Genomic DNA, 60,948 nt, shown 5'->3' with positions numbered 1-60,948 from the left:
GGATACATGATTTTCCCACAATGCGATCTTCTTTTTGAACGCAGCGATTTTGTCAGACTGTTCAAAAATATTGTGTCCCCTCCCTTGCATAGACACGTTTAATGTGTTGAGGTGCTCGAACACATCAGAAAGATACGCAACTCGTGCGAGCCAGATTTCGTCAAACAGCTCACTATACGGAGGGTTATTCTCTGAAAGGAATGCTGCGATTTCTGTTTTAAGTTCGTAAAAGCGTGACAACACCTTTCCCCTCGATAGCCAGCGAACTTCCGACTGATACAACACCTGTACGTGCTCAGAGCCCAGGTCTTTGCACAGATTTGTAAAACACCGACTGTTCTTGGCACTCCGTTTAATGTGGTTCACCACTTTGACGACATCTTTCAATGTTTCATCAAGCACTGGCACCATATCCCTGGCTGCTAATGCCTCTCAATGCAAAAAGCAGTGGTTCCAGGTCGCGGAGTGCCTGTTCTTGTTTTGAACATGATGCTGTTAGGGACTTCTGCGATGCCCTCAGCTCATGGAGTCGTCTTTCAAAGTACTCCTCTGGTTTGTCTTTGCACGTAGGATGTTTCGTTTCTAAATGACGTTTTAATTTAGATGGCTTCATGCTCTCTTGTGCGAGCACATACATACATACCACACACTGTGGTTTCAGTTCCTTTTTGTCCTCAATGTATGTAAATCCATATATGACATAATCGGGGTCATACTTGCGCTTCGCCATAGTTAGCTACTCCTCAAATGGTGCGAATGTGACCATCGCAACGGCTAGCCAGTCTTTTTCACGCACGTCTGTCAAAATAAAAATTTGACATCAAATAGCTAAGCACTAGAACTATTTTTGGCCTTTCTAGCGAGTCCGCGACCCACCAGTTGAGAAACACTGCTCTAGACGATTCCATTAAGAATAGCCAATATGCTATTACCATGCGTTAAGTTATAAAGAATAAATGGTGAGGAGTTTATACATTGTCCAATACCTATTGTGATGCACAGTCACATTAACCTTAACAAGAGACATTTCTTTGTTGGAGTACCAGACCAGGTAGAACACTGGTCTGGAGGAGAGGAGAGCTGCAGACAATGGGCTGATGATGTTCATTTACCATGATGCACTCAGTGTTCCAATAAAAACCTAACTAATGGGTACCTGAGAAATGTTTTCAGCCTAGAGCAATTGATGAATCTTTGGTAGCTTTCAAGAAATATTTAAATAATTTCGGCATGCTATCCATTAATTATGGATTGAGCCAATGGTTTCTCTATGGGAGTCATCCGTTGACGGACATGTCATTTATAAAATTGTCATTTACCACGATGCACTCAGCGTTCCAATAAAAACCTAAACTAATGGGTACTTGAAACATGTTTTCAGCCTAGCGTAATTGAAGAATCTTTGGTAGCATTAAAGAAATATTGGTGAAATGGTTTCAATTTCTGCCTTGATTGGAAGTCCTGTTATTGTGTCAGTATTGACTGGATAGAGTGCTTTTCCCTGGTATTCAATAACAAGTAGCTCTTACCAGATAAGCTTCTCCTGTAAGTCAGAGAATGGAACGCAACATGTTGACATCCTCCACCAACCAGTGTTTTTATGTGTATTTATGATGCGGTTGATTTACAATAATACCATAGGGCTCATAAGATGGTATGACTGTCCTTCAGTAACAACATAGGCATAGCCACAAGTTTCCAATGAAGCCTTGTAACAATCATACTGAGGTTCTGTAATATCAAGGATACCAATTCTAATACCAGGAAGAGTGATTCTGTGTAATACTATATCTGTGTACTATAAGTACTATATATCTGTCTGGAGGAACATTGCCAATCAGATCATAGTCTCGCTCCCTGACTCATAGTCTCGCTCCCTGACTCTTCCGCCCAAATGCGTGAAAGGTCTGGTGGACCAACGTGTCAAACTTGGCCTTCATTGTACCAATAGAAAGACCATCAACAACAGACGGCACATAGCCATTGGCTTTACTTCGCATCAGTCATCTCCAACCGCACTTCCTCCCAGTGCTGCACAGCACACGTTTCTGATTAGCACTTGAAGATCTGTCACACATAAGTACTGTACCATTCCAACAGTTTTGATATAAAAGTGCTATATCATAATTTTCTTGCTCGCATACGCACACGCTTACTCATAAACACACACACACACACACACCCACACACATGCATGCAATCAAGCACGCACACACACTCTGCTATCCACCACATGGTCTGTTCAAAATAACTCACTCACATAACTGGGAAAAAGTCTAAAAAGTGTTTATTGTAAGATGTTACATTTAGAATGTATTTATTCCTCTAGCAGCACTATTTAAATTACACATAGATATTCAAGGGCAGTTACAATAGATAGGAACTTTCTCTTATGCAAGATGTTGTTGTGTAAACAAATAAAAAGAACTTCACATCCAAATGCTTACCACAGTTTGACCAGTGCTAAAAGAGAGGTGATCCATATGTTAGAAAATATATAAGTTAAACATTAATAAACACTGTCTTATGAGTTATAAAACAACCATTAATGAAGTATATACCAGTTAAAATAAATAAAACAAAAACAATACAAAACAATAAAACAGCAACAGTGAATTTTTGCATTTTTCAAAATAAAAGTTACAATTTCAGTATTACCTGATATATTCCATATACTCTTTTTAAAAATCTATTTTTCTCAATTCTTTTCAGGTTGGGCGCACAGGATTTCTCTGAAACATTACAGAATGTCCACTGGGTTGACAAAAACTCAAAACCCACTACCAATGTTCAGTGCTTGTTTACAATATTCATATTATTATAATGTGTCTGATAAATGACGTCATGTGAATGTGTCTTTGTCCCATATGACAGATGAGTTGACTGGTGTAAAAGGTGTCACATGACATTTTCATTTTAGGGAAATAAGTTCAATGAAGATTAATCTTTAGCTCCCTCAAAAACAGGGTGACACAAGCCAACGACAATGAGGTGAATAGAATATGTCTTTATGACAAACTGGTTTGTATTTGTTGCAAACATTTGAGTGTAAGAGACAACACTATTAAACCAGTTCCTCGTCCCCTACATGTGTAAAAATGGTGCAGGCCATTCCCCCCCTAATGTCAATGTTTTGGCACATTCTAGCAGAGAAAAAGTGACTCTAGGCAACAGTAGAACGTTTGGCAACTCCACACAAACTCCCTGGAATTCTGGAACTAGATTAGATTTTCACAACCAAGTTTTATTATCAAGTAGAAAATGACAGCCTAACAGCTTAATAAACCCAGCGCTTTTGTTCTGTTCTGTAAACCAAAAGCTTGATGTGGTTTTCCCCCAGTAGGGAAATGCCAAGACTATTTCATCATGTTGTCTTATTGACTGAGAGAGAGTAAGTGACTGATAACAACTTGGACAAAGTCTCAAAGCTCACTAGTCACTAATCCATGACTTTCTACTGATAAACTCTCCAGTTATGGATAGCGACATTGTATGGCGAGGTTGGTCAATGTGAAAGAGAGAGGCTGAAATAGCAGAGTTTCAAAGTCAGAGGGTGAGTTGCTGAAAAAGTCACTTTGATTGGCCACTTTCATTTAAAGCTTGAATATCATTGGGCAATGGTCACTCACTCTCTCTCTTTCGCTTGAATATATGAAGCACCTCTAAATATTTACATTGTAGTATCTCAAACATGTTCTTTGTATTCCATGGTAAGGTAATTTGACAGCTCCGCGAGACAACATAGCATCACATAACAGGCAGATAAGTTATTTAATGAATATCAACAGCAAATTGGACCTGCAGCATTCATACCATTGACTTGCCTTGACAACAAGCCTCAAAAGAGATTTTGTAACCTTCAAAATCTTAAATGGTTGTCAAACAAAGATCTCCCAGTCTCTTGATACCCTCAAAAAGGTTGAATTCAAAGTTTCCAAACAATTGTTTGATAAAATGGCCTCTAGTATGTTGAAAGTATTCAGTAAGTCATGCAACTGAATTCTCATCTGTTTTCAAATTGTCTGAACCGACCAACCATAACCTAATCTCATTAATATAAAGAGCATTTAAGTCATTCAGGCAATTAATGACAATACACTCAAAAAAACTTCAATATTCATATTGTCAATATTAGTGAAACATACTAGAAGTTTGAACAATAATCGTTCAAATAAGAGTTTGAACGTTACTAATTGTCTGCATACTGCAGTACTTTAATACATACCCATATCGTATTGTTTATGGTAAATAACTGAATTATTATTTTATTTAGCAAAAGCATGCTGAATATAAAATATCATCACTTTTAATCACTCAAGTGACCTTTAAATAGTTGTTTAGTTTCTCCCGATGGTTTCTTCATGGTATCTTTCTACAAAGGCATGGTAAAAGAAAAGGTTCTGGCATCTAAATCAATAAATATTTGCGCGATTGCCTGACCAGTTGTGTTTGTTGAAACAGAAATTCAACCAATACATGTATACAATGACCCCCATCACCTTAAAGCAAGACACAGTTATCATGAATGCCTCCGACCGAGGTAAAATGTGTGAAAGAGGGGCCTATGTCCAACGTTGGTTTCTCTGTCTGGACCAACCAGGTACTAGAGAACACCGAACGGCCTTACTACATTTGAGCTAGACCAATCAGGAACCAGAGGCCGGTTGGTTTCTCTGCCTGCTCCAATAGCCTGCTCTCATGCAGGTAAGCCAGGATGTGCAGCAGGAGGAAGTATACCGTATATAGAATAGATGAGCATCCATACTGTAGATGTTTTCCCTATCTGATACAGGGGAAAACTGTAAAACCTACCATGTTAACAGACATGCTACCTACCAACAGGCCAGATCAGTATATACTGTACATCTCATCTTATCTCTGTCAGGATACTTCATTATCTAGGACGGGATGTGACGGGTGGGGGAGTGGGCTGTATTCCTACAGTTATCAGCATCAACAGTGAAAAATGGCAGACAAGTTGTATAGCTGAGGGTAGCAGTATCGGACAGACCAACTGAACATTCCCAGTCAGGTTCCATTGCGTAACGTTTCAGTTCCTTAAAGATCCTGCTCTGCCTTATTACACTATGGGACTGTGAAGATGTTACTGACCAATAGTCTCTTTTGGTTGAAGATATTGTTTCTTTGGTACATTCCAAAATTATAAATACTGTAAAATGAATGTTCTAGAATAGATCTTAAAACTGTAGATGAAAGGGAAATAAGGGTAGGAAATACCCACTGGGCACAAACAGTTCTACACAGGAATTCCAGAATAGAATTTCCTCACTTTTTGTTAACCATCGGAGGCAGGAAGCATGTCTGAAGACAGGAGGTGATACAAAGGATGATCTTCTCAATCTGTAGTACAGTCTCTCTGAAATACAAATGGTGAAGGACGTAAAATGTAACTTCATGAAGATAAGAGCTGACTAATAGTTCCGATAAAGAAGCCCAAGAGGTATGGGATCTAATGGACAAAGATTTAGGGCCAGATTCAATTGAGGCTTAACCAGTATTTTTGTTTACATAACTATTGCCTGCACACACAACAGCCTCATCCTGAATCATGGGGCTATCTACCTGTTCGGTGAGTGAGTGTACAATTAAATGTATATCTATCTTGGTTAGACTTCACATGAAGTTGGTCCACTACCTGTGTAATAACACTGTAATTACAAAACCAACATGTTGTTATACACTGATTTTTTTTAACTCACTAACTGCCAAAGAATTCTGGAACACTCACCACCTAGAGTGCCATGTGTTTTATGTGGTAGTTACCAAGAAACAACACTTCGATTGGCTGCAAAATGAAGCATCATAATGTATGCATTTTTGGTGAATGAAGTCACCCGTGACACTCTGGAATGTTAATAATTTGGGTGACTTATTCACCCTCGGCACTAAATAAGTTAATGAAGCCTTGGCCAAATAAAGATGTGGTACAATGTAGAATGTTTCTGTTTCAGGTCTCCTGTTGTAATCATGGAGCACGATTGTTTCTCAAGTTCATCTATGTAGTCAGATATGTGTAATGTTAGTGATGATAGCACAAAGCTCAATCTCAGTCTCCTGTCATCAATTTGTTGTGTCGCTATAGTCGTACTGAGGGAATATATCACCATGACAACTTGGCTGCTGTGACTGACGCCCTATCAGGAGTTGTTTCAGTCTAGCGTAACCATGTTATCATAGCCTGACAGAAAGGCCTAAAGCACAGGACTACCTTACAAGAGGTTTGAAAGCAACCAAGAGGTAGATATTTCTGTTCTTGTGATTTTAACATCTTTGTTGTTGTTGTTGTTAGCGTGCCTTGGATAGCCCTTTCAACCTTTGTGAACTTGACTAAAAAGCATTCTTGAAAACGACAAGAAAAGAAAGAGACTGTCCCTTGATTGATAACATGTTTTTTCAAACCTCAAAATGGTGGGATTGAAAACAACAATGGACTGCCTCCATACTGAATCAAAAGCTGATGGGTCTGAAGGAAACGCAGTGTATTTGATAGGTGCAGTATGAAACCACTAAGTATGAAGGAGTCTTATGAGCTCATCAGTCAGCTATCAGGTAGTCTGGAACCAGACTGACGTTGGCTTCATTTCACCTCCCAGACATCGGTCTGGACCTCAATCATTGCAATCATTTGCATCTCTTGGGAGCGTCATGCAAAGTGAATTTGTCAGTGATTAGATCACCTACAAGTGTGGTGAAACCCGCCTATACTGTACTCTCTGACAGGGTGCTGGCTCTGATTGGACCAGAGATGACCTAGCCAGGCCCAGTGTCTCCCTATAGGAGCACATACAGCACGTACTCATATTGAGGGAAGTGAGAAGAAGCACCATTTAGTCTGGTTTCAGGCTAGCCAGCAAGTGTAGGCCTATGTAGATAGCAGTCATCTAACCAAGTTCAGCACACAGCCACAGGTCAGACAACACACACATTTATTTGTAGTATTCATCAAGGTTTTCTTTTTTCATCACGAAGGCATATACTATATTCTCTGTATATTACTTGTTATATTATATTCATATAGAAACAAAAATAAGCGTACATTTCTGCTGAATAAGATTGAAGAGTATCAGCAAAGGGCAATGTAAACCATGTTCCATCCAACTTAGCTGGGAAGTTAGCTAGCGTATACCCTCCCCCACACGTCAGCAGTAACATATTTGCATAGGCAAAATGAGATTAGCCCTTTAGACAGTGTATTTCCTGAATTCATTATAGATAATCTAAAATTCTATTTCAGCTGAACACAATTAAACAAACAAACAAAAAAAAGTTCAACTAGGCTAAATCTTTCTTAACCCCCTCAATACATATTATATTTTCTGTGCACATTTTTTGTTTACAGTGTTAGGCTTCAAGTAGGTCTAAAAAACAAATTGTACATCACTGACGACTAGATGTGAGATAAAGAAACGGACATGAGAGGTAGTGAGAACCCTAGTGAGACTCTTAAAGGAGAAGCCATGGAGATAAGGCCAACAGCGCTTCTACTACAGCTCAACTGACACTTCACCTTTAAACCTCTTCATCAATAAAACCCCGGCCAACACATTTCATAGCCATTTACTCAGAATTTAAAAAGTCACAATTCAAATAGATTATGGGGCTATGTTGCTTCACACCATTGCTTGTAGAAATCCTTTATGAAATGATGGTAAAATTAAATGAACAACTATTTCTTTCCATTAAGTTAAAACCATCTGTTAGTCTGAGCTTCACCAATAAATGACAGTGAAACCAGAGAGAGCATGGTAGAAAGGAACCTGCAAAATGGCTCCCTGCCCCCAGTGACAATTATATTGTCAAGTCTTTCTGATTGAACCATCACAGAGGCCTAAAACCTAAACATTTCTCTGGTCTGTCCAGGACGATTGTTCACCGTCTACATGTAAACTTGGTTGAATTGCACCATGATTCCATTGTCCAATTGATTCCAACATTCTGAAGTTCCACACCTAAAAGAGCATTGACACCAATCATGGTTATTTTTCTAACTTCAATGTGATTTGTCATGAACTGAGCTACATAAAAGGTATCCTCTCTGACCACTAGGGGTGCATGCACAACTCGTCATTTAAATTAATCAACGTCCTCAGCACTGTATATATGCTAAACACTGTATTGCCAGTGGAATATCTAGAGGTGGATAAATGTTAAAGAAAAATATTTAAAATATTGTTGGATGCTTAAAATGGTTCTCACCATCTTAGGCTATATACTACTATACGTTCACTTTTGTGAATAAACACAAAACCAAACAAACTTGATATAATTTGACCCAATGGCACTTCATCAATAATCTGTGGGCTTTTTAAACCCTTACTTGAATAATCTAACTGGCCTTGGCACGTAGACTTCAGGTAGTTAAACTGGTGGCAACATTATGTTCATACAGAAGAGTGGCACTGGTTCAATGACACCCACAGTCATGAGTCACAGCGAGGTTAAACATCTACCAACCTCTCGTACAGCTATGGTGATTATATGATTATACTTACTAGTACTCTTCCTCGTCAAAATATACTGTATTCAATACTCATGCACTGATGTCTACAAATCAACAGGTGAAGAACGCCTGCATTAAGTTATTTTAGGTTTAAATATCACATTTGGAAAAAAAAAAAAAAAAAAAAAAAAGGTCCTTGAATATAATATACTTTAAATGTTCATGGGACATTTTAACAAGACCCTAGTCAAAATGTGTTGATAAGTCAGTGTGTATCTGTGCGGTACACACATTTTCATTAATGCATGCTGGCAATTCTAGGATAACAAAGAAAAACACATGTCTCTGAAGCTTGTATTGACAAGCTGTAGGGCTGAGAGAGTAGCATTAACTACATTTTCCACAGGCCAACAGTTTTCACTGCAATACCGTGTCGTGCCAATCTTCTAACAAGTAACCTTGCAATGAAATACATCTCTGGAATGTGCCCTGCCCCTGATGGTGCATTAAGCGTACAGTACATCTGCTTTGCAGTAAATGTTTTGACACAGCTGCAGTGCAGTGTAACTTTTTTAGCATCGTATCTGTACTCCACTAGCCAGCTGGGTACCACTGGGTATCTACAGACAAGGAGCTCTATATTGTAGACCCAAACTCCTCAGTTTCCCCAGCCAAGCTAGACACACCTACAACCCTTCTACACCACCTAAATAAAACCATGTCTGATATCAACTAGCAGATTCTAGAGCCAGATACTATGGAGTTGGTATTGACACAGTAGTGACACAGTACCGACACAGTCAGTTGACAACTAGCTACAGCTTGACCAAGGGCATTGTGCTCCTCAACTTAATTTCTCTGTAATATCAGACCCCTCAGCTAGACATCAGAACTATACAACCATCTCATACTTCACCTTCAAAAACAAGGCATCGTGATTATTATATATATACTATATGCAATAGAAAACAAAAAGTAAACATGTCTCTTTTCATTCTCCAAGAGCTTCAAATTGTTGAAGATTTATTGTCAAAGACTTAAACAGAATGTTAGATTTTCTTTTCTCCAGTAATGATTCCAACCTCTTCTTCAACCTCAATCAACCTCTACCTCTACCGCACCTGTGCTTCTCTCAGGGCGACATGGTCAGGGTTGGACGGGGCGGGTACTGTAGGTCCTAGGTAGGTTATGGGTAGGACAGTAGATAGGTTATGGTTAGGACGGGGACGGGTAGGTCCTAGGTAGGACAGTTGATAGGTTATAGTTAGGACAGGGGTGTGTAGGTCATAGGTAAGACAGTGGGTAGGTTATGGGTAGGAAGGGAGGGACGGACTGTGTGTTATAACCTGTGGTTGTCTCCAGAAACTAGCAGCTATTGTGCTGCCTTTTTCACACATAAAGGCATTGTGATTTCTTCAGTGGAAAGTTAATGTTCTATATAATACATTTAGCTGCCCAACCACAATTCTAGCCCTTACTTCTCCCAGCTTTAGAATTGTAAAGTAGGAAAGTGTTCGGACGGAAGGGCAGATGACACTGTTGCTGCACCACTCTCAATAAAAACAACGGCAAGCTAAATTGGCAAATCTATTTTCCCTTCAACTTAATATCAAGAGCTTGACGGAGTGATGATCCCTGGAACAGAGGAAAAATACACATCTTTGATTTGCAGTCCACGGCTAATAATTTCAAGACAGAGTGAGTTTTCCATAACCTTGATACATGCAAAGTCTATGACCCTCCTGCTTGCCAAGGTCAAGCCATGGTCAAATCAAGGTGAAGCCCTACGATCGTCGTAAAAATGGCGTCATATTTGGACTGTAGAAATGTCTGAGGCTTGGGACAGAATCTGAGAGGAAACAGAGAGAAGGAGAGAGAGGAAGAGTGAAACAAAGGAGAGAGAAAGAGTAAAGAGAAAAGAGGAGGAGAGCTCTTGACAGTACAGTACAGAAACAGGGGGTTTGTCCTTTTTTGTTTTTCTCTGTCGGTCACGGTTGCCTGACACGGTCGCTCCTCTCGTCGACCGTCAACCAGGAACCAACCGCCAGGGTCGCGGTTGAGAGCAGAGCAGACACAGGAAAATTGCTTAACTATCAGTTTTTTTCTGTTCATTTTTTTCAAAAAAGGAGATATCAAACCCGGTTCTGGCACCATGTTGTATCGTTGGTTGGTTGGTGGTGTAGGTGTAGGTACGAGGGAGGCTGGCCTCGCTAGGTGTCCAGGCAGCGCCTCTTGGTCTCCAGCAGCTCTCTGTAAACGGAGGAGTTGAGGAAGCGGGGGTAGGAGTCTCGGTGCATCAGAGTGTAGATCTGTAGCTGTGCCTCCTCGTACATCAGGTTGCTGGGCTCCGCTAGACTCAGGTTGATGCCCTCTCTCACCCGCGAGTCCAGGCTCACCTGGGGGGAGGGAGGAGGGAGTTGGGCGGAGAGGGAGGAGGGAGAGGGGGGAGAGAAATACCTCAAATATATGATATATCTTTTTTCCTGTGAAATAACATTAACATGCTGTTACATAGAAATTGGATAGAAACACTCCATTACTATGCAGTAAAGCAGTAAATTAGCAGTTGCTGCAACTCTAGCAAACAACATGTTAGGAGACACGGTGAAGTAATAATATCCTTCTATCACTCCCCACAGTGACACAAAAACAAAAACAACAACAACAACCACAACAACAACAACATGTTCCCTCCTACCTCTTTTGGCGATAGGATGGAGACGTAGTCTTCGTAAATGATCCTGGCCTTCTCGTCAACAGTCGTGGGGTTGGTCTCCATCTTCAGATCCTCACAGGCCAGCCAGAACAGAAGGTTCTCTTCGCTATACTCTGAACGCAAGAATTCCCGGAAGATATCCCGGCCTTCCGAGGAGCGCATCATCATCTCGAAGCTGCGGGCCCAAGCAACGACCTCGTCTAGACTAGGGTGCCTAAACAGACAATAGCAGAAACAACAAGTATACACTCTTCCAGAATATCCACACTCAACTGAATAGAGAGGACTATATTTTTAGGGCAGAAATACACTGAGTAACATTGCTGTTTTCAAATGATAGAAGGACTGAACAAAATAATAACTATTCTTCCAGCCTTTAACTTCAAATGTCCCTACCATTTATTCCCTCACTGCTTCCCGTCTCTCCACTTTTCTCCACTTCACCTGTTTCTATCTTTCAATCTTCATTTCAGAGATATTCAGTCATTTCAGTTTGTATCATATGGACTAGTCATCTTTCAGTAACTGACTGTCATGAGTACTGTAGTTTAAAGTAAAACTTTTTTTTCTTTAGTTTGACATACTATATTTCTCTCGAGGGTAGCTTTAGTGTAGTTACAATTCTTCCCTTGTAAAGTAATTTAGTTAAATACATGGTCAGAGTAGCTTCCCCAACACTGGCTGTAACTGTGTTGTAGGCTGCATGATTTCATCTCAAGTAGACCTAGGCAATATTAGACCTAGGTGAAAAACCCCTCGCATCCCCATTTCCACATTATCATGATAAAGAATATTTAGGATGTGTGTGATAATGTCCTAATGTGTTGCAACCTGAGAGTGAACAGCTGTTGTGTTGTGAACAGCTAATGTGTTGCAGACTGAGAGCAGAGAGGTGTGTGTGTGTGTGTGTGTGTGTGTGTGTGTGTGTGTGTGTGTGTGCGTGCGTGCGTGCGTGCGTGCGAGCGAGTGTGTGGGTGGGTGGGTGGGGGAAGCATAAACCTCATGCTCTAATTGGCTAATCCAGCCGACCAGTGAGCAGAGCAGGACGCACAGGAACAGTTATTGACTCAGCCCCGTCAGGAGGGGGAGTGAATAGGCCTGAGCAACACAGCAAAACAGGCGGAGGAGAGATACGTAGGAAAAAAACGGATGAAAAATTAATATTCTATGATTTCTTGAGGCAGCCAGTCATGACGAATGGAGCCTCATATCCTACCGAAAAGACCAATGAGTGTTCAAGCTGTTACCGGCAATGAAACGCAGTCTGGCAAATAATCTGTAGAAAACCAGGGTTGCAGAACTTACTGTTCTTCCGTAGCTTCGATACTGTCCATCTTGGTGCACGTCTGTCGTTCACTGCGCTCAAGCCTGTCTTCACTCCTGCAAGAGATGAGACCCCTGCCATGGATGAGTATAATAACAGTAGATTAAAACACTTGTTAGAGGTGAATGATGGATATGTCATGAGTATATTGTATTTATCCATTAATCCATCTCACTTGGTGGCTTGCTTAAGCTCCTACAGCCTACAGTACAGTACATGTTTCATATTTCTCCTCTCTCTCCCTCCTACCTGCTAACACCCCCCCCCCCCCCCCCAGCTGTGGTGTGGCTCTCCACCCCCTTTCTCCACCCTCCCACCCTTCTCTAACCACCTTTCTCTCCCCTCTCTCCACCCTCCCACCCTTCTCTAACCACCTTTCTCTCCCCTCTCTCACCCCTACATGTTTCATACAAACGGTGTTGTAGGCATGGCTCCCCCCCCCTCTCCCCTATATGCTTCAAATCAGCAGCTTAGGTCCAGCTAAGCTCTCCTACTCCCCCCTCAGAGCTGTCTGGGGATAAATTGATGTCATCTGAATGAGTGGGTGGGTGGTGAGTGAGTGAGTGAGTGAAGAGGCCTGGGGCTTAAATCAATTAAATATGTCTCCTCTGTTATTAGCCTGGCTCTTCCAATCATAGGAACACAACATTACAGGTGACCCCCTCATATGATATGTGTGGAGTTCAAGCCCACACTAGATCAAGGGAGGTGCCAAATCACACTGCAAAGGGGGGGGGGGGGGGGGGAATCGAGCCTCCCACACCGCTCATGTGCTTCAGCCCGAGGAACAGAGTCTTGACAGCTCAGTGTCCCTCCGACAACTCCCTGCGATTTACAGTTTCCTCTCTTATCTGAAGCTCAGCTGTGCTGCTTGTCCTCTGGGGGTTAAAGGGATAGTTCACTCTAAAGTGGTGTGAAGGTATGTGGTTAATCACAGACACAAACTTTCCGTTTAATTATACCACCACTGGAGGGAGGGCTAACAGAACTCAGAATGGGGGGGAGGGGGTCTATTTTTACCCCACGGTGGTGGATATCAGCTTCCTCTCTCTTCCTCCATCAAAGTCCTCCATTGTGTTGGTGTAGCTGAGCTAGCTAGCCACGGGCTCTCCCCATGCTAAATATACACCATGTTCTTCACAGCAGTTTGCATGTGATGGGACCATGGAAATAGCCTCTTCACAGAGGAGATAAGGACTGCAGGCAGCCTAGCGCTGGCCCAGGCTGTAGAGGAAGGAAGGCAGTCTAGCACTGGCCCAGGCTGTAGAGGAAGGAAGGCAGTCTAGCACTGGCCCAGGCTGTAGAGGAAGGAAGGCAGTCTAGCACTGGCCCAGGCTGTAGAGGAAGGAAGGCAGTCTAGCACTGGCCCAGGCTGTAGAGGGACCGTCTAGCACTGGCCCAGGCTGTAGAGGGACCGTCTAGCACTGGCCCAGGCTGTAGAGGGACCGTCTAGCACTGGCCCAGGCTGTAGAGGGACCGTCTAGCACTGGCCCAGGCTGTAGAGGGACCGTCTAGCACTGGCCCAGGCTGTAGAGGGACCGTCTAGCACTGGCCCAGGCTGTGGCGGTGGTGTGGTGACTTCCATAACCTGGTTTTATTCACAAGGGCCTCACAGCCTCTCCTCCTTGCATTCACTTCAAACTAGTCACTGGTTTCTAGAGAAGTACTGTATAAATTCCATGTATTGTCATAATAAAACACAGCATTTTTATATTTGATATTTCTACATCTATTATTAAGTCACTGCAGTAACACTGTACCTCCTGTTTAGGATTTGCAAATAGTTGGACACAGTGTGTCCATTATGAAATCATAAACGTAATTTCTCTGATGCAAATTAACAGTAAACAGTTATCAATAGGCGTGACATCTTATGCAAACAGGAACAAGTAACAACACTGATCAAATTTGCATTGTTCCATTGTACATTGAAAAAGCCTCACAACAGCATAGGCCCAATCACCATGCCAAAGATGTTGGATTTACACAAGGCATTTGCACCAAAGATGTTGGATTTACAAAAGACATTTGCCATTTTATGAGACATTTAAAACCATTTTTTCAACAGCCACACCAAAGATGTTGTAGACCAGAGGCCTTATACCAGAGATGTTAGAGACCTACCAGAGGCATTTACAGCAGCCACACCAGCAGAGGCAGCATGTGTTGGGCCGGGGGTGGCCGGGGGCCTGGGGAGGTCCTTCGATGTGAGGCTGCTGCCGTTTCCTCATCTCAACTCCACTTAGACTTCGGGGCTGTGGAACAAACACATAACACACTGGTTATAAAAGGCTGTAATAAAGGGTTGTGTATGGAATAACCACCCAGACACACTGGTTTCAGACTCACTCCTCCTCATAGTCATCATTTCAAAACACTGGGATGACATGTGAGGAGTGTGATTTACAGACAAACTGAATGGGGGGATGGTCTTTAATTTTTCATTGAATCTACAGTACCTGCTAGTTACTTTTCAAATAGAAAGCAAGAGCAGATAGAGAGAGGAGGGAGAAAGAGAGAGACAGAGAGCGGGGGGGAAGAGAGAGAGAGAGAGAGAGAGAGAGAGAGAGAGAGAGAGAGAGAGGATTCCCTTCCTGGTGCTAGCCTTCTGGGACTGAGCCAAATCCTCTCTGCTGTGAGTGAGTAATGCACACACACACACACACACACTCAGAGTTTCACATGTCTTCACACATGAGCAGAAGATGCGGTGTGGTATACTGTATATTGCTCTGAATCAAGTGTCTAGCTTAAAGATGCCCCAATATAAAAACAAACATATAGAGAACACAGTGAGGGCGAGGATTCTTACAGAAATTATAGGTAAGCTACAGTATGTCCTGAAATAGCCTATCATTCTTACATCTACATCCAGGTGCAAATGAGGTATGTGACTGCAAGCAGACAATGATGTCATACTGGTCCCAAACAATGACGAAGACTAATGCAAGCCAAGCACACTAAATAAAATTGATCACGATGGGGGTACTGAGAAAGAATTTTATCTTAGGCTTGATATCTAGGTGCTGTATTTGTATGTTGAAGTGCAACATCTCCGACTCTAAAGGTGGATATCAGCCACTTAGTTCTACAGCAGTGTTCTACAGAAGTGTTCTACAGCAGTGTTCTACAGAAGTGTTCTACAGCAGTGTTCTACAGAAGTGTTCTACAGCAGTGTACCCAGTACTTCCTTGTTTGTATTGTATTGTTAAGGCTGCCTACTGTACTACTCTATTCCTGGGGGACTCCCAGCCCGGAGGACACCCATTTCTGTTCCAGACCAGCTCTGACACACCTGATTCAACTCATCAACTTGCTTAGCGATAAAACACGATTGGCAAGGCTACACACCCAGATTGAACCTTCACAAGACATGAATAGCCAAGGAATTAATCCAGAGTTATGATAATGTGGATTTATAAAAACGACATAGACTTTTTTCCCAGACAATATTTGAATCTTCATTTTGAAAACGTGTGAGCCACAGACCAGAGATTGTTTTTAAAAATGTAGTTATAGTCTAAACCAGAGTTAAGAGTTCTCCTGGGTTTATCAAACCCCAGTGTAACTGACTCTTCAGAGCAGTCTACAGTAGATGAGAAGCTGAACTTCTCTAAACCATTTCATCTCTATTGTGACTACATTTTCCTTCACTATTTCACTTCTCCACTTTGCCCTGGAATCACATTATGAAGCCAAATAAAGGAAGGATAAACTTACCTGCAAAGTCATGATTTAACCTGCAGTTTAAATTCTCGATGCAATCTACTGAAGCTGAGTACAGTACTCTAGCAAGGCCAAGGCAGTCTACTCTCTAACTCAGCAGTGTCCTCTCTATCTCAGCAGTCTCCTCTCTATCTCAGCAGTCTTCCACAACTACCAAGGCAGTCTCCTCTCTATCCTCTCTATCTCAGCAGCCTTCCACAACTACCATGAGACTCCGCAACTGAACAGAACAAGCTATATGCAAAACGTGAGTGAAGCACTCGAGCAGCGTTGGCCGGTTATTTAGTGTACAGTGGTGGAAAACATGCACATTGATGCAAACTACAGTGAGGAAGGCCTTTGTTCTACATGGGAGGATGCGGCCGCGACGCTGAAAGAACATGCAAATACTGGATCCTCCACGTGGAAACACAAATAACCTCAACCATTTGGCATGGCACCAAATGTAACAACCTGTCAAAACACCCTTATGACTAAAGTACGACTTTACTAATTAATTATTTGTGAAGCATCTAGGTTATGTAGGATTTACTATAGAGACTGGGATTAGGAAGGATTCGTAAAATGTTGTCATGTAGTCTAGAGGGCATTTCTAATGTAGGATGTAGATTTAAGCCTAATCGTAGACTAAAATGTATCGTCAATGGAGACTATTAATCTGTGTCCACAAAACCACCCCTACGAATTGTAAAACAGATATTGGATGAATTATCTAAAGAACAACAGATTAAAATAACTAAGCAGCTGCAGGTGATAATAGCACAGGTAACAGTAAAACTGCATACCTGGACCTATCTCCTGCCTCTCTCCATCAAATACTCACCCAGGGAGAGGACATACTGTACTAGGGCTAAATATGGGCATACAGGAAATAATTAAGAGCCTAAATAGAATCAATATATTTTCTTTAACACACTAACTCTCTTGCGTTCAGAATAAAAGTATGTGTCTGTTTAAATTCATGAAAGAGTGACAGTCACAGACTGTTCTGTGATGGTTGGGATCACATAACAGTCACATGAATTGACAGTGAGACCTACCATGTGAATTAGTCAGTTTCCACAGACAGGCCAGGAAGGAGAATCATGGTGCTGAGGTAAGTTGAACTGGGGTTGAACAGAAGTTGAGCCAGGGGTGAACTTGGATTGAACGAGTGGGGGTGCAGGGGTGCAGGACTGCAGCACTAGGCTAGTAGGAGTGTGTCCGCTGGGCACTGTTCTCACCATCCCTGATGGAGGGTCAGGGGATGAGGAGGTCTATGGCGGAGGCTGTCTCTGTCTCTCTCTCTCACTCTCTCTCTCTCCCTCTATGTTCCTCTCTTTTTTCACTCTGTCTCTCTCTCTCTGTTCCTCTCTTCTCTTTATCCTCAGCAGAACTCAGGTTCTCAGATGGACCATTTGCAGTGTTGCGCTCAATAATACAACATCTGAAAAACAGAAAAGAGATACTGCACATGTCAATGTTGTACACATACTAGGGTGCAAACTACAGTGCTATCCTTTGACCTTGTGTTAACCGTTGATGGTTTGGTAAAATCACACAAAAATTAGGATGAAGTATCAAATTGGTAACACTACATTAAATTGAGTTTAACATGTGTGTAGAAACACTGTCACTCTAGTAGTAACAACATGATCTCATTGTAATACATTGCAGTGCCTCAGCCATAAAACCCAAGCCTCTACCACTGCTTGTATTCAATTGTTTGAAGGAATAAGAATCAGATGAAAAGACCCCCCTCAGTATTTATTTAATCTTTACTTATCCTGGTATGCCCCATTGAGATATTAATATCTTTTTCAAGGGAACCCTGGCCAGTAGCTATCCTCTGGTGTACTGTAACAGTCAGGCCTGTCAGGTTTGTGTTGTTCATTCAGTGGGCAAAACAATAATAACATTATTGTCACTACTCATACAATTATTTGGCAATCTCTCTAACAAATTGCAACATAATGAATTCAACTGAGAAACATTTTGGCCAGTTGCCATTTCATAATTGTAATAACAAACATAAAACATTGTAGCGTGAAAACTGAGACATTGTAACGACGGACGATGGCGATGTGACGGATAAAGAAAGAGTAAGTGATACAATGCATCTTTATAAAATCAATGTATCAACTAGCTCCTCCACACACATTTAATTCATGGCCACCTAATGCATAGCCAAATAGGGCCTAGAATCAGTGCCAAGTTATGGAATAAAATCCGTGTCCTCTGATTTGCAGACGCCGGTCAAAAAACCGGCTAATAACGTGTATCAGTGCATGATTAAGGAAAATCTGCTGGCACCACAAAAATCTATCAATCATAATCTAAGAACATAAATGCCAATGCCACTTCATATCGTGGGCGTTTTATGTTAGCCAGCTAGCCTATTACATATGCGTGGAATGACGGATAGACTGGTGTTGGAAGAGGTCATTTCACATTTAGCAAGAAATCGGAGCCAATAATTGGAAAATGCATGAAGCAAAATGGGAAGTGAGTTCTAACATTGTATATCTTGCAGCTCTTAGCTATTTTGGAGGCCTTTATGCATGCTTCATTACGACTCAAACACATCGCTCCCATACAGTTAGCTGTCGCTGCCTGCTGCTGCTGTGCTGCCGGGCTGTTTTGCATGGTTTCTCTTGCAGCTGTGAGAATCGGAGCATCTGAACTCAGTCATTGCAGGCAGCGGGAAAAGACAAGCCAATTCCGTTTCATAACACACCACAGTGTCATATAAAAACAGTGGAAGACAACGGAAGAGCTTCATTGCCGCATTAATAATGTTAAAAAATTAAAAAACACCCACTTTTCTTACAGACCGTTATCTCGCTGCGAAGAGGCGTACGCTACTGCCAGGCTGAATGCTAGCATAGCTTCTGCTAGCTTGTGGGAGCATTTAGCTAACACAATAACGAATATTCATTATCTTACCGTTTTATTTCAGGTTGTCAGTCTTCAATAATGGTTACTTTATACGTGTTTTATATTGATGCTTGGTTTATCGCACCATAAATCTGCATCCCGCGGTATAATCTCCATCGCCGTTATTTTCTCTTCCATCCGCCCAACTTCAGCACCGACAGCGAGAGCTAGTGGATACATTGCGCACGCGTGCTGTCACTGTCAGCTCGCTCTGGTCTGGGGCTGCAGTGTGTGTGTGGGTAAGGTAGTTGATACATTGATTTTTCAAAGATGGGGAAATGTGGGAATTGGAACACTTAGTGTTTCTTTATCCCTCACATCGTCACCGTCCGTGGTCACAATGTTTCAGTTTTCACCCTACAATGTTTTATATTGGTTGTCACAATTCTTAAGTGGAAACTGTTTGCGTCATCAAGCTGACAAAAAAAAGGTCCCTCTGATTAATGATGGGCAAAACCACTCTTCTGATATGCACAGGATTTAAAAATATTTTTTTATTCTTGAAAATTTCCAATCATGTGTTAATTCAATAATAATTCAATTAAATAACCCCTTTCTTATGTAATTTCAAAGTACATTTCAAGCATCACAAATTCTACTTTTGTTGAAAGTGTTGGTATAAAGTTTTCTTAAATAAATAGGCCTAGAGTGATTCCTGCTGCAGGAATCACTCTAGGCCTAGGAATACATATTAGATAGATAGATAGATAGATAGATAGATAGATAGATAGATAGATAGATAAATAGATAGATAGATAGATAGATAGATAGATAGATAGATAGATAGATAGATAGATAGATAGATAGATAGATAGATAGATAGATAGATAGATAAATAGATAGATAGATAGATAGATAGATAGATAGATAGATAGATAGATAGATAGATAGATAGATATTGATCCCCGAGGGGAAATTAAGGCGTTACAGCAGCTCACAACACAACAACAAAATAAAGTGACAATAGAATAGAATAATAGAATAAAAAGAATAAAAGAATAAAATAGAATATTGCAGGGAGGAGTTCATAAAAACATACCCACTACATTCAACTTGATCTTAAATAATACAACTCCAACATAAAAACATATTCCTTCATTAATTTGCTCATAATAAATCACAAAATGGTGTCAGTAAACTAGTATGACTCTTTAATACAAGTGAAAGTTTGATAGAAGACAATAAGACCTTATCTCATAAATAATCCCAAATATAGTGTTGCACCAAGGAGCTCTGACAGATATCCACCACAGATAAGAACGATATTTATGTCCCTTTTTCTCCATCATTTTTGTGCCGTTATTCATTTATTTTTTTCCCATATGTACAGAATGTGCTGCTATACAAAAAAAAGTTTGATTGATTGATTGATTGATTGATTGATTTATTGATAATGGTCCGACATGTTAGTCTAAGAATCTCTACTCCCGAGTGTGAGGACGGTAGGAAGGTTATGAGTAAAATGTAAGAGCAGTCTGAGGAGTGCTGCAACAAATGTTTGATCTAATCGTCCACTAGGAGACAGCAAAGCCCTGTTGCTTTCTCTCACTGATGAACCCGATGACGGTATCACTTTTTTATAGGCATCATTGTAGAGACAGGAGAAAGGAAAGTGGAGGCTGGTGGAAGTAGAAATCGGAGGACGGGCTCATTGTAACGGATGGATTGGAATATGGAATGGTATGGTAATGGGACAGGTGTGTTTGAGTGTTTGATACCGCTCCTTATTCTGTTCAATGCATTACAATGAGCCTGTCCACCAATTGCTCTGCCTCCACCAGCCTCTCTTGAGTGGCAGTAGTGATATATTTTAACATGGAGGGTGTCCCTGTGTATAATGATGACTATCTGTATTCAGCCATCCTCTTGAGCCACACAGAAAATAAAATTACATTATGATATGTATTGAATAAACCATTTGAATATACAGCACCTTCGATTTCATTGTAATTGCTTCCATGAATTTACATTTAGATTCATATCAATCACTTATGTGTTTATATGTAGTGATCCTCACTAAGTTTCTTCTTCTGTGACGTATCCATAATGATGTTTACCCAGTCACAGTGAATAGGGGTCTCATTGTAAGAAGACCAATTGAACTACATGTTGTATTTGCTAGAGAAACTCCATTATGATCAAAGGCAGGATCTGTGCTTTAAATTCAAACATGACTCACATTGAACAGTAAACTTTCTGCTTAACATCCATTTAAGGTCAAAAGAGATTTTATCTCGATAAGACCAAGCTGGATAAATACAAGTGACATTAAAATAAATGAAAACAGACAAACCAGACAAAACAGTTTAGTTCCAGAATTCAAGAATGAATAACATGTTTGTTTGCTGTCATGTTTCTGATTGTAATTGGTATGAATTTGAATGGCTTTTGTTTGCTCCGCCTGGGTTGAAGGCATGAGTTGTCTTGTAATTTGCATTGAAACTTTTAACATTTACTGTAGCTGACATCGACCATTGGCTATCTGCCAGACTCAGGAATGCTTTTGTGTTATCATTATCATTATCATTATCATTATCATTATCATTATCATTATCATTCTCGCCCATACTCAATGTACTTTATCTATCTATACTCGATATCGAATTCCAATAGAAATCATAGCGTTTGGGGTATTGTAGCAAGAAGGGGAAAAAAGGGTCTGTCGCTCCTGCTGAGAAATCACATGAGGGTAGGCTATGCATTATCCTGGTCTTGTTGTAAACACTGAAATCTGCCACTGAAGATTAATAGTTAATCAACAGTCACACACCTTGAACACAGCGTGACAGCGTCTGTCCCTGCACCATTCTAACAGCATGGTTGATGTATTGTTGTGTCAATACTGTCACCCCTAATCCTGAGGGGCTACTTATGCCTGTGCTGTGTGGGTGTAGTCTGTCTCGGAGCGTAGCTCTGAGTAATTCCCAGTAAGCATGAATTTTATACTATTTTGCTGTGTTGAGTGTGTGTTTTTCATGCGTGTAACATGTATAAGACAGAGAAAACAAATCCTGACAGATTGAATAGAAATCATTATCATCATCATCATCATCATCATCATCATCATCATCATCATCATTATCATCATCATCATCATAGCTCTGACAGCCGGTTTTTGAGGCACAGCTGCAGTGAGTGCTATATTATAGCATCTGAGTTGTTTACAAGTTCTGTGGTTTGATATGAATTATACATTGCATATATTACCGTGACAAACACAGGCCTGTCTACCCTGAGCAGGTGCTGAATTGCTCTTTAGACAGTAATCTGTTTCTATTTATTCCATGCACTCTCGGTCTTTTAGCTCTCAAGTGGAACTCTGGCTGCTGCTCCTATCCCTCTCTACAAACATGCACACTGTCTAGTGTGTAAACTATACTAAACTTCACACTGTCTAGTGTGTAAACTATACTAAACTGCACACTATCTAGTGTGTATACTATACTAAACTTCACACTGTCTAGTGTGTAAACTATACTAAACTGCACACTATCTAGTGTGTATACTATACTAAACTGCACACTGTCTAGTGTGTAAACTATACTAAACTGCACACTATCTAGTGTGTAAACTATACTAAACTGCACACTGTCTAGTGTGTAAACTATACTAAACTGCACACTATCTAGTGTGTATACTATACTAAACTGCACACTATCTAGTGTGTAAACTATACTAAACTGCACACTGTCTAGTGTGTAAACTATACTAAACTGCACACTATCTAGTGTGTATACTATACTAAACTGCACACTATCTAGTGTGTAAACTATACTAAACTGCACACTATCTAGTGTGTATACTATAGCACCATACAGCAGCTATGATTGATGCTTACCCATGGCGCATCACTTTTGTATCAAGAGTCAGATGAAGAGAAGAGCCACCCTCTTAACCCTTCCCCCTTTCTAACATGACCCTGACTAGGCTTTGTTCCCACTCTTCACCCTTAACCCCCTCTCTCTTCTGCAGCCCCTACCTGACCCTTATCCTCCTCTCTACCCTTAACCTCTCTCTACTGCAGCCCCTACAAGCCCCTACTAGTCTCTTGACCCCTCTCTACCACAACAGCCCTTATGAATGTGTTTGATTAAACATGTATAATACATGAGAAGAAACCTGCAGAAAAAGAAATCATTGCAAATCAGTATGATCCCGGGGTTATAGAAGCACCCAGTCTGCTTCAATATTAGATGAAGCTGTCATCATTACGAGCCAAGGCCATGGCCCTTATGCAATAACAACTGTTTACAATAAACACCATCCAGGAGGGACTTTGTGAGTTTCCCCTTTTGCCCCTACCTGTGCAGGTGCCTGCAACAAAATGTGCCGCCATGCAGGAATTGTGTGGGGTGAAGATCCTTTACTGTTATATTGAGGTATTGAGAATATCTCCATAGTTTGTAACTATTTGAAACATTGTGTCTGTGTATCTCTTTGTGTCTGTGTAATGCATTGTATGTACACACTGGTATTTTACTACCTTCTTGCCCTCTTGCCAGGTCGCCCTTGCAAAAGAGGTTTCCAACCTCAAGAGTCTAACCTGGTTAAATACAAATATAATACATCTGTATATAATCCATTTTTGCTGTCACTGTAGCCTCCAAGTTCAAGCTCCAAGTTTAGTTTACTTGTCATTTGTTGGTATTCAAAATATAGATTTTCTTTGTTGGAGAGCTCTCTCAAAAAAAACCCGACAGCAGCTCTCATGACTTGGCCCTTTGCAGGTGCCATCTTATACTCTCTAAAGCACTGTAAGTAAAAACTTCATCAACATGGCATCTTCACTATGGCATAAAGATCAGGGGAGGCTGGTAGAGGTAGAAATCGGAGGACAGCTCATTGTAATGCATGGAACGGAATGAGGAATGGTATCAAACACACATGTTGATGCAATTCCTCATTACATTCTATTCCATGTATTACAATAAGCCCATCTTCCAATTTCAACCTCCACCAGCCTCCCCTGATAACTATGTAACATACAGTGGGGGAAATAATTATTTGATCCCCTGCTGATTTTGTTAGTTTGCCCGATTACAAAGAAATGAGCGGTCTATAATTTTTATGGTACTTTTAGTTTAACAAATAGAGACAGAATATCAACAAAGAAGTCCAGAAAAAACACATTATATAAAGTTATAAATTCATTTGCATTTGATCGAAGGAAATAAGTATTTGATCCCCAAGCAAAACATGACTTAGTACTTGGTGGAGAAACCCTTGCTGGCAATCACAGAAGTCAGACATTTCTTATAGTTGGTCACCAGGTTTGCACACATCTCAGGAGGGATTTTGGTCCACTCCTCTTTACAGATCCTCTCCAAATCCTGAAGGTTTCAAGGCTTTTGCTTGGCAACTCGAAGCTTCAGCTCCCTCCACAAATTTTCTATAGGATTAAGGTCTGGAGACTAGCTAGGCCACTCCATGACCTTAGTGTGCTTCTTCTTGAGCCACTCCTTTGTTGCCTTGGCTGTATGTTTTGGGTCATTGTCATGCTGGAAGACCCATCCACGACCCATCCTCAGTGCTCTGGCTGAGGGAAGGAGGTTCTCGTCCAAGATCTTATGGTACATGGCCCCGTCCATTGGCCCCTCAATGCAGTGAAGTCGTCCTGTACCCTTAGCAGAGAAACAACCCCAAAGCATAATGTTTCCACCTCCGTGTTTGACGGTGGGGATGGTGTTCTTGGGATTGTAGCATTCAGCATTTCTCTCCCTCCAAACACGAAGAGTCGAATTCATGCCAAAGAGTTCAATTTTGGTCTCATCTGACCACATCACCTTCTCCCAAGCCTTCTCTGAATCATTTAGGTGTTCATTGGCAAACTTCAGATGGGCCTGTACATGTGCCCTCTTGAGCAGGGGGACCTTGCGGGCACTGCAGGATTTCAATCCGTTACGGTGTAGTGTGTTACCAATGGTTTTCTTGGTGACTGTGGTCCCAGCTGCCTTGAGATCATTACCAAGCTCCTCCCGTGTAGTTCTGGGCTGATCCCTCACCCTTCTCATGATCATCCTTACCCCACGAGGCAAGATCTTGCATGGAGCTCCAGGCCGAGGGCGATTGATGGTTATTTTGTATTTCTTCCATTTTCTAATAATTGCACCAACACTTGTCTCCTTCTCACCAAGCTTCTTGCTGATGGTCTTGTAGCCCATTCCAGCCTTGTGCAGGTCTACAACTCTTACCCTGATGTCCTTTGAATGTTCTTTGGTCTTGCCCATGGTGGTGGAGAGGTTGGAATGGAAGAGATTGATTCTATTGACAGGTGTCTTTTATACCCATAACAAGCAGAGATTAGGAGTACTTTTCCTAAAGTGACAGGACTAACCTGTGTGCCTCATGGGCATATAACCGGTCTGTATGAGCCAGAATTCTTGCTGGTTTGTAGGGGATCAAATACTTATTTCCTTCGATCAAATGCAAATTAATTTATAACTTTATATAATGTGTTTTTTCTGGACTTCTTTGTTGATATTCTGTCTCTATTTGTTGAAATAAAAGTACCATAAAAATTATAGACCGCTCATTTCTTTGTAATCGGGCAAACTAACAAAATCAGCAGGGGATCAAATAATTATTTCCCCCACTGTATGTACTGTATGTGTTGATTTATGTGAGATTAAGCGTAGCAGTTTGATAGATGGCCAATTATGGATAATGTCACTCTATTTCTTGCATACATATATCCTACATTTCCTCAGGGGTTAGGCCTAGATGAATCCCAAGGTTTATTCACAGTGCAGAAAAGGGTTGTGAGAGCAGCCTATTGCAAGGCACAGGGATGTTGATTAGCACTTCAGAATGGATACTGTAGAGCATTTGGGTGTTTCAAGTGCAGCTTTAGTAAAACATTTTTTGTTTTATGAAATCCATTTATAATGCAGAGCAATTATACTGTAAGTGTTAACACAGCAGTATTAATATGATGATTGTGCCCTGAGGTCGATAATGGCACAAGGTGACAACAGCCACATTGATATCAACGGGAGATTCTCATGAACAAATATCCACAGCTAAATTATTATATTTGCCGAGTTATAAATAAGACCCTTCATCTTCTCCTCTTCAAATCCCTCTAATGAGATTTGAAACATTATGATAACGTTGTTTTTGTGCCTTCAAGCTTTCTCAATATTCTGTGATTACAGTCTTGAAGCCTGTTCATCCAATATCAACAGTGATTATACCAGCCGAGGTAATACAGTACAGTGCCCATAGAAAGTCATCATACCCCTTTGAAATAGTTACTATATTTGTCGTACAGCCTGAAATCAAAACCCATTAAAAAAAACTTTTTCCAGCTTTATGTACAAATTTAGCCATACAACATCAAACTAATGAAAAAAAAGGCGACAGTTCTGAAAATTTATAAAAAATTAAAAACAAGAATAACAGGGTTGGAAAAGCCATAAGTCCCCTGATTTAATACTTTGTAGAGCCACCTTTTCCTGCAATTACAGCCATCAATCTGTTTGGATATGTCTCTACTAGCTTTGCACACCTAGATTGGAGAATATTTGGCCATTCTTCCTTGCAGAATTGTTTGAGTTCAGTCAAATTCTGTGGTGAGCGGCGATGGACTGCTCTCTTCAAGTCCATCCACAGATTTTTTATCGGATTTAAATCAGGGCTCTGACTTGGCCACTCAAGGACATTCACCTTTCTCTCCTTAAGCCACTGCGTTGTTCCTTTGGCGGTATGTTTAGGATCGTTGTCATGTTGGAAGGTGAATGACCTGCCCATCTTCAGCTGTCTATCAGAGGGACGCAGGTTGTCCTCAAGAATTTGGGTGTACTTGTCAGCATCCATCTTCAATCCTGACCAATTGCCCAGTCCCCGCTGATGAGAAACATCCCCACAACATAATGTTGCCACCACCATGCTTCATAGTAGGTATGGTGTGTTTTGGGTCATGTGCTATGTTTGGTTTTCGCCAAACATAGCGCTTGGAGTTCAGTCCAAAAAGTTCAATCTTAGTCTCGTCTGACCATAAAACCTTTTTCCACATGGCAACAGAATCTTCCAGGTGTGTTTTTGCATAGCACAAACGAGACTGACTGTGGCACTTTTTCAGAAAAGGCTTCTTTCTTGCTACCCTGCCATACAGGCCAGCTTTGTGTAAAGCTTGTGAGATTGTTGTCACATGCACAGACAGACCAGTCCCAGCCATAAAGACTTGTAAGTCCTTCAAAGTTGCCTTTGGCCTCTTGGTAGCTTCTCTGATCAATGTCCTCCTGGCTCGGTCATCCAGTTTGGACGGACGGCCTGATCTAGGCAAGGTGTTGATGGTGCCATACGCCTTCCACTTCTTAATGATGCTCTGAACGGTACTCAGAGGGATAGCTAAAGCCTTCAAAATCTTTTTGTAGCCTTCACCTAACTTGTGCCTTCCTACAACTTTATCCCGGAGGCCTTTTGAAAGTACTTTTCCAACCATGGTGAATTCTTTGCAGAACCATGCACTTCTAGTAGTGGAATCCTCAAGAAACAGCTGGTTTTATTCTGAAGTAATCAAAACCACTACAATTGATGTCAGGTGGGGGGCAATTAGCCTGGTGTTTGATCTTGAAGTTGATTGGTTGCACCTGGGCAAGTTTATAATGGTATACTCTAAGGGGCTGATCACTTAACCAAACCAGGTATTTAACTTATTAATTTGTAATAATTGTCCAGAATTTTTTATTTGTTTATTTTCACTTTGATGATGAGGGTTATAATGTGTACATACAGCTCAAAAAAGTTAGATTTGATTTATTTTAATTTCCAGGGTGTAATGTGACAAAAGGTAAAGATTTCACAGGGTATGATGACTTTCTATAGGCACTGTATGTGATACAGTATACCCACTATAAGGGGAGACTGGTGGAGGTAGAAATCAGATGACCGGCTCATTGTAATGCATGGAATGGAATGAGGGATGGTATCACTGGAATGAGGAACGGTATTACGTGTTTACCAACTTTCATGGCTGTAATACTTTTATTTTCCTCCTTTGTTGTGTTTTTTTTTTTAAATGTTCTCCCTGTTTTATCCATTCTTCCTGTAAAGGGCATTGTATTGCATCTGTGTATGAAATGTGTGCTGTATAAATAAAGTTGGATTTGATTTGATTGGTAATGAGACATCCTACAGAAGTGACATGCGATATCATGGTATTGGTTGGTGGGAGGCTGGTGGGGGGTAGAAATCGAAGGATGGGCTCAGATTTCTGTGTGTTTAATACCATTCCTCATTTCATTCCATGCATATGACAATGATACAATGAGCCCGACCCATCCTCTTATTTATGCCTCCACCAGCCTCCACTGATGTGTCAACATGTTTAGTCTGAATATCTACCTATCTCAAGCTGTTCAGTTGCTCTCCTCTTCAGCGATGTGTCAACAGGGAATTCTTGTGTTTTAAGGCCTCTGTTGTACCAATAGCTTCCTGTTGTCTCTAGACTATCCACAATGAGTCATTCTGCCATCCATAGATACCCATCTGTCCCCAAGCACAAGCACACAGAACAATTATGACCCTCTAATTACTTCTCTACCCACCTCACATAAGAAGAAGAAGACTGTTTATTTGGCCATGCAATCAATTGCCCCCCCCCCCCACCCCCCCATATTCGGCGCCCCTGGAGCAGTTAGGGGTTAAGTGCCTTGCTCAAGGCACTTTAGATATGATGCCAGTAACCAGCTCAGATCTGGCTCCCTCCTGGAGTGGGGATCAAAACAGCGACCTGCTGGCCGGCCTCTCTAACCTCTAGGCTACCTGCCGCCCCATCAGCTGCCCCTTCATCTAACTACCCCATCTACACCCTACTACCCCCACCTCACATCAGCGGCCCCTTAATCTAACAACCCCACCTCCACCCTACTTCCATCCTAGCGCCACCCCCTCTACTCTAACTGTCCACCATACTTCCCCCACTCTACAACCCCATTTCCATTATACCCCCACCCCACTCCACATCAGCACCACTCACACATCTACTTACCCTGACTCCTACCCGACTAGCCCCCTGCCCCACCACCACCTTACTTTGCCACCCCCTCTACCCTATTACACCTACCCCCAACCACACGCCATCTACTGCCCACCTCTCCCCCCTGCTTCCTATTTCTTCCCTATTTCTATGCTAAACCCCACCCCCACTATAATGCACCTCTCTATCCCACCTCCATCCTAACCCACCTCCACCCAACCCCACTATCCCAACATTCCCTTCTCCACCCCACCTCCACCCCTACCTGACTCCATACGATATGTATATGCCTTTACAGCTTGATAATAACACCAGTTTTAACACCAACACCTGGCTTCATGTTCATTGACTTGCCCCTCTATATATACTGTAGATCAGGGGAGGCTGGTGGAGGTAGAAATTGGAGGACGGGCTCATTATATTGCATGGAAGGAATGGTATTGATATCAGATCACACATCAAGAAGGAATGAGTATTAGTATTAGCAGAGGAGTACAGTAAGAGCTCCTGGGGTTTGTTTGAATTGTGACAAGGTTTGTATTTTATTACTTTTGAACAGAATGACAGGCTTGGGTTCCTCCCTAAGTGGTAATAATCCTTCTCCCTCCCCCTCACCCTCCCCCTTCACCCTTCACTCTCTCCCTCCCCTCTCTATATACCTTCTTTCTCTCACTCCCTCCCTCACTCCTCTCTATCTGCTCTTCTCTCTCTCTCTCTCTCTCTCTCTCTCTCTCTCTCTCTCTCGCTCTCTCTCTCTCTCTCATATCTACTTAACATTTTACAGCACTACAGTCATCAGTCAAAAGCTGAGGAATAGAAGGGTAAAATTACATTAAATGCTCAGTGAACACAGACTATAGATCAAACCAAGCAGGAGTCGACTTAAGACACACGGCAACATATCGATCAAGTACAAACACACACACACACACACACACACACACACACACACACACAAACACACACACACAAACACACAAAACAAACTATGTTATCAGAGGATACGTAGATGACAGGAGTTACTTGTGATCATGTGACTATCAACACTTGTGTCCCACCTCAAATGAAGCAATGTATTTGCCTGCATGGTAGATTGTATGCTAGTGTGGACATTAGAACTTCTCACTGTTTAACCACATATAACCCAAATGTTTTCCCAATTGATTTTTTCGTTTTTTACTGCCTTAATTGTGTTTTTAATATTGAAGTAACAATGAAGACAATGTAGATGAGAGAGGATTCATACATGTTATAGTTAATGTAACCAGTAGAAGAGTTATAGCCATATCAGGCCTAGGTGACATCCACCTCTCATTCATCAATGATGACATGTCTGATATGACCTTTCATAGCAGGGGACATACATTCAGACGCTGTTTTGGTTATGGTTTATCATTGTCATACTAAAGTCTCGTGCTGAATGCTAAGGCATATACCAATCCTTATAGAATCATTGCAATGGTCTCATTCATTGTCTGATTTGACAAAATGTATTCGTTTTACACAACGTTACAACAACGTTACAACAACATCAACAACAAAAAAGAACCTAATTAATACATCTCCTTCATATCCCTCTAGGACACCTCTATTAATTTTGATTTCAATGTGAGATAAAGTTTTAGCCATTGGTCCTCATCATTTGATTGGACAATCTTCCCTTCCTCGTTCAAGCAGAATCATTTGACACGTAATCCGGCATCAAAAACCCATTGTTGTGTTAGCTTGTTATTTATCAGGGGACATTCAAAAGAAAGAGCTTCAAATTGGGAAAGAGAAACCCACTTCACGCCTCAAGGCTCATTGCTCGCACCAAACTGAAAACAATCCTCGGTTTTAGATGAATCCCTTTTGGCAGCGGATAGAAAGAAAAGGGCACCATTGACAAGCGCTCAGAGGATCCCCTATCGCCTCCATTCAAGTGTTACGTCGGCGCGACTTCCCGTGAAAAGCGGCTCGGTAATTAAAAAGCCTAATTAAAAACGGTGACAATCTTCTTCCGCGGGGGCTTCACTGCCCCCACATCGTCGCACAGGGCCGCGGAGAGGCGAGCAGCGGAGGGAGGCTGGGGGAGGCCCGCTGAAGTCTACTGGAGCTGGCTGTCAGCGGGCTGACAAGTCGACGTACACCGCAGAGCATCGGGAGTCCAGGCACACACTGCTGGAGCACACATCATCATCGCTCGCTTTGCTTTTACAGTCTTTACACACAACAATTAGCTATTCAAAGGCGGAGTATGAGATAGTTTCCTGGAACCAAGTTTGTAAATTCATCACGGGGAAATAATGACTCATCACTAAGTAGACTAAATGGACCTGTCTTCTCATTGGAATTGTTATATAACGTAATGTTAACATACAGTGTTATTTAACCTGTCGTTACCTGTACCTGTAGTTATGCTGTTAATTGAGATGGTTAGTAGAGAATATAGGCCTACTATAGACAAAGATTAAACATTTATAAATGACACAGATGGCAACAATGCCCTTAGGGCCTACAATGTGCAAAACAAGGATTAAAATCCCTCACAAGTATAATATCTAACAGTGTCTCCAACTCGATTTCAACTCTCTAATGATATTGAAGATATACTGAACATGCATGTCCATATCACTGTCGTCGTCTCCTCACAGCACGCACACACACACATGCACACACACACACACACACACACACACACACACACACACACACACACACAAACATGCACACACACACACACACACACACACACACACACTCAGCGAGAGGGATCTGTAGGGTTTCACATGTCTTCACACATAAACAGAATATGCTGTGTGGTACTGTACATGCTGCTCTGAATCGAGTGTCTAGCCTAAAGATGCCCCAGTATAAGAACTTATAGAGAACACAACAAGGATAAGAACTTTAATTGGTCCAGCTCATTAAAAAACAAAAGTATAATCACAATGCAAGAGGAAAAGGCAAAAGGTAAAAACTATGATACTAAAACAATTTAAAAAATGACATAAGCTAGGCGACACTTAATGGGAACTTAACATTGATAAAATAACCCACATCTCATTAAATATAACAATGAGTCATTGAGGCTCGCTGGAAGCCAGACTGGTGTGGATTCACTTTGGGATAAGCTCCAGTAGGCCCACTCACAGGCAGCTCTGTTAAACACACACACACACACACACACTCAGGCAGCGCTGCCAGTAAAGTCTATTAGCTAGGCTAGATGTCCTCTCTCTTGGGGGTTTAGGTAATGTCTGTTTATCAAACGAACAATTACAACCCTGACAACTTTAATAGAGAAACAACTCTTCACAGAAACACTTTGTACTTGGTCCCAAGGAAGGAAATTAAAAGGTTTTTTCATTTCATTGATTTGGCCAAAAGAGTAACAATGTTTATTCCATGTGCAGTTGAAATAGGGATGGACTGAATAGATGTTCTGCTTTAAGTCCACTGACTAGAAGACGGAGAGTGAACTGTCAAGAATTATGTGAATGTTGTGATAGGGCTACCTGTCAACTGTCAGTATTTTACAGGGATATAAATGTTACTCAATTGGCTTATCATATTTACTCCTTAACTATCTACTGTAGACTAGGCTAGACTGACTTTTATTATTAGACCCTCTAGCCACGTCATTGCTCCAGTCTAGAGCCTTCCCTGGCTGGCCAAACAGTTTCTGTTCAGTTTCTGCCAGAGACGTCTGAACTCACAAAGTAAAGTAGGCCTACCAGTTAATAGTTAATCAGATACATCGTCATACATCGTCAGCACAACCACGGCTGAAAGCGTCCTTACATGTCTCCCCCTGGTGGTCAAATCAAGGTTCTCTCCATCCTCAGCACCCATTCTCCATTCTCTTGACTAGTCGAGTTGGAGGGGGCAGAGGGGTGCAACAGTGACATAACTATTGAGATGATGTCACATGCCTTCATCTCAATAGTTGGGGCTCTCAAGATTCTTCCTGTAAGCATAAGGGAGTTTGGTGTGCAAAGCTGAGATACTCTTTCTCTGTGTTCTAAACTGAAGTAGCTCTATGCTGTGCGAGCTCGGCGAACCAGCAGGTGTTGTTACCATGGAGACGGGGCGAGATAAAGCTGAGGGGCTTTTATATTGCTGAGCAGCAATGTTGCGTAATTGATGGGGAGACTGATTCTTCCAGAGGATATAATCTCATTTGGCAAAATGTGGCCATACAGCAGCATGCCTAGTGTTATTGGATCCATGGGTCACAACATTACACGTCTGATTCAAACACCCTGGGAGGACAGTAAAAGAAGTATCACAGTAAAAGAAGCCTGAGACCAGACTGCAGTTTGCTTTATTTCATCTCCTTGGAATTGAACCTTTAGAGAGGCATATTGAGGCTAGGAGATTCAGTCTAGTTCTGCTCTACACACAAGAGGCCCAGGTAAGCTGTGTAATACACTGGGGTTTCTTAAGTTCTTCTGCCTACAATGACCAAATTGGTTTGAACATAGGTTGTCTGCGCTCCCGAGACTGTGTTAACCCTCTCAGCTTAAGCCAATTGGCATTCAAGAGTCTCCAACCTCTTTTGGTTTGACCCTGGGTCACTGTGCACCACAAGACTGCATTAGCCCACTGAGCTAAAGCCTAGGCATCCTATAGTTATTCTAAGTTATTTTGCTCGTCCAACAGGTTATCAGAGGTTATGATGAACATGACAAACAGACTTTACCCCCCCCCCCCCCCCCAGTAAAACAAGAAACATCAAGTTTGTTAAAACATGGTTATAATGAAAAGTGACTGAACCAGGATCCCAGTTCGATGGGTACTTCACCCCATGAGGAGCGTGTCTACGCTTCTCTTCTTATTCTTCACATCCTTCATTTGCATTCTAGGACCAATGCCAAACATTCAGGATGCAGCCATGAATTGGAACCATTCATTTCTAAGCAAACAGTAGGCTATAATAGAACAGAGAAAAACCCAGGGGGGCTAGGACAAGGTCTGACATCATACTGTCACGAGTGTCAGAAACAGCTTGACATAGCAATATTGATAGTGTTTCACCATTGTGTGTGCTCTGAGTAAGGGGGTACAACAGCTCTGTCCAAAAATAACTGCCAACCCCTGCACCCTAGACACTAGCTAGTGTAGATAACAAAGAATTGGATAGGTATAATCAAGATGGAGTAAGTTTCTCTAAGCCTATCACAGAAGGATAGAAATTTGAAGGAACAGCAGCATCAATCATTCATGAGGTTTTACTGTTCTTCTCCTCAGTTAATTTATGTCAGGGTTCTGTGCTCAACAAAAGCACTTTGAGTTCCTGACCTCAAGGGAAGGTGATAGAGATATTACAATAAGGAAAAAGGTTTTTGTAAAACACAAAGCAGCGATCATGTTGAAAAGGAACTATTTTTCTTCCTCAGAGGAGATAAAAAACGGAATGTCTTGAGTCACATAGAGGTCCTTTAGTAAAACTCAACATGAAGTGACTTTTATGTCTGTAGAGCTGGTGGAGGCAGAAATTGGAGGAAAGGCTCATTGGGACCACTGCATGGAATGGAATGAGGAATGGTATCAAACATTTGATTTTATACCACTACTCATTCCATTCCATGCATTACAATGAGCCTGTCCTCCAATTTCTGCTTCCATCAAACTCCCCTGCTGTAGAGTAACCCTGAGATTTCTCTAGCAACAACATTGTGACAGTATTCAGTTATAGAGTAAACCAAATTGATTTTTTTTTTATCATAAAAACATCTAGCTATAAACCTAGAAATTAATTAATGCTTCTCAAAATGAAAAGCTTGTGGACTGTTTTATAAAGGACCAACATCTTATCGTGTAAACAAAACAGAAAGGACAGCATCATTACTCATCTACAGTAGCTGGTGATAGGGGAACTGAAAATGTACATGGCTGGAAGCAAGCCAGAACACATAATCTTATTGGTCCAGCTAGACACATCATACTTCACCATCACCGTGTGTGTGCGCACATGTGTGTGTGTGTGTGTGCGTGTGTGCGTGCGTGTGTGTGTGTGTGTGTGTGTGTGTGTATGTGTGTGAGTGTGTGTGTGTGTGTGTGTGTGTGTATATATAGTCATTGTCCACTGTGTTAGAGACAAAGGTGTCATTCTGAGTTGCTGTGTTATCTAAATCCCAGTATTGCTGTAACCATACATAATGACTAATAATGAAAAGATAACTTTATGTTAATTAATCTCCTCCCAGCACCAGGGATGGTGGGCGGCATCTCAAGGGCAGGGACAAGTTCCTCTGACATTGAGCCGGAGATTCAATTAAAGCTGCCTGGGTAACAGGGACTCATTGTGCTAAAGCAGTTACAATGCACACTAATCCTGTATGCATAACAGCAAAACACACATTCATACCAAAATAGATACAGAAATATGTAATTGCAAGAAAGCCAACAAATTGAAGGTTAAACTTCTGTGGACATACTGTACAGAGTAGTTCAACCAAAATACACTTTCCAAAAGAACACACTGATTTTCATGATCTTATACAGTAGTAATGATCAATCATCACTGCTGTCAATATTGACAGGTTAGAAGTAGTCTTGAGTATTAATCAGGGTTTTAATCATTCATTTAATCTACTAAGAGGTAATTTTACACGGATCGTGCTGTTAGGAATAGCTAAGTGGAGTTCGTAACAGTGCATAATGATCAACATCTCAAACAAACATCAATGTAAATGCCAGAGTGAGCTATGAAGTCTGAACATCCTTTGATTGATACTCACCGCTGTGTATCTCACACTTTATCTTATCAGAGTTCATGTGGTCAGTGGCCCGAATTGTGTGTAAGAGTACAGAGAGGGGGTATATATGTGTGTATAATGTAAGTATACCTTCATGGTGAGATGGTATGTAGGATAGTCTGTATATTACATACAGTACGTACAGGCATTACCATGGTCTTTAGTATGTGTAGGACAGGGGAGGCTGGTGAAGGTAAAAATCGAAGGACAGGCTCATTGTAATGCATGGAGTGGAATAAGGAATCAAACACGTGTTTGATATAATTACTCATTCCATTCCATGCATTACAATGAGCCCAAGCTCTGATTTTACCTCCACAAGCCTCCCCGCAGGAAACTCCTCAGTGCTGTGTCCCCTTTAGTTTCCCCTGCTGTCAGTCTGCCTATTTCTGATGTGATCTAGATTCACTGTTTGCAGCCAGCTGTGACAAGAAGGAACACGCCTGATTGATTCAACAATCAGAGAGAAACATGCTGTGTATGGCTGTGTAGCACTGCAGCAAAACATGCTCCAGTGGAGGCTAGTGAAGGTAGAAATTGGAGGACGGGCTCATTGTAATGCATGGAATGGAATGAGGAATGGTATCAAACATGTGTGAGCCTGTCCTCCGATTTCTACTTTCACCAGCCCCCCTTGTCCTACACATACTAAAGACCATGGTCATGCCTGTATGCACTGTAGAGGCTGATTAAGGATTACATCTGCTCCTCCCTCCCTCAGACCCTGGACCCACTGCAGTTCGCATATAGACCAAACAGATCTACAGACGATGCAGTTTCCCAGGTCCTCCACACCACTCTCTCTCACCTTGACAGACAGAAGGGGGGCTATGTGAGAATGCTGTTTATAGACTACAGCTCAGCATTCAATACCATAGTCCCCACCAGACTGGCTGATAAGATGATTGGTCTAGGACTGAACATTCCCCTGTGTGCCTGGATCCTGGACTTTCTGACGGCCAGGCCACAGGTGGTCAGGGTGGGTAGACACACCTCCAGCTCACTCATACCGAGCACAGGGTCCCCCCAGGGCTGTGTCCTTAGTCCCCTCCTCTACTCCCTGTACACCCACGACTGTGTGGCTAAGTCCAGCGAAAACTCCATCATTAAGTTTGCGGACGACACGGTCGTGGTGGGGCTGATCTCAGACAACAATGAGAAAGGCTACCTGGACGAGGTGGCGGACCTGTCACTCTGGTGTCAGGAGAACAGCCTCATCCTGAATGTCTCCAAGACAAAAGAGCTGATTGTGGACTTCGGGAGAGCACAACTAAGGGCCTACACACCGCTGGACATCGGTGGGACTGCTGTGGACAGGGTGAGCAGTTTTAAATACCTGGGAGTCCACATCTCAGAAGACCTGACCTGGACTACCCACATCAGTTCTCTGGTGGGAAAGGCAAGGCAGCGCCTGTTCCATCTCAGGCAGCTGAGGAAATTCAGAGTCTCCAGGAGGATCCTTCAGTCCTTCTACTCTGGAGCTGTGGAGAGCATCCTGGCTGGCAACATCACCGTCTGGTACGGTAACAGCACGGCCCAGGACAGGCGAGCTCTGCAAAGGGTGGTACGCCTGGCAGAAAAAACCATGGGAGCTCCAACCCCCCCTCTCCATGTCCTGTACACCAGGAGGTGTAGGACCAGAGCCTACAGGATTATGAAGGACCCTCACCACCCGAAACATGGACTGTTCCAGCCGCTGCGGTCAGGAAAACGCCTCCGCTGTCATGCAGCAAGAACAGAGAGGCTAAGGCTGAGTTTCTTCCCCCACGCCATCAGAATCATCAACGATGACCCCACCAGTGCCCCCCTCAAGTCACTCACACACGCACTGTCATCATAACACATATGCACACACATAATCATCCATCTGCTATTTATATTGCTTACTGCTATACTGTTCATATTGTTTATACTGTTTATACTGTCCATACTCTATATTTTTTAGTACTTCTATCCTATATTGCATATACCCTATACTAAATCAAGGCGATTCCTACCTACGTACAGCACCTACTGTATTGAAGTACTGTTTTCCGTTAATGTGCTATGATATAGGAGAGAAGGGGAGTCTGAATGTTAGAAATACCACATGAAGGAGTGATTGGACACAGGGTCACGCTCTGCGTATTCTGTTATACCAGATGTTTGACAATATTTATACAATGAACAAGATGGATAATATACACAGAAAGCCAACATTTTATTTGTTTAATGGAATATACAGTGTCAGTGTTGAATATCTACCAAATATTTCAACAGACAGGCTGATGTCCTTGAAAAACGCCTATTCTGTTCTGTTCTACTCTCCCTTTTTCTGATCTATTTTTTAAGGTGTGGAGTGAAGGAATATCTGTCTCTAAAATAGATCCTTTAATCCTGAAAACCTGTTAGCAGTGATTAACATTCCATTCTATGGACTGAAGCTGCTGCTAAAAAACATGTCAATACAGACCTTTGGAGACGGACCCCTGCCTGACCTGGCAACATGTCCTTAGAAGGACATTGAAGCACTCTCTCTGTAAAGAAATCAATTAGAGAGAGAGAGAGAGAGAGAGAGAGAGAGAGAGAGAGAGAGAGAGAGAGAGAGAGAGAGAGAGAGAGAGAGAGAGAGAAGGGGGGCAGAGAGAGAGAAAATTAAAGAGCGAGAGAGAGAGATAACCTCTGTTACTCTACAACCTTTCTGTGAAAACATGGGCTTTGTTCATGATCACTGGCAATCTATGGCAGATTGCAGAGTCTGCATTATTGTCAGACCAAGCTGTAGGATTGTTCTCGCTGAGGAAACTTGGGTACACCAATAATCACATTTACTGACTATGAACAAAGGGACATAACACCTCAGTAAAATACTATTTTAAGAATTACATCACATAACAACCAAAATTAAACAAAAGACGGTCAGAAACTCCATTTATGGGTATATGTGTCATACAAATTTAGACATTTTGCATATGTTGTTATGACGTAGCTCAGTGGACGAGGAGAGTCTCTCTTTCCTGCACAGGGCCCTTGACCTCCAGTTAACCTGAGAGAGAATGTGCTATTCTATTGCACAGATTGAACATGGCCTTTGAGAAAAACCATGACCCAACAAAAACACAGACAGGCATCACACACGTTGTTTTCTATCTATCCTTCTATTTCACTTTCTTTCAACTACCTAGTCATCATCCTTTCTTTCAACTACCTAGTCATCATCCTTTCTTTCAACTACCTAGTCATCATCCTTTCTTTCAACTACCTAGTCATCATCCTTTCTTTCAACTACCTAGTCATCATCCTTTCTTTCAACTACATAGTCATCATCCTTTCTTTCAACTACCTAGTCATCATCCTTTCTTTCAACTACTTAGTCATCATCCTTTCTTTCTATCACCAGTCACTACTGCTTTCTCAGTATGACTGCTTTCTTTATTTCATACTTATAAAATGAATCCAGAAATTAAATAAATCCAGGCTATCTATCTAACCTGCTCTAATGTATCTGCCTATATGCCCTCTGAACATATTTTATCCAACTATTCCACAACCAAAATAACCCACAAAGTTTATTCTGGAAATCATTTTTCTAGTTTTAACAATATGGGCCACACATCATTGATGACACTAAATTGTAACTTCGTCATAGCTATTCGTCAATTTAACAGGAAAGAACATCTATGATTAAAAGGGTTGAATTCAATAGCTTGGATAAATATTTATCTTAGCAAAAAATAAACAGTCTGACAATTTCCAGCAATTCGAATGTGTTCTGGCCAGTGCCCAGCCTGTCCTAATGGATGAAGGTGACAGCTCCGTGTTAAAACATGCTCTGCTTTATTTTATAAAGGCCTAGGAGAGAGAGCTGCCGTAGTACACAGAGGTGGAATAGATAGTCAGAGATGAGTTCCAAATGAGGGTTGGACTGATATTAAATATGATCACATACCATGCATGATCTTAGGAGAATGCCGTGTCTGTAATAGTCTGTAACAGTGCTAAACAATCCAGATATGGTGGAAATATACACATATCCATTCCAAGTGGGGTGGGGGGCAGCATACTGGCCATGTTCCAATATCAACACTTGCATACCACATAGAATGAAGCTATACAGCATGCTACTTAAGTGATGGTATACAAGTGTGGTTATTGGACCAGAACCTGGGAGTGGGAAAGACACCATGTTCTTCTCTATCAGAGCATGCACTATTACCCATGGTTGACTGGGGCTAGTTAGACTTTCACCCTCCCTCCCTTGTGTCCTAGGACTATACAGAGCCAACTAGATTTAAATCTAAAGATCGACACATATTGAGTTGGCTAGGAGATACAGTGCTTTAATAATCAGAGAGAAATATCATTGAACGCAATAGAATACATTACGGAACTAAGTGTAACTGTACTAGTCTGTATGTAAACCAAGACAAGATGTGTATTTTCACAACGCCATAATTATCACAAAGAAAAGACTTTAACACATTGATATATTCAACCTGGATGATCATCGATGGTAAACCACCCCCCCCCCCCCCCCCCACACACACACACAATAGTGTAGATATACACTATTACACAATGAGAGGCATTCATAAGACCCTAAACAAAACATTTTGTTACAGTCAGAGCAAAGGAACCCAAACGCAGGATACAGAGACAGGACACGTATATAAAAGAATCAGGTTTTAATGAGGGAATAGGGGAAAATGGAGTAGCAGGGTGGAATGACAAGCAGGGTAGGGTAGCAGGGCAGGCAGGCAGGGCAGACAGGGCAGGCAGGTAGACAGGACAGGCAGACAGGTAGACAGGGCAGGCAGGCAGGTAGACAAGGCAGGCAGGGCAGGCAGGACAGGTAGACAGGCGGAGAGGGCAGGTAGGGCAGGTAGACAGGCAGGGCAGGTAGGCAGGCAGACTGGGCAGGTAAGCAGGGCAGGCAGGCAGGCAGAAACCAGGAAGTGGTACTGTGGCACAGAGAGAGTGTGGTTAGACAAACAACAAAAGATCTGCCGATGAGTGGATGGGAAGCCGGGGTTTAAATACAGCAAGGTGATGAGTTGATGAACCGCAGGTGTGTAGATCGGGCAGGTGGAGATGATGACGTGAACAGAATAGTTGGAGCCTGGAGCCACGCCCACACACAAACACACATAACAGACAGAGACAGACAGGGGAGAGAGAGAGAGACTGGCACAGGCTAGGTGGAAGTGGAGGGTGTTACAGTACCCCCTCCCTCTACAGGCGTCACCTGGAGCACATCTGGAACTGGTCAGGTGTGCACGGTGGAAGTCCCGGATAAAGCCTGGGTCCAGGATCTGGGAGCGAGGAACCGTAACCTTCCTAGTCCACCAAATACTGAAAACCACAACCCCGGTGGCGCACATCCAGCAGCCACCGGACAGTGTATGCGGGGTGGTCGTCAATCATCCAGAGAGGAGGGGGAACAGATGCTGGGGGGGACAGACGGCTGGAGGTGACAGGCTTGATCTGGGACACATGAAAGATGGGGTGAACACGAAGGGAGGCAGGGGGTTTAAGATGGACAGCACAGGGGTTTATAACAGGCTCAAGCTGCCTGAGAGGTAGGTGGATTGCGGAGACTACTGAAAACAGCCGAAAACTCTCTCAAACTATCAGAAAAGTCTTTGAGGGCCTCTTCTTGATTCCCCAGTCAGACATCTTGATTGGCGAAGGTTTGGCGGGGAACCTCTCCCGTACCGGAGATGGCCTCGAGGGCTTGTGAGTGTTGTCCAAGAAGGGCTCCATGGTAGGTAAGGGCTTGGCGGAGGGACTCTGTGTCCGTTGGGTTCGTCATCATGGCCAGATTGTACTGTTTCGGTCAGAACTAAGGAACCCAAGCGCAGTACACAGAGACAGGACACGTATATAAAAGAATCAGGTTTTAATGAAGGAATAGGGGAAAATGGAGCAGCAGGGTGGAATGGCAAGCAGGGCAGGGTAACAGGGCAGGCAGGGCAGGCAGGCAGGTAGACAGGGCAGGCAGCACAGGTAAACAGGCAGACAGGGCAGGCAGGACAAGTAGACAGGCAGGCAGGACAGGTAGGATCGGCAGGCGAGCAGGCAGGCTGGCAGGCAGGTAGGCAGGCTGGCAGAAACCAGGAAGTGGTCCTGTAGCACAGAGAGATTAGACAAATACTTAAGACAAAGAGAATCTACAGAGAACTAAACGCTGCAAAACGGCCGAGAGCGAGACTAACATGAAAAGCCAACAAACAATCTGGCGATGAGTGGATGGGAAGCTGGGATTTAAATACAGCAAGATGATGAGTTGATGAACTGCAGGTGTGTAGATGGGGCAGGTGGAGATGATGACGTGAACAGGATAGCTGGAGCCTGGAGACACACACACACACAAACACACACAGACAGACAGAGACAGACAGGGGAGAGAGAGACTGGCACAGGCTAGGTGGAAGTGGAGGACGTGACACATTTCCTTTCCTCATCTTCAAATAATCAGTTTTAGATTGACAAAAGTAAAACACATGAGCTTTGTGGGCGTAGAGCTCCTAAACTATTGCCAGGATATGAAGATCACCATGGTAACAGTCAAACCCTTCTGTCTCACCTGAGAGAGGAACATGTTGCCAGTATAGTAAACTTTGTAACAATACTTTAATATCAGTAATGGATCGCAATTTCAATTACACCACTTGATCATTTGCCCTCTCATCAAGGATGTTGGTGTCTCTCTGACTATTATATAACTGGAAGTTTTATGACATGGTTATTCTCTATGCGTTTGAACCATTGAGACTAAATCACCCTCCTGGAGCGGGGATCGAACCAGCAGCCGTCCGATTGCTGGCCGGCCTCTCTAACCTCCAGGCTACCTGCTGCCCCTGTAAGGTGGCTCAGTGCCCTGTTATGTGGTAACAATCGAGATGGGCCACCAATACATTCAACAAATTACTGTTATCCACTTAACGCCTCCCAGCAACTGTAATGGCAAAAAGAGGTGCATTACCATGATTATAATCAATCAATATTGGATTAGATATATTAGAGCTGTAACAGAATGACCTCTGGCACATTTATAATGTGATTATAACACATTACAAAACACATGGAGCTAAGAATACCTCAAGTCACTACATCTGTTCTGTAATTAGCAATAAAACCTACATGGTATTTTTATTTGTATTCGATAAAGGCCTATGTCTGATTTGATTATTAATATACGCCTAACATTGATGATGGTTATTGAAACTTGCTTGGATTTCAAGAAGAGCATAATACAGGTATACAGATAGGTACTTACCATTACTACTACTGTCGCTATCATCATCATCATCTGGACGTATACAAGGCCTGTACAACCGCACCTGTTGCTTGTAGTTAGACTACCTCGACCCTCCAACATAATCATCATCATCATTATCATCATCTTTGCACATTGATATTAGTTGATTCCTATTTGCTAAACTTTGACTCAATTAAGAAATACACTTTTAGGCTCACAAGTGCTCTCGTTCGCCTTTGCTGCAGCTTCAGACAGAAGTGAAATAAAGTGATTACATAGTAGGGAGTGCACTTGCAATATCATTAATTTATGACTAGGTGTGCAATTAAAAATGTTTCTCTTCTTGGTCATTCATCGCAATCAAGCGCCTGAGTCGCGGTCATGTGGTTCAGAGTGACGTCATTTGGGTTGATAAATTGAGAAAACGCGCTATGAGGAGGAAACCGATTTAGTTTCCGTCCTCTCTCGTGTCTTGTGCCGTGCGTAAAAGCGTCGTTGGTTTGACACAACCCTTCAAAACTCATACCTTGCTGCCCGGTTGGCGAGGTGTCGCTCGCTCCCATAACGGTGAGATTGCCTCAGGAGCGCCTCGTTCAGCACCGGAGACCGGACAGCAACAGCGGACCCGCAAGAAAAGTAATATAAGCAGCAAATCGACCTGTCGTTCAGTGGATAATGGAGAGCGATAGCGGCAACGCATCGGACATTCTGTTTACTAATTTAGCCATGCTCAACAACAGTATTTACTGTGGGAACTCCAGCGACAACAACATGAGTTTGATGGACGCCAGATGTGACCGAACGGACAATCTGAGCAAAGACTCGACACCGGTGATCATAGCGATTGTAATCACGGCTCTGTACTCTATCGTGTGTGTTGTCGGTCTGGTGGGCAACGTGCTCGTGATGTATGTTATTATAAGGTAAGATCCCACAAACTAATCGTCTGTTACCCTAGCACCCGCGACATTTGATAAAGAGATACATTCTATGTTTAAGAACATCAGTTAACATTAACATCCAGGCTACAGTGCGAGATGAGTAACCTGTTGCAAGATAATACATGTTGGTAAATGTATGTGAGAACACTGACTATGGTGAATGACTCGAAAGCGTAAATTACAACATCTGTCTCCCCCTTCGCGCCATGCCGTTAGCTGTTTTTAATAGAGCATGTGATGGAATGGCACCGGACCGAGGTGAGGCGCACGCACCGTTCTACGGTAAATCACTGTATTGACCAGTGAATACATTATTAAGCCTGCAGTAATTAAAGTGACTGAACACTCCAACACTGTTGATTAGACCCTGTCAGTGCAAAAGGCCATATTTTCACTTAGACAACCACAACCACAGAATATTGCAATTTATTTATTATCAGGGCTGCACCAGCTGTGTTCAAACATAGAACATTGGACTGTTACAGAAAAGCGCATCATCGCATTCGTATCGTAGGCTAAGTCTTTACTAAGCAGGCAATTATCTTTAACTCATGCGTAATGAATGGCCACGAGGTAAAATTGACGGTTGATCAGAGATTAACGCGTTTGGATTGCTGCATGGGAATTACCCCCAGCCCTCCTGTGACGACGTAGCTTAGCATGTAAGGCGACGATCTGTGACAGTTTTGAGGGCATTGCAAAACATTCGTCTAAACGAGTTTGACGTAACCCATAGGCTGTTATCATTAGTCGAACGCAGAGTGGCTCTCATAACACTTCACAGAAAGTTATATAAAGGAGCTTTGTAGCCCTTAGAAGATGGCATTTGGCCAGAGAGATGTTTGGGCCAGTTATTCTGCGATATGTGAAAGCTAAGTTATTGCTTTTGAGAGTGGTGTCATAATTGAGATGCATCGAAAGCATTATGCTTTCAAGCCATTTCAATTATATATCTCATTATGCCACCACAATGTTAATTGTTCACCATAATGCTGTTATGTCTTCCTCTGCTGCCACTGGAGTTGTGGTCTATGGACTATTCCACTTCCATTGTGTGTAGGCTATACTTGGGTTTACATTACAACACATTCTTGTTTTATGAGCCAGACTAAATCACCCTTAAATCATAACACAATAATTTGGGTTCCATGTAGAACTCTTTCTATAGAGGGTTCTACATGAAACCCAAAATGGCTCCAAATGGACAGCCGAAGATCTCTTTTGGAACCCTTTATTCTAAAAGTGTAGTTTCTCCCCCACAAGTTGATTCCTGTTGTGTGTTTGATCATCAATGTCACCACTCACCAAGGACATTTTCATCCCAAAGAGGGACTTGGTGACACCTCTAGAGAGAGTCATTCACTAGGGTGCAATGGTTCATTAGGGATGTGTGCCATATGCAACCTATGCTATGCCTTTCTGAGACTGAATAGATCTAAATTATTATTAGTGATAATCTGGGCCTCATAGAGATTCTTGAGAAAATGGAACAATGTGACAGGTGGGGTTTGAACCTGGGTCTCCTAGGTGGTAGGCCTAAGCATCTACCATTAGGCCAAGAGTACATCAGCAAGGCCTGACAGGGGACTCTTGAGTTTTACATGTCTCAGCCAGGGCTACCTGATCATGAGAGGATGATTCCAAATCACCTCCACTACAACAGCAAAGTGCCTGATAGCTGTCGTATCCACAATCACAATCACAAGATGGATGTCCAAATGTATGATGTCTTAATCAAATACTTCAAGTCTGCTTGATTAAGTCTGTCTAGATCATTGGAACAAGTTTAAACTCTGCCCACCCGTCATGCCACTCAAGCTAAATAAAGTGCACTACAAGTATCTGAGAAGTAGATCCAATACTATTTAGACCCAGGTCCGCTGGTGAGGTACATTAAGACTTGGAAATTAGTCTTCTGTAGGCAGATAGATCAATATAGATGGAGATGAGGAGCCCGACTGAGTTTCAAATTCCCGTCTCCTGTGCCCCACAAGACTGAGCTAAAGCAAAGGCACTTAACATGCAAGCGTGGTTCCAAACTGCCTCCATTACACTTGTCAACCAATTGTCCACTGTCTCTTACAACATCATCACACACTCCACTACCACATGAAATGTTTCTCACTCAGTTTTTTGCACTTCAGGTTTAGTTTACTAAGTTTGCACCTGTTCCTGTGTGTGTATGTAACCATGTTTGATTTGGCCTTTCCAGGGGCAGAAACCATTTCCAGTGGATTTGTATGTAACTTTTTTCACTATGTAATGAAGCTATTTTTCTCAGTGTGATGCTCTGAATGAAAGTCCCTCTTGGCCATGTTGCTAAACAGGAAGTATAACTCTTTCTCTCCTAAAAAAATATTTTAACCCCTAACCCCTAACACTAACCTTAACATCACTCCTAACCTTATTGCCGCACCGTAACCCTAAATTATATACACCATTTTCACTTTGCAGTATGGCTCTATAGGACCATTCCTCTGCTGTCATTTGAGTAAAATCCTTAATGAGAGATAAACATCCTTCATGTGGTCCACAGCAAATGAGTTATCAGACATATGTAGGTCAGAAGTCACACAGGGAGCTGTTAGGGTATGTCCTCCAAGGCCCTATGAGACCAAGAAAGGTTTTTGGAGCCACTAGACTAGACTAATTAGAATTCATGGATTTCTGTAAAAGTATTGACATGTGTCTTCTCTTCGGTAAGACTTAAATACCATCAATGTCACACATCCATCACAACGATAGACAAATGAGGTTGATATCAGGGTTGGGGTCAGCTGAATTTCAATTCAGTCAATACAGGAAGGAAATTGAAATCAAGATTCAATGATTGCAAACAGGTCATTGCTTTTCAATAATATCTCCATAAACTGAAAATAAGAAGCTAGCATCAATAGTTTTTTTCATTTGATTTTAAATTGTAAATTCAAATCACTTCCTAGATTGACTTAAGTTAAATGTCTGCCTGTCTGTCTGTCTGTCTGTCTGTCTGTCTGTCTGTCTGTCTGTCTGTCTGTCTGTCTGTCTGTCTGTCTGTCTGTCTGTCTGTCTGTTACGGTACATACACCCAGTGTTAATGTTCAGGCCATAAACCACGCCACACTGCCTCTCGGTTTCCAACAGCTGGGCTGTGCACTGATGTCCAGAAACTCAAACAGCGCAAACAAACGAGCAACAGTGTAACCCACAGAATGATGTCTGCACATCGAAGCAAGTGGAAAATCAATTCTAGTTTGCAGAGCAGAATTGGGAAACCACTGGGAATTCAAATAGTGGCAGACAGAGTGCTTTCTGTTGTCATGGAGACACGCAGGCGTTCCCTCTCTAACCCCCCACCCCTCCCCTCCCCTTCTACTCCCCTTCCCCCCAGCCAGCGCAGCACACCTGTAACCGCAAAGTGTGCTCCCTAGAATACAACAAATGTTAATTCTCAGGAATGCTGTAAACATACACTTCAACTAAGAAGTGACTGTGGATTTGAAATGATCCTTCTGTACCACACCAATGTTTCTGCTTGCAAAGAAGATTGATTATTCAACCGAAATGTTTTGTTTGTTTTCTGTTTGTTTATTAGCTTATTTGTGCAAAGTGTGCAAACTACAAATGAGACTAGGAGAATCGATTCAAGGCCATAATTTACCTTCCATCCACAAACAACATTAGCAAAAATTAATGTTTTAAATGGTCATCTTATCAATAGGGTGCAATAAGCCACATCAGATCAGCATCCTTTAGTGTTTAACATTCATCCGCAGTCCTGTAATTGGTGTTTTACAGCCTCAGGTTTGTGTGTCTCCAGACATTAGAACCAAACAGCAGCTGATACTGCTGATACAACTCCCCCTCAATGGAGAGTTAGAGACAGTGGCTGTGTTCCATTATCCACACTGGCATTGCATGCGTACGTGCGTGTGGATATTTTTACATCTGGTTGATCGCCTCTATTGTGAGGTATCATGGGACATATATGTTCTTTCATCTGCCCCATGTGTGTCCCATTCATCTGCCTATGTGCCATTATGGCGATTATTGTAATGATCATACAATGCCCCCCCGTCCCTCCGATACTGCTGCTACATCTCCCCCTCAACAGGTACTAGAGATACATGGTCAATACATACTACCTTAATTATATGTGGCATGGCGTATGTGTGTGTGTGTGTGTGTGTGTGTGTGTGTGTGTGTGTGTGTGTGTGTGTGTGTGTGTGTGTTTTTGTGTTTTGTGTGTATGTGGGTGGGTGTACCATCAGTGACCATCATTGTTGTTTGCACATGGATATTGGAAAAAAAAACACACTTCCTTTTTACATCTGGTTGATTGCCTGTATTGTGAGGCATCATGGGACTACTACCCCATGTGTACTTTCATCACCCCATGTGTACTTTCATCACCCCATGTCCCCTCATTCTATCTGCCATTATGGTAATTATTATAATGGATAGAGAACAACAACATGGGCTACTTGTACTGTGTTTTATTATTGTATCCTGAACAACATCCTGAACAACCCTCTGTAAAAAATAATCAAAACAGTTTGTACATTCAACAGTATACTTCAAAGATGACCTATTTTGCAGAACACAGGTCCTTTCTTTGAGTAAATAGTGTTCTATATATTAAAAAAAAAAGAAAAAAGAAAAAAAAGAAATAATAGACTGTCCACAGTACAAACTGTATCAGCTCACTAGGCAGTAGGTACAGTATATGCCCTCCTCTTCATCTTCTGCAGGGGAGGCTGTTGGAGGTAGAAATTGGAGGATGAGGGATGAGTCTTGTAGGGTTACATAGACTGTGACAGACTGTGTTTATGTAACAAGTGGTTTGGAACCATGCTCACGTGATGAGTAACCTTGCCTTAGGCTCTTGAACGTCTTGTGTACTGTAGCTCTCAAGCTAATGCTTAGACTTAAAGGGACACTTTAATGTTTTAACCTCATATTCATTATCTCCAGCACCATACCAGTGTTTTACCAGAGAAAAACTAAGGAAATTACTGCCACAAACACTGTACCACCAATGAGATGGAGAATGAGGGGAGAGATTGAGAATGAGGGGGAAGATGAGGGGTGAGATTGAAAATGAGGGGAGAGATTGAGAATAAGGGGAGGGATAGAGAATGAGGGGAGGGATGGAGTTCTGTCTGATATTGTTCATGAACAGGATTGGCACTCTATCTTCTTCTGTAAGTTAATATGTGACTCATTTATTGTAGATTCATTTTACCACTCAAAAACCATTATATTTAATAATATCTCTCTCTCTCCTCAATCTCTCTCTTTCTCTCCCTCCATCTCTCCCTCCCTCTCTCCTCTCTCTCTCAAATGCATACAGCCCAGTGTTGTAGACATACTGTAAGTCTAGCAGAACTCTATAGAACTCCATAGAAAAGGCATTTGACAAGTAGGCTTATTCAATCATGCCCATTATCTTTCTCTTTATGAGTCCTTTTATGAGAATTCTCTTTAAGAGTACTCATATTTTGACAGTTTGACATTTTCTACTAAATAACAAAATGTTGTCATCACAAAAGCTTTTTTGAAAAACTATTTAGTTTTACAATGTTGGACAAAGGGAAGGCAAGTGTCGTCATTACTGAAATGCTGTTTTTTTGTTTTTTTCTAAAGTCTAGTAGGGCTCTCTCCTCTCTGTCAGATACAAGGTAATCTTTACCGCTCTGATGCTACTGTCTGTCTGCTGTTTGATGCCTGCTGTCTGCCAGTGGAGCATGGCCGTGGACCATACAGCAGCTGTAACTGTAGTTGTAAAAGACCATCACACTCATTCATTTCCTCAGGCAGCCGGCCATGATGCAGAGAAGCTGTGAGGCAGCACAGGTGTTGCTGTGTCTAAGGTGCTGCCTGTCTGTCTTCATCAGCAGGTTGTGATGTGGCTGTGTGGTGAATGTGATGAGGGTGATGGCCCTGGGGCTTTGCTCTCCTCCATAGAGGACTGGTCTTTATTGGGCTACAGGCAGCTCTTCGCTTATGCTTTAGTCATATAGGTAAATCACACTGAGATGTCAAATCTCATTTACAAGAGAGAGAGAGGAATACCGTCCTCTGCCATCCTCCCTCACATCTTCAAACAGCTCTTCTAGTCATCCCTCCATCTCTCTGTCTACAAGCAGCCCTCCTAGTCATCCTTCCATCTCTCTGTCTACAAGCAGCTCTCCTAGTCATCCCTCCATCTCTCTGTCTACAAGCAGCTCTCCTGGTCATCCCTCCATCTCTCTGTCTACAAGCAGCCCTCCTAGTCATCCCTCCATCTCTCTGTCTACAAGCAGCTCTCCTGGTCATCCCTCCATCTCTCTGTCTACAAGCAGCCCTCCTAGTCATCCCTCCATCTCTCTGTCTACAAGCAGCTCTCCTGGTCATCCCTCCATCTCTCTGTCTACAAGCAGCTCTTCTAGTCATCCCTTCATCTCTCTGTCTACAAGCAGCCCTCCTAGTCATCCCTTCATCTCTCTGTCTACAAGCAGCCTTTACTTATCTTTTATTCATACTGTACAGGTGAAAACTAATTAAAAATCTACATAAAGATTTACAAGAGAGAGAGAGAGTGTTGCTAGCCTGTACTGAGCCTTCCTCCACTGGTCTCCCTGCACACCTCCCCCAGTCGGAGGCAACAGGAAGTCTTCTCTCTTTCCCAGGCTAGCGCCGGTCATATGCCAGCCACGTCCCCACGGGACCACATGGTCAGAGTCCAGTGGTAGCAGGTGTAGGTGTAGAAGTGATTGCAGCAGGGACTGGTGTGTTTTTCATTCATTAGACAGACAGGACAGTGGTGTTTGGGTGCTCTCATTAGGCAGTTGGCCTGCGGCGGTTTGATGGTTGTTGAGTTTTATAAGGGTCACTGTCATCTCTCTCTCTCTCTCTCTCTCTCTCTCTCTCCCTCTCTCTCTCTCTCCCCCTCTCTCTCTCTCTCTCTCTCTCTCTCTCTCTCTCTCTCTCTCTCTCTGATGTATCAGAGGCTCTGTCATCTCTTTGATCACAGAAGTCAGAACTACGCTCTCTCCACCTCAAAGAATCGGAAGCCTCAACTAAGGAATTCCAGAATATGATTCATACATGGTGCATGATTATGGGGACAATGATATCCTTAATTATCAAGAAAGGCGAAAGGACGTCATCCAACTTGAAGAGAGGCTTTTGATGCTTAAAAACATTCTCTTTGCCTTAGAACTGGCTCACAAACCGGAGGAAAAATCTTGTACTGTAGACTCAAGTATCTGCCATTAGGCCAAGAGAATATTGTCAAGGTCCATGAACAACACTTGAGTTTACATGTCTCAGACAGGGCTACCCATCATTTCTGTCCACTTTCTATCAAATATGGAAGTGATGGTAGCGACTAGCTGGTAGATACAAATATGCTGTATTATTATCCCTAGAAAAGACATCAGTATCCTCTCCATCTCTTCAGTGTCTGTTGGACTGGTAGACTATTTAGCCAGACAGGAGACAGATGGAGTGGAAGCTGAGTGTGTGTGTGTGTGTGTGGGTGGGTGGGTGGGTGGGTGCGTGCGTGTGTTTCTGTGTGAGTGTGTGTGTGTGTGTGTGTGTGTGCGCGAATGTGTGTGTGTGCGTGCGTGTGTGTGTGTGTGCATGTGGTTCCAGGGCCTAGGGGTGCATCTCAATAGTCAAAAGAGATACCTTGTCCTTCATCTGCACAGACCTGAAGACATGGATGCTGCAATTGTGAATTGGCCTTCACCAGCCTCAGTGTGACAGAGCACTCGCCTCCCAGTGCTGGATCATAGGTTCACGCCATACTCACAGCTGCTCTTGGTCTCTTTGTCAGCTGCCTAAACACCTAACACACATTCATCATACACTACCAGAGCAGCTACGCACAGTATTATTCTTAAACCCTGAGACCAGAGCCAGATTTCTGTGTACATCTACAGTGCATGTGTTTATAATACAGACTCCCTGCTCCCCTCTCTGCTAACACAGTATGCTACTAATGTGTCGATCTATCAAGCCTAGGACTTGGAGCCACATGGTTAAAACATGGCTTCTCATTCCTCTAGAGAAATATGGAGTTTAATTTATTGCCTCACATTTGTTTTCTCCTCTGTGCTGTTTGTAGTTAACTCCATTACTGTGATGTTCGCTTGGGAAGCTATTTATGTATTTATTTGGTCATCTATTTAGATAGGGACTGATTCAATTACAGTGAAAAATATAGAATAATCAAGAGTCAGAGTAATCTGTTTTAACTGGTGCTATGCATCAGACTCTGGATCACTAAATGTGTCAATGTTATAACTGAGTCTAACCCTATTCAAGTCATATTTAGCATGTATTAAAGATGATTCATTGCCTCATGGTCTGGGTTATAGGGAAGTGGTAGCTTTGGGATTTCTACTCAGCAGGTCTTGGCATTGGTCCTGTTGCCATAGAGAAACAGGGCCTCGATATTTTTAAAATGGCCTCTCAACGGACGAAATTGGATTCAATATTCTGCACACACGACACAATTTGATACCGTAGCGGCCAAGTCCCCATGCACCAAGGGCACATAGCTGGAATAAACCTGACATTCCCAGAAGTCCCATTCCCCCCAGTTCTCACTAGTGATTGGGGATCCTTGACGGGCCTAAACAGCATGGCTGTGTCCTAATGTCCACTAGCTAGCATACGACTTGAACAGATGGCCTAAACATAGCAACATGCTATATGGTACTGTATGTTAGTGTGGTTATTGGAACATAGCCTATTAATAATTACTGTCGTAGACATCGTACTGTGCAGTGCATTGCTTTTCATGAGTGTATGAAATTTGCAATTTGACTCATTAAGCGACTGAACCATCGCCAATATATCCGTATCTGACATCTGTCAAGAGGAAAAGGTTTGGCTTAACCCTTCGACCTCGGTATCCCTCACAGGATGCCCATATTGCGTCTTTTTTTTTCAGCTATTCATCAATGATTCAATAATACATGAATAATACAGTGGATATGTGAGTAATGTGTGTTCCTTAATACCCATATTAACATACTATTTTCCTCTTAGGTAGGTGATATACTAATAAGTGTTTCGTCATGTTTCAAAGAACTCCAACTGAACCATATAATGTTCTGTTATCTAATCTGACTTTCCCATTAGGGGAGAATGAAGACTTTTTTTTAAATGAAAAGGGAAAAAACAAAGCAATTTTCAAATCCCAGGTGATGACTTGTGCTAATGACTGGGAATGAATTATGCATTATCTCACAGAAAGACAATCCTGAATGATGTGGATGTGAGTTATGGAATGCTATTTTGCTATTCTGAAACTCATATGAATCACAGAGACCAAATTTCCTACTTGAATTAAGTTTCTATTTAAATTGCCAATTACAGAATCCTCTCTATAAGTGATGGATACGCCACTCTTTATTTCTTGGAATTAGCATAGGAATGAGGTCCAACTGCAATAAAGCTTTTATTTACCAGGTTTTGGCTGACTGTGTGGTGCTGCTGCTGCTGCTGCTGCTGCTGCTGCTGCTGCTGCTGTTGCTGCTGCTGCTTGAGAAAGCAGACAGTGACTGCAGAGAGGAAGTTTAAAGGGTTTATTTTAGTTACATTTCTGTACAGAGACTTATGTTTTTAATTGTATTTAACTTTTATGTTTTCCAGGTTAGAGTTGTTGAGATCAAATCTATTTTTCAAGAGCTACCAGGTCCAATACAGCAAGGCTTTTAAATCGAGCCTTGTATGAAGGTTACTCAAATCTCAAGTGATCTATAAAGATATATAAGCCTAACAGAGAAACAACATCCAGTTTAGACTTTTATTGCAACAACAACATGTACTGTACATGTACAGCAGTTGTGTCCTGTGTTGAAAAGCACAGGAAACCCAGAATAACCATCACATGTTTATTGCTATGGTGAAGGCTTGAAGAGACTTGATACCATTCCAATTTAACCTTGATACAGTTTTCTTGGACCCAGATTAAGCATAGTCCGAAGTCTCTCCATTAAATATGCTTTTTAATCTAAAATGAGGCTTAATCTAGGTCCAAGAAACCGGCCAATAAAGACATAACAGCCTACAACCAACTTCTGCAACACATTACTTAGAGCATACATTTGTAATGTGTTCATAGCGCATTCAAAGACGTGTTATAAGCATGTATGACTGCAGCATTATAATGTCTTTTATCATCTCATAATGGTCAACCATTTTCTGTCAGTTGGAGAAAAAAAACTGTTATAGATAAATATAACATATTATGATATATTATATGCCATCATATATGCCTCTAATTAGTTATGATGCGTTATATGTGTGTGCCTCATAGAAACAATCTAGAACCCTTTGTTACAACAACATCATTCTGCCATGTCTTTGTGTTGTGAAAATCATTAAAACCTCATTATTAACAATAACATTTTTTGGGGTCAATAACAGAACTGATAAGGGTGAAACTCAGTTAAATTGTCATCGTAGTTTGATGAAATACAGTGGACAATGATACAATATCTCTTCTACCCTAGGTAAATGTCTGACATACCGTCACCAGGATAATGAGTCCTGTGATAGCACACACAAAACAAATATTGTCATAATATCTTATGCTGTGTGACAATGACATTCATGGTCTAGCGTGTACTGTTGTAGTGTCTGTTGTAGTGTACTGTTGTAGTGTACTGTTGTCGTGTACTGTTGTCGTGTACTGTTGTAGTGTACTGTTGTAGTGTACTGTTGTAGTGTCTGTTTTCATGATGTTGGAACTAATACGCTTTAATTAGCTACAGCTTGTTCTTGCTATAAGAGGATTTGAGGCTTGTTGAAGAATGCTCTGAGTCGTTAAACAAACAAAACACGATATTACATTGGTGTTAAAATGACAGTCTGCGTTTAACAGTCTGTGTTAGAGATTTTGCACCATACTGTATGCAGAGGGAGGTCTATGCCTGTATTATTAATCTGTTTCCCTCCCGTGTAAATTCTCATTATTGGTGAAATGTTGGGAAATATCATGCAACAGCATAAGCCCACTCTCCAGATGATGACTTCTCTAAAGATAACCATCATCCATATTCTACTTAAAATAGCCAGTGTGTGTGTGTGTGTGTGTGTGTGTGTGTGTGTGTGTGTGTGTGTGTGCTCTCCATCCAGATACACCAAGATGAAGACTGCTACCAACATCTACATTTTCAACCTGGCCCTGGCGGACGCGTTAGCCACCAGTACGCTACCGTTCCAGAGCGTCAACTACCTTATGGGAACCTGGCCGTTTGGGGACCTGCTGTGTAAGATCGTCCTGTCCATCGACTACTACAACATGTTTACCAGCATTTTCACCCTGACCACAATGAGTATCGACCGCTACATCGCCGTCTGCCACCCCATCAAGGCACTTGACTTCCGCACGCCGCGGAATGCGAAGATCGTTAACGTGTGTAATTGGATCCTATCCTCCGCCATCGGCATGCCTGTGATGTTCATGGCCTCGACCTTCCCTGGCAAATACAGCTGTATGTACACACACCTGCCTTCTGATTGGTGGTTATTAATAATGATAATACAGCACCTTTCGTACATACAATGCAACTCAAATAAGTGTTTCACAGACTAGTAGTCTATACAAATATGTGAGTAAGAGGAAAATAGTGAGATAACAAAGATGATTTAGATTTTCCGATATCTACCCTTACCAGCCTCCCCTGCTCTAGAGGTCAGCAATTTGATTAGAGTTGTCTAGCAGCTGTTACCATACTTAACACCCGACAGGTTTTAAACATAATTGCAGTAATTGCGGAGTAAAATGAGGACAGCTAAAGTAGTGTTCCTGAGTTCAGTTTCTAAAGTGGCTTTTAAATAGAACATGGTGATGTTCTCAGCCTGGTAAGGGACTATATAGGACATCCTGAAAAAGATGAAAACAATAAATTAGTGTCTCTAACGTTTAGAATGTTTAAGAAAATGTATGTCGTAGTAACAACTCACAACCAACTTTTTTAACAAACAGCAACATAGTTTGAGAAGTGCTTGAGGGGAAGAACACATCGCTTGATGCACTTGTGAAAATTACACTATTGAAAAAGCTATTGATTTTTTCCATGTGTTTCCTTTGTCCACAGCATCGGGTATCATAGACTGCACCCTAATCTTCCCCCCTCCTGCCTGGTACTGGGAAAACCTTTTGAAGATCTGCGTCTTCATCTTTGCCTTCATCATGCCCGTCCTCATCATCACCGTCTGTTACGGCCTCATGATCCTGCGTCTGAAGAGCGTCCGCATGCTCTCCGGTTCTAAGGAGAAGGACCGCAACCTCCGTCGCATAACTCGCATGGTCCTGGTGGTCGTGGCGGTCTTCATCGTCTGCTGGACGCCCATCCACATGTTCGTCATCATCCAGGCACTGGTCAAGATCCCCAACTCACTGCTGCAGGCCGTGACGTGGCACTTCTGCATCGCCCTCGGTTACACCAACAGCAGCCTCAACCCGGTTCTCTACGCCTTCCTGGATGAGAACTTCAAGCGCTGCTTCCGGGAGTTCTGTGTCTCATCTCCGTCGGTTCTGGATCTGCACAACTCGTCACGTGGCGGTGGCCGCAATGGGTGCGGGCCCAGGGTTCCCCAGCGCCAGCCGCGCGACTCCAGCGGGAACACAGTGGAACGGTCCAATCAGCAGGTATGACTAGCCATGGAAATGTCGTCGCTGGACTCGCGTTGCCAAGCCAACGATGACATGAACTCAGAAGTTACCCAGGTTACCACAGGGCTCTGACACCACCCCCTGCTCCCAGCACACTGAGACCCTGAGTCTAAGTCATGCATGCATGCAAGTCTAAGTCATGCATGGCAAAAGCTGCTAATAGTCTCATGACTCTGCAAGGCTGCAGAAGTATGGAGATCAAGACTATGTGGTCATTTCAACCCTAGTTAGGCTGGTTATAAAGTCACCTCCGGTCAGGTTGGTAATGGACTGTCACCTCCCCTTCTGAGGCTGTACACACCTTGTATGTGTCTCCTTCCTCAGTGGAAGCTGATAGTGTGACCTAGTGAAGCTGTCCTGGCCAGCATCTGAATGTGCTCTCTGGTTCAATGGGCCCTTCTGTCAGATTGCATTAGATTCAAATGTTGAACTTTGGAGCAAAAAAACCCAGCATGAAGCCACATCAACTATTCTATGAAGTACCCTATTCATAGTACCATAGCTGACTACTATAGACGTATTAGACAAGACAGTAGGATGATGTTCTCTGGAAAGACTAAGTCATGTACTATAGCCTCACATGACTAGCTCTCTATGTTTGAAAGCACTTGATACAAGAATGGGAAAGATTGTTATTCAAGTTTTCATATTTTGCTATTATAGTATGCTCTGTGCTTTACTGTGCAATACTGTACTGTATGTTGTATTTACAAGTTGCAAGTTGCCTTTATTGTAGCATTAAACTATAGAATATACAATATATACAACCTTTTTTTATTTGAAAAGACTTATGACTATGAAAAGATTCTCATACTGTAAATATGTTTTTGATATTGTACTCAGTACTGTGTGTTGTTGTTGTTGTTGTTGTTATTGGTGAATGTTGCTTGTGGTGCACCTCCCTGCCAGCGATCCACGATGTGCCATTAACATGTAAATGCTGCTTTATCAACGTCAAGGTCAAGCAACATATTGATCTAAGTAACAACATTTGAAAGCTGAAACTTTAAAGAGCTTACAGGTTTAAAGACAAGAGTGACAGACAGCCGTCGTCATTGGGGTTATGAGTTACTATTAATGCGAAAACTACTTGGACATGCTTGATTTATAGGACTATGTCGATCATTTAAATTGTTTTATTGAAAGGATGTATTAAATAGCTATGGCCATCTGGCTTTGTTGGCTTTAGATTATGCTATTGTTATGATGCCTGTGTCTCTCTTCAGGGACACAACGATATAGTAGGCTACCATTGTTGAGCTAAAATCTAACTTTGTATTGTACAGTGAGGTTTTTTTGTGTATGAAATATCTGTCATCAGAAACGCTTTGACAATATACCTAAACGTCTTAAAATGATGGATGTTTTTTATGTTTATGTTTATGGTAATAATTGTGTGGTGAGTGTGCTCTCAAAAATATTGTTATAAATATTGTAAATCTAAAACTGATTATATTATGTTATCACAAACTTATTTTGATGTTGTTTTTGTCTGAAGCCTCTGCATTTTCATATATATACTATTTGTACAGCCAATATGCATGGTACTCAATGATGCATTTTCTTATCTAAACCTTGCTCTTTCATATACCATCTCTGGTTGTGTCATCCAAAAATATTGACAGGATTCATGTTTTTTTAAAGGATATACACACAGTATATACTCAAATTCAGAATTTGGATGTGCTTTGAATGTATCTAAATAAACCATTATCTATCAAACACTACAGTAGTATTCTATCTTACTATTATAATCATTCATTAAAGGTACAATCTGTATTCAAACAACAACAATGGATGCTAGGACTGACAATCCATGAGATCAAAATTATAGGGTTATTGCTGTCACCTAGCATTTTCCATTGAGCAACAACAAAACTGACTTTGCTGGTTTACGCTGAACCTGAATGGCAACTGCTCTGTCAAATCAATCATGCACTTAGCTGATTGACAGAAAGTTTGCGGTTAACGTTTTTCTGCTGTTTAACCAATAGTATCTGTGCCCTTCTTCTTCTTCTGTTGTTATTGCTTAAATGTGCATGACAGCGCATCACGTGCTGCCAATAGCCTGAAATTGAATTAAATATTTGAGTTTCAGTTAAGTTTAGTTTGTAGAGTGCAGTTCTCTCCATTTATGTTTGCACTCATGATGTGTAATTACACAACATTTAATTTAAAAATAACAGAGTAAGTCACAGCAGTTATACATTATGGTGAAATCAATGCACATTTTCAAATATCGTAATAACGTTTGCATTGAAAAACAGTTCCTATTCCTGCCTTTGCGTAACCTAAACCTTCTATTTTGCTGGTTTTGGCTAACACGCAATTTACCTGACCCCTAGTGGAAAGTGAGGTGACTATTGGAGAACAGTGCAGTTCAAGGTAAAACGTAAGCATGCTCTAAACCACAAGTGCAGAGGACAGACGGGACAGAGCAATCACGTTTAAGCAGATGTGAGTCTCTGTTGGGTTTAGAGGGCTTGACTATGCTAAAATAGCTATCAGAACAACAGCCCTTGTGCAACCAAATGATCTGATTTCCCGATTATTATGGCATTATATTTTATCCCATGTGAAATGAAATTGACTTGAAAAATATGATGTGATTTTGACAATCAGTAGTCCATCACAGTGGTTCTCAACGGCTCGTGAACCCCAAAAAATGTATGCCAAGACCGGCGACCCCACTTCGGACTTGCTCCCCAGCATCTGACAACCGTGTACAAACAAACAAACAACTTTATTATCCATAACGTAAAGGTAATAACTATCACAGTAGCAGTAGCAGTAGTAGTAATAGTATTATTAACAGCAGCAATAGTAGTAGTACAGTAGTAGTATTCACAGCAGCAGCAGCCACAGCAGTAGTAGCAGCAGCAGTAATAGTAGTACAGTAGTAGTATTAGCAGCAGCAGTAGTAGTAGCAGTAGCAGTAGTAGTATTAACAGCAGCAGTACTAGTAATAGTAGTATTAACAGCAGCAGCAGTAGTAGTACAGTAGTAGTAGTAGTAGTAGTACAGTAGTAGTATAAGCATCAGTAGTAGTATTAACAACAGCAGTAGTAGTACAGTAGTAGTATTAGCAGCAGCAGCAGTAGTAGTACAGTAGTAGTATTAGCAGCCTCAGCAGTAGCAGTATTAACAGTAACAGCGGGCTCCTATAGCAGCAGCCCAGGCAGCAGCAGTATTAACAGTAACAGCAAGCTCCTGTAGCAGCTGTGGTAGTTATTGCCAGGCTCTTTGCAGCTCAACAGGGTACCTCAGAGTGGCTATAATTTGATGCTGTAATACTTGTAAGACTCTCTCTCTCTCTCTCTCTCTCTCTCTCTCTCTCTGTCTATCTTTATCCCTTTCTGTGTGTGTACCCAGTCCCTCTCTCCAGCCCCAGTGTTACCTCAGGGAAATTAAATAGGAGTCAGGCCATGGTCTGTCTGTTTTTGTGTTACAGTATAATAAAACAACATTCAGTGACATCATAGAGTTGATGACTGTTGTTGCACATGTTAATCCATTGCGTATTAATGTTACTTTCTAGAACAAATTGTCTCGGTTCCTCTATAGTTACTCTCCCTGTTGCATAACGTTTTTCAGTATTCAACAATTTCCCAGACCCAGATGAATGTAAATCCTGTACTAAAGACAATTTTCCTCCATTGAAAGTGCCTTCTAGTATGGTCCAGGAGAGGGTTTAATCTGTATCCGGGAAACTGCCCCAAAGAGAGTCCACCACCATATAAAATAGATTTTTTTCAAGGTGTAGATTGAGGTTGTCAGTTTAATTAGCCTTGTCAGGCTGAATATTAATGAAGGTTGTTATGCTTGGCCTTTCAATATTTTATGACACGTTCGATCGTGTCAGATTTGGCAGACATGATCTCATACAACCAGCGTTGTCGGTTTAGGGGGGGGGACATAGACAGAGAGGTGGGGGGTAGTTAATCTGGTGTGTCATTAGGCGACATCATTTAGTGTTTAAAGGTGAAAAAGATAGTTCAAAGGTTAATTGATAGAGGTAATCATCTATATACGCTTCATAGGTGTTAACGATGTCACTGCTAGGTTTATAGATCAGTGGGAGTAATCAATACAGTCGACTGTAAAGCTTTTGGTGGCAAAAATAAATTATGTGAATGGACAATGATGAGTGGGTAGTAATAATGATATGCCATGTGATTTTCTGATTTAAAGCAGATAAAGATATTTTTGCTCCCTGGGAATGTGTTCAAAAACCAGTGCAGTTT

At 42.0% G+C, this 60,948-nt stretch overlaps 2 protein-coding genes across 2 annotated transcripts; one reads left to right on the top strand and one right to left on the bottom strand.

Moving 5' to 3' along the window:
- Nucleotides 1-10,671: 10,671 nt before the first annotated feature.
- On the bottom strand, nt 10,672-17,292 carry rgs17 (regulator of G protein signaling 17; the record flags this gene model as incomplete). The annotated part of the gene is made up of 5 exons (XM_083696408.1): nt 17,268-17,292; nt 14,626-14,756; nt 12,483-12,557; nt 11,160-11,391; nt 10,672-10,857 (listed from the first exon to the last, which is right to left on the bottom strand). The coding sequence occupies exons 1-5, from the start codon at nt 17,268-17,270 to the stop codon at nt 10,672-10,674; spliced, it is 627 nt and encodes a 208-aa protein (XP_083552534.1). The 5' UTR covers nt 17,271-17,292.
- Nucleotides 17,293-43,780: 26,488 nt separating this feature from the next.
- Nucleotides 43,781-57,046, top strand: oprm1 (opioid receptor, mu 1; the record flags this gene model as incomplete). The annotated part of the gene is made up of 4 exons (XM_083694737.1): nt 43,781-44,028; nt 55,162-55,520; nt 56,127-56,680; nt 57,029-57,046. 4 exons carry the CDS (start codon nt 43,781-43,783, stop codon nt 57,044-57,046), a joined length of 1,179 nt encoding a protein of 392 aa, XP_083550863.1.
- Between the last annotated feature and the right edge of the window lie 3,902 nt (nt 57,047-60,948).

The sequence above is a fragment of the Argentina silus genome, assembly GCF_951799395.1.
Source record: "Argentina silus genome assembly, chromosome: X".
NCBI classification, from domain to species: domain Eukaryota; kingdom Metazoa; phylum Chordata; class Actinopteri; order Argentiniformes; family Argentinidae; genus Argentina; species Argentina silus.
Note: the sequence above shows the minus strand (reverse complement) of the source record. Positions and strands in the feature narration are given on the sequence as shown.